Raw genomic sequence first — 72,089 nt, forward strand, 5'->3', positions numbered from 1 at the left:
AACGGCGCTTGGTAAAAAACACCGCAAAAAACAAATTACTTTAAATAAAACAACGCCGTTTTAAGTTGCATCTTTAATGGCTTTAGCGGCGCTATGTGAAAAACGCCGCAACAGATCGACCATTAGTGGCGCTACTGAAAAAATGCCGCAAAAAACATTTTACTTTAACTAAATGACGCCGTTTTAGGTAGCGTCCTTATTTATTTCGAAGTTATGGAGAACCAATCGGTAAAGTTGAAATTGCACACTTAGATGATAGATCTTGGGTACAAGCACATCGATATGTTCTTTTTCACCACGATTCAATTGAACCATTACGCAAGTAAGTTTTAGAATTTGATAAATATTCATCTTTTTAATTTGTTTATCTTCTAACCAAGTAATCCACTTTTTAACATAGCGAGTACAAACAAGTCTTGCGATCTCTTTCACGCTCCCAGAGATTACAACATCGAGAGATTCATAAGTTATTCACATAATCTTTTCATGAATGGTTAGGGCAAACGGTATGCAACTGAAGCTTTCATCGACAAAAAATAATGCTTTCTCATAACATTTATAATTAATCAATTTACTTTCGATTCAAAAGGTTTGAGTGGAAAGGATGTCAATGACGACGTTAAATGGCTTTCCCAAGGTCCGAATAGAGTAGTAAAAAGATATAGTGCCTTCCTCATCAATGGATTCAGGTTTCATACAAAATCTCACGAAAGATTGAAGAGGACTCAAAATTGTGGAATAGTTGTTAATTCTTCAATTAAAAGTTATGCTAGTGCTAGGGACAGTAATCTTATTGAGGGAAATGTGGAGTATCACGGACTTCTTACTGACATTATTGAGTTGGATTATTATGGCAAACGAAAGGTTGTCTTATTTCGATGTGATTGGGCTGATATTAATACTGCTCGTGGAATGAAAAAAGATCAATTTGGTTTTACAATGGTGAACTTCTCTCAATTAATTCACACTGGACAACAATTGATAGACGAGTCGTATGTATTTTCTTCTCAAGTGAAATAAGTTTTTTACTTGAAAGATCCAACTGATGAGGGTTGGTACGTTGTATTTTGTAACACCCCTAGAAACTTGTTTGACATAGGCAATGGAAGTAAAGATGACATCGACGAAAGATCAGAAACTTTGCCTTTTCCAGAACAAAACTTAAATGAAAATATCCCTAGTACTAGTACACAATTTCAATGGGTTTGCCAGGATGTGGATGAAGATATTTACGAATTATGATGTAGTAAGATTTACCGATTTTTTAATTATATGTAATATTATAATTTAAATCTTGATCTTGTTAAATATTTCAACTATTTTATGTGTATTGTAGATAAAATGCCCAGAAGAAGATTGCGAGATCTAAGTATTGTTCAAAATCCTCCAAATTTGGAAGAAATAAATAGTGAACAACAAACTGGTATTGGATCTTCAAATGTTCCGAATACAGCTGACGAACCTGCAAAAGTTCAAAGTAATGTTAAACTTTAATTTACAGGCGTGTTAACTTTTATTATTGATTTCTGTTTCAAATTCTTATATTATAATATACCATTTTGCAGTTGAAAGCAGTGGGACGCGCAGAACTCGAGGATGTACGCTACTAAAAGATTTATATGAGTTAAATTTTGTCGAGCGTGTCAAAGTAGCTAGAAACAGTCTTGGTCAGCCTGTTGGATCAGAAGCTCAACTTTTAGTAGGATACTTGGGCATTATAGCATGAAATGCCAATCTGTTGCCTGTCAACTACTAGTCATGGCATCATATGCCTGATAGTAACAAAAATTAAGCTCTCGACAATATTAAGGTAATAACATAAATGTAATTTATAATATTTTGGTTTAAGTTTCATTTATTTGTACTTTTTAAACTTGTGTTTTTTGCAGGAGAGATTTGTTTTAGAGGTCTCGAATAATTATGTCAAGAAGGCATTAGGAAAAAAATAGAGAGACCATAAAAGTGCTCTAAAGAAGGAATATTTTAAGAAAAATATAAGTCTCGAAGAGAAATTGCGAAATGTCCCGCCGGGAATGCTGAGATACCAATGGGAAGATGTAGTTAGATTTTGGAATTCAAAGGAATGAGAGGTATTATGTATTTCCAAACTCGTATAATTATTTCGGTTTATATTATTTACTATATACATAATAATAATTTCATAATGTAGGATCGTGAGCGCGTTGGAACTACAAGTAGGCAAAAACAAAAATTCACGCACACAGCTGGGTCGAAAAGTTTTGCTTGTGGGTTGAGGACGAGGTATTTTGAATTTATCAATTGTGTTAAATATTAATTAATTTCTATTAAATAATATTTTTACTATTATATTGTAGGAACAATTGTCTGGTCAAAAAGTTAGACGCCTTCAGCTTTTTGACATTTCACATAGAAAGAAAGATGGATCTCTTATGACTACTAAAACTGCAGAAATTATGGTATATTTACTTAATAAATTTTGAATTATTTTAAATATTTATCATGCTTAATTATAATGATTTAATTCTTCGTTTGTAATGCAAATAATGTTAAGTTATGTTGCATTTGTTTTGATTATATATTTTGTTTCTAACTCTTTGATTGTTTTATTAGGAGAAACTAAAGGATAAAAGGGTAAAGTATGAAGAGATCGCTTCGAGTGATAGTTCTGTTAATCTTGACGACATTGATAACCAAATTATTACTAAAGTTTTGGGTACAGAAAGGTAAGGTTGGGTTCGATTTCAAGGATCTTTTGTAAACCCAACCCAATATTTTGGATTCAGCTCGCAGCAATACATGCTTTCGAGTAGTCAAACTCAAGTTGAAGTTCAGAGGTTAAGAGACTAGCTAGCTCAGATGCAAGCGAGCACAGTTGAGCAAATTGCTCAACTTAAAGTGGAGGCAGCAACGAGGGAAGCAGAGCAAAGCAGAAAATACAACGAACTCTAGCAATAGCTTCAGAATAAGATGAAGATATTTCAGCAGTCGCAGAATCCTCTGCCATCTTAGACGTCTGTTTTTTTATTGTAAGAATATTTTAACATTATAATTTTTAACATTATTGTAAGAATATTTTGTTATTTCATTTATTAATTTAGATTATATATCTTTCATTGGATTTGAAGTATTATTTTGATTTGTTGTTTTTCGTTGGTTTTGTATTTGCTGCTTTTGGTTGGATTTGTATTTGTTATTGTTTTTGGTTGTTACAAGAAGGGTTGTATATGAATAAAAATGGGATGTTAGAAATCTGCTAAAATTAGTGGCATTTTTTCCCAAACGCCGCTAAAGAACATGAGATTTAGCTGCGTTTTCAGCAAAAGTGTGGTTAAAGCTCACGTTCTATAGCGGTGTTTGTAGTAAAGACGACGCTAAAGGTAATGTTCAATAGCAGCGTTGTTTATAGCGGCGTTTTTTGTAGCACTAATAAAAATGCCGCAAACAGTTTTGGTGGCGCTTATAAGTGCTGCTATAGGCAAAAAAAAAACCTCCGCTAAAAACTAATTTTGATGTAGTGAAAGAATGAAAGCATTTTCACCAAGAATCTTACAAAAGAAAACTTAACAAGCGTACAATTTAAGAAAAGAAAGGTTTTTTTGTTAAGAGAATTTTTTTTAAAAGAAAAGCTCTATATTTTTTAACGAAATGAACTATATTGCTATAGGTCTCCAAATAAGTTTGGCTAGATTCTATGATAGGATGATGTGGTTCGTAACAATAGGAAGGATGGAAATGTGGAATGGGCAGAATTTGAGATGGGTTTGAACAAGCATGATTATGATATTATGGCGAGATGATCAATCATGTAGTGCGTAAAGCTAGTGAACCCTTCAAGTTTGGTGAATTCTTTATGATTGGCGAACTCACCAATATTGAAGAACTCCCCCAGAATGGCATACGCACCAATACGAGTGAATTCTCTAATATTGGAGAGCTACCACAAAGTGGTGAGCTCCTTTTAGGCAAGCTGTGGTCTCTGGACAAGTGTGAACTAAAGTCATGAGAAGAATGCGAACTGGGGTTGTGATAAAACATGCAAGTTGTCTAAAGATCATCTATGGAGTATGAAGCAAATGGATTTTTTTTAAAACCTTGCGTGCAAATTTTGTTTACTTAATATATGTTTTCTTTCTAGAAAATTTGGTATTTATTTGTATAATATATTTAATATTTATTAGGATAAAATCTTAGTTATTTATTCCTATATTTAGCATATATATATTATATGTATATATATATGATTAGTTGTATTTATTGTATATAAATCAAGTATACTAATTTGGAAACTTTAGGAAGGAAATTTAATAGTTTACAAATTACTTGAATAAAAATTTCAAAGTAAATAAAAAAATTAAATGTTTGACATTTAAATGCAAATTGAATGTAATACCCCATAACTGGCCTAGACAACAAGGCCAAGCCTGAGAGTTACAATGAATAACAATCAAAACTTACTTTATAGTTTATATTAAAACTCCTTTAAAGTCATATAAAGTTTTAATAAAGCCTACCCAGTAATTCATGATTATCATTCAACTAACTGAAACCACGAAACAATTAACATTATTAATAATACTAAACGGTGTAAAATACATAACCGAGCTCCCCATCTGCTGACCTGTTCAAGTTTGTGATTTACTTGAAATTCATTAAAAAATAATTGAATTAATATATCAGAAAGAAACCAACTATTTACATATTCAATAGGGTATTAGTAAAACCAAGATATCCAATTGCAGATGTTGATTTAGAATCAGGAAATAGTTCATTCAGTTACATATCAGAATCATACAGATAGATAATAATTCAAACTATAGCCAGATGTAGAATAGATGCAATTACTTAATACCAGCTGTTACACACCATCTCCAACCAACCCAACACACCAAATAGGGTATTTATTACCTTTCCAACCCCACACACCACACAATGTCAGTCTGACACGTTTCAGAGAGTACAGTCTAGTTGCCAGATCAGAAAATAGATACCAGTGATTTAACCACTGTTCTAAAACAGAATACTTCTTCCTAATTCAATTCCCACCCCATGCACATGTAGACTTCACATGACAATTAATATAGAGCTTTATGCGAATACTCAAATACAACTCATACTCGAATACACTAGATCAATTCCATTAACATTAGTTAAACACAATACACACGCTGATAATTAGTACTCAAGTTCCAAGTCATAGAATATCAGTTTATATAGTTTAATTCGGTTCAAATGGCCTCACAAAAGGCTTGTATTTGGTTCGAGCGATGCTCGGGGATACGAAAAATTTTCATAAATAGGCCTACATGCCAGTGTGGTCTCACACGGCCTAGGTAAATGGCCCGTGTGGCCCCACACGGCTTGCACACGCCCGTTTGCTTGCCTGTGTAATCTTTATTTTGTAAACAGTGAGTTACACTGTAACACCCTCACCCGTATCCAACACAGGGATAGGGCTCGAGGCATTACTGGAACTTTACACTTTCAGTATACTAACTCGGGTCACAAAATTTCACTTGAAATTAAAACTTTTCGATCATGAATATCTCGTCCTTTGTATAGGCCTTCGAGACCTATAACATACCTAAAGGAAATACGGGACAAATTCAGGCATGTTCGATGAATCTTAGTCTCCTCAGAAAATTTTCCGTAACATAAAGGGGCACAAGCCCGTATAGATGGGCCGTGCGGACTCACACGCCCGTGAGGCTTGTGGCAAGCCCATGCCCTTCAACCATAGGCAACACTGACTTATTAACAAGGCCAAGACACACACCCGTGTTGCTTGCCCGTGGACGACACTGTCATTTGAACACAGCCATGGCATACGCCCGTGTGGCTACTCGTGTAGAACTTTGAGATAAAATTTTAAGTGTATGGGACACTCGACCATAGCACACACCCATGGGAGAGAACTGTGTGCCGCATACGGCCTAGACACACGCCCGTGTGTCCAACCATGTGGACTCTAATAGGCTATTTTCCAAGCCTTTAGTCACCCCTTTCTACTACTTTGGCTTAGTGGTTACCAAGTTTGAGAGAAAACATGATTTTACACTTATAAATAATCTTAATAAAGCTAGTTGTATGGAAACCTCATATCATTGGTTTCTTACATGAAAGGTTATTTTCCATTTAGTGTTATGGGTTTCCACATCACTTTAATTCATCCAAAATTGGCTCGTTCGTGCGACTCATTGCCAATTGGTAATAACCCATAACTTGTAATTAAAACCATGCATAATATTGTAGGTCATAGTCTACTTCAATTAAGCTAATTTTCATGGCCATATACAAAGAGATAAACATTTTTTTTACATGCCTTCATTTGGAAAATCAAATGACACATATAACAAAATACTCAAAAATACTATACATGCCATTGAACAAAATAAACTAAGTCTTTATACCAAAGCTTGTCTAGTTGATAATGTGTTGACTCTCCAATCGTCTTCCAGTCCTTATGAGTTCTCGAGCTGTGCGAGACGGGGAAAAATAAAGGGGTAAGCATTTTCATGCTTAGTAAGCTCGAATAACCGGAAAGTAAACTTACCGAGTAATTAGCATACATCCATACTTAAATCATGAAATCATCAATTATGAAATGATTTCCTATCACATGCACTCAATCAATAAGTTAGTCACATAACAAAGCATCATGTAATTTATGTAAATGAGCTTATCATTCATCATCTTATTGACATGCATCATATTAATCCCGTTAAGTTTCTAGGAAATCTCGATGGAATACCCATTATCCGTCAATTCTTACGAATGATCATTTCACATATATGCACTCCTGCGAACCTCACATCTCATGGCAGGATTACCAGTCCAGGCTAAGTCCCCCATATCATAAACTCATAAGGTGATGTCAGGATTACCAGTCCAGGCTAAATCCCTTATAGCGACAAACACCCTTAATGAGCTCGGATCTGAATTACCAGTCCAGGCTAAATTCAGACCCTAATAGGATTACCCGTCCAGGCTAAATCCTCAATGCACATATATTCTTCGGGAGGCTCGATCATTCAAGGAACACCTGTCTGGGCTAGATTCTTTCCATACTCGAGATCACGGATTACCCGTCCGGGCTAAATCCTTACTCCAACACATGCAGGAGCTCTTTACACATATCAATAAGGGTTTATCCATCGAATTCCCTTTGTCAACCTCATCCGAGACATTTTTTACATGTTACCATCAAATATGCATTTCCATGATATTTCATGCTAATAATAAATGCAATCATCATGCATTCATAAGTCATTCAATTATGCATATTAAGGGTTTATTTTAAGTTATCCGAACTTACCTGGTATTCTTTTCGGAGCTGCATTTCGGTTATTTTGAAACATTGCGTTTAACACAATCGACCTCCGGAATTTGTTCCTCGGGGTCTATAACAACAAAATTAATTCATTAATTCACTACATTATGCATTTCAAGTTTAATATCTACCCCCGGTCCAAATGACCATTTTGCCTCTAACCTTTCACATTTTTACGATTTAGTCCCTAGGCTCGTATAATGAAACACATGCACTTTCTATTTTACCCAAGCCTAGCCAAACACTTTTCCTTCTTATGGTAGCCCACATTATCCATTATTTTCTCATTTCTACCACACATTTACATCTTTTACAAAATAGTCCCTATAAGGGTTTTTCATGAAAATCAACTAGGAAAAGATGTTTAATAGACATTCATCTTTCATATTTCTCCATAATCCGTCAAAATACAAGCAACTCATGCATGGGTAAATTTTTAAACATGAACCCTAGCATGAATTATGGGTAGAAATGGAGAGAGCAAGCTACCGAGATTTCAAAAATACAAAAAGCATGAAAAACGGGGCTTAAGAGTATTTACATTGGGCTTGGAAAGCTTGAAACCCTAGCTATGGAGAACCCTAAATTTTCGGCTGGATGAAGGAGAAAATGGCTGATTTTGGCTTGATTTTTCCCATTTTAATTCATTAAAATGACAAATGACCAAAATACCCTTATGCCATTTCTTTAAAATTTCATCCATGCAAGCCCATTTTTGTCCAAAAATTTAGAATTTAGGTAACTTCCTCTCCAAGACCTTCTAATTCATAACCCAAAGCAATTTCATACAAATTGCTTCTAGAAATCAAGTTTTGTAATTTATTCAATTTAGTCTCTAATTTCCAATTGGGCATTTTATACTTAGAATTTCTTTATGAAAATTTAACACATGCATATATTCATATTCTAGGCATCATAATAATCATAAAATAAATATTTTGGTGTCAGATTTGTGGTCCTGAAACCACTATTCTGACTAGGCCCTATTTTGAGATGTTACATTTCTCTCCCCTTTAGGGACTTTCGTCCTCGAAAGTCTTACCAGAAAATAGATTCGGATATTGACTTCTCATGGTTTCTTCCGGCTCCCATGTGGCCTCTTCTACACCATGTCGATGCCATAAAACTTTTATAAGAGTCACATCTTTATTTCTTAACTGTTTAACTTCACGAGCCAAAATCTTAACCGATTCCTCTCTATAAGTCATGTCTGGTCAAATTTCAATTTCAGTCGGCGAAATCATATGAGAGGGGTCTGACTGGTATCTCCTTAACATGGATATATGGAACACGTCATGAATCTTTTCCAGTTCGGGTGGCAACGCCAAACGATAGGCTAACGGTCCAACTCTTTGGTAATCTCGTACGTTCCGATAAATCGTGGACTCAGTTTACCCTTCCGACCAAATCTCAATACTTTTTTCCATGGAGATACTTTCAAGAATACTCTATCTCCAACTTCAAACTCAATTTCCTTTCTTTTCAGATCAACATAAGACTTTTGCCTATCTGATGCCGCTTTTAAACAATCTCGTACTGCTTTAACTTTTTCTTCAGTTTCTTTGATCAGATCAACTCCATGAATTTAATTTTCATTGAGTTATGTCCAGTACAATGGAGTTCGGCACTTCCTACTATATAGGGCTTCATAAGGCGCCATCTTCAAACTTGTTTGGAAGCTATTGTTGTAGGCAAATTCTACCAATGGCAGGTATTTTTCCCAACTACCCTGAAATTCGAGGATGCAACAACGTAACATGTCCTCGAGAATCTGAATCATCCGCTCAGGCTGACCTTCGGTCTGAGGGTGAAAAGTTGTGCTAAATTTCAACTTTGTACCCAAGGCTTCTTGTAACTTCTTCCAGAATCTCGAAGTGAACCTCGGGTCTCTGTCTGAAATAATCGACAGTGGTACACTGTGCAATCTTCCTTTCTTGGCAATGTACAAATCAGTCAATCTATCAAGAGAATAATTTGTCCTTACCGGGATAAAATGAGTCAACTTTGTCAATTTTTCCACTACAACCCATATGGCATCTTTCTTTTTCGAAGTTAAAGGTAATCCCGTCACGAAGTCCATGGTAACTCTGTCCCACTTCCATTCGGGGACCATTACAGGCTGTAACAAACCTGAAGGCACTTGATGTTCAGCTTTAACTTGCTGACATACCAAGCATTTCGATACAAATTCAGAAACATCTCTTTTCATGTCGTTCCACCAGTACATCTTCTTTAAATCGTTTTACATCTTGGTATTTCCCGGGTGAACAGACAAACGACTGTTATGTGCTTCTTGCAAAATCGTCCGAATAAGTTCATTGTCTTTGGGTACACAAACCCTGTCTCTAAACATTAAACATCCATCAGGACTAATTCAAAAATCTGACTCAACACTAGACTCACATTGAGCCCTTTTTGCTTGCAAGTCATCATTATTAAGCTGAGCATCATGAATTTCCTGCAGAAATGTCGGTCTAACCTCCAGCTCGGCCAAAACTGAACCGTCATCAAGCAATTTCAAACGAGTATTCATGGCTTTCAAAGCATACAGGGATTTTCTACTCAATACATCGACGACACCATTTGCCTTTCCCGGGTGATAGTCGATAATCAAATCATAATCCTTAATTAATTCTAACCATCTCCTTTGTCTCAAATTTAATTCTTTCTAAGTCATCAAGTATTTCAAACTCTTGTGGTCCGTGAATATATGACTACTTTCGCCATACAAATAATGCCTTCAAATTTTTAAGGCAAAAACACTAGCGACAAGTTTTAGGTCGTCGGTTGGATAATTCTTCTCGTGAGGCTTCAATTGCAGTGAAGCACAGGCTATCACCTTGTCATCTTGCATAAGCACATAACCCAATCCATTTAAGGATGCATCACTATAGACCATAAATTCTTTTCTCGATTCAGGTAGCACTAAAACAGGAGCTTCAGTCAGCAATGTCTAACTTTTCAAAGCTTTGCTGACACTTCTCCGTCCATTCCAACTCAAAGTCTTTCTATAGCAGCTTCGTCATTAGAGTCGCTATCATGGAAAATCCTTTAACAAACCTTCGATAGTAACCGGCTAAGCCCAAAAAGCTTCTAACCTCGGTTACATTCTTAGGTAATTTTCATTCAATAATTGTAGAAATCTTACTTGGATCAACTCGGATGCCTTCACCCAAAACTATATGACCCAAAAATCCAACTTCCTGGAGCCAAAACTCACTCTTGTTAAACTTAGCATACAATTACTTTTCCCGCAAGGTCTGTAACACAGTCTTCAGGTGCTTCGCATGCTCTGTCTCATTTTTAGAGTAGATTAAAATATCGTCAATAAACACAACGACAAACTTATCCAAGTATGGCAGAAAGATCCTATTCATTAGATCCATAAACACAGCCGGTGCATTCGTCAGCCCAAATAGCATGACAAGAAATTCATAAGGACCATACCTTGTTCTGAAAGCTGCCTTGGGTACATCCGAGTCTTTAACTCGCAGCTGATAATAGCTAGACCTCAAGTCTATCTTGGAGAATACAGTGGCTCCTCTAAACTAGTCAAACAAATTATCGATCATTGGCAAAGGATACTTATTCTTGATAGTCACCTTGTTCAGTTGCCGATAATCGATACATAACCTCATCGAACCATCTTTCTTCTTTACAAACAACACGGGGGCACCCCAAGGTAAAAAACTTGGCCTAGCAAATCCTTTATCCGTCAGCTCTTGCAACTGTGCTTTTAACTCCTTCAGCTCGGTAGGTGCCATTCTATATGGGGTAATAGAAATGGGAGTCATCCCTGGTACCAATTCAATACCAAACTCTATCTCCTTTTCAGGAGGCAATCCAGGTAATTCCTCAGGAAACACATCTGAATACTCACATACTATTGGCACAGATTCAATCTTCAATTCAGTTTCCTTAAAATTCAACACAAATGCAAGGTAAGCTTCGTATCATTTCCTCATATATCTCTGGGCAACTATTGTCGTGATTACAACCGGTGACGAACCTAATTCTCTTGATTTGACCCGTAGAATCTTACCATCCGGGCATTTTAACTTAATATACTCACTACCACAATTCACTGTTACATCATAAAGGGCTAACCAATCCATACCCAATATTACATCAAATTCATCAAATGGTAATAACATAAGGTTAGCCAAGAAACAACGACCTTGAATCGTCAAAGGACGATTCTTACAGATTTTACCAACTAGGACTAATCTGCCTAATGGTTTGACACTCTAATAATATCTTCCGTATGTTCAATAGGTATGTTCATACTAGACGTCAATCTCATACAGATATATGAATGCTTTGTCCCCGGGCCAATTAAAGCAACAACACTTATATTAAAAAGAGATAAAGTACCCATAATAACATCAGGAGCAACGGCTTCCTCTCGAGCACGTATCACATACGTTCTTGTCGGGGCTCAAACCTCTGATTTTGCAGCGTCTTTAGTCACGACTCGACTGCCACTAGTACTCCCAGGGTATCTCAAAGGTCTACCTCGTAGAATGGGAACACCCAACTTCAGATCTATTTCATCGTCTTTTTTTGCTCGTTTCGGGCAGTCTCTAAGAAAGTTATCAAGGGAACCACATCTGAAACACGCGCCGCTCTTCATTCGGTACTCTCCGAAGTGAAATTTTTTGCAACTCTTACATTTTGACTTTTGATCATCTACACTCCCCACACTAGTCACCATCGGGGAGGAAGACTTTTGACCTCGTCGTTTAGAGCTTCTCGATCTACTCGAATATCCCACTGACGAAGTGGAGAGTTCATGCAGGCTCTTAGCCTTCTTCGTGGAGAACGAGAGTGTTTTATTGCTAGACCTCTTACTCGCAACTCGATCCTCTCTCTTAGCTTGTTTTCTTTCATTATTAAGTTCTTCAGCCTTCTTGGCTCGATCGGCCAATGAGGCAAACTCCCTTATTTCTAAGATCCTAACCTCATTCAGACCTTTCTCAAAGTGTTTGCACATTTCCGATTCAGTTTGGACCCATTCAGTTGCGTACTGACTTAGTCGTACGAACTCTCTATCGTGTTCCGCTACAGTCTTGTTCCATTGTTTGAGTTCCAGGAACTCCTTTCGCTTCGAGTCCAAAAACCGTTGGCTAATATATTTCTTCCTAAACTCTGCTTGGAAGAAATCCCAAGTAATATTTTCTTTCGGCACTACCGAGGATACGGTCTTCCACCAATTGTATGTAGTGTCCTTTAAAAGGGACACAGCACACTTCAAACATTCCTCAGGTGTGCATGACAAATCATCTAGCACCCGCGTAGTATTCTCGAGCCAGAACTCAGCTCTTTCAGCATTAACATCAACTTTAGCTCTGAATTCCTCAGCCCCATACTTTCTAAGCTTATCTACAAGGGCTTTATCAATTCTCACTGGTGCCATACCTTGTGGCACATCCTCATCAGGTTGGTTAGGGGCGGGGGAAGTCTTGTTATATTGGGGCGATTTCTCAAATAATCCCCAAACTATTCATCCACCATATCAAAGAAGGCAGCTCGGGCCTCTTCTCGACCTTCTGACATCAGCCTTCTACTACTACTAGACACAGCTCGCTGTACGAAAGCTGGAGCATGGCTCTTGGTTGCCTCGGACTCATATTGTGCTTGATTGGAAGATATTCACTATATTCAAAACAGTTTAAATAATTAGGAGACGTCACACTATCAACATTCGAATAATGGCATGTATAGCGAACTTTAATATCCTCTACGGTAGTCCTAGAACTGACTAAACTGTAGCTCTGATACCAATAAATGTAACACCCCTTACCCGTATCCAACACCCAGACAGGGCTCGAGGCATTACCGGAACTTTACACTTTCAGTATACTAACTCGGGTCACAAAATTTCACTTGAAATTAAAACTTTTCGATCATGTATATCTCGTCCTTTGTATAGGCCTTCGAGACCTATAACATACCTAAAGGAAATACGGGACAAATTCGGGCACGTTCGATAAATCTTAGTCTCCTTAGAAAATTTTTCGTAACATAAAGAGGCATACGCCCATGTAGATGGGCCGTGGGGACTCACACCCCCGTGGCTTGGGGCACGCCCATGCCCTTTAACCATGGGCAACACTGACTTATTAACACAGCCAGGACACACACCCGTGCTGCTTATCCGTGGACGACACTGTCATTTGAACACGGCCATGGCCCGCCCGTGTGGCCTACCCGTATACAACTTTGAGCTAAAATTTTAAGTCCAGGGGACACATGACCATAGCACACACCCATGGGAGAGAACCGTGTGTCACACACGGCCTAGACACACGCCCGTGTGTCCAACCATGTGGACCCTAATAGGCTATTTTCCAAGCCTTTAGTCACCCCTTTCTACTACTTTGGCTTAGTGGTTACCAAGTTTGAGAGAAAACATGATTTTACACTTGTAAATAATCTTAATAAAGCTAGTTGTATGGAAACCTCATATCATTGGTTTCTCACATAAAAGGTTATTTTCCATTTAGTGTTATGGGTTTCTACGTCACTTTAATTCATCCAAAATTGGCTCGTTCGTGTGACTCATTGCCAATTGGTAACAACCTATCACTTGTAATTAAAACCATGCATAATTTTGTAGGTCATAGCCTACTTCAATTAAGTCAATTTTCATGGCCATATACAAAGAGATAAATATTTTTTTTACATGCCTTCATTTGGAAAATCAAATGACACATATAACAAAATACTCAAAAATACTATACATGCCATTGAACAAAATAAACTAAGTCTTTATACCAAAGCTTGTCTAGTTGATAGTGTGTTGCCTCTCCAATCGTCTTCCAGTCCTTATGAGTCCTCGAGCTCTACGAGATGGGGAAAAAAAAGGGGTAAGCATTTTCATGCTTAGTAAGCTCGAATAACCAGAAAGTAAACTTACCGAGTAATTAGCATACATCCATACTTAAATCATGAAATCATCAATTATGAAATGATTTCCTATCACATGCACTCAATCAATAAGTTAGTCACATAACAAAGCATCATGTAATTTATGTAGATAAGCTCATCATTCATCATCTTATTTTGACATACATCATATTAATCTCGTTGAGTTTCTAGGAAATCTCGATGGAATACCTATTATCCGTCAATTCTTACGAATGATCATTTCACATATCATGGCAGGATTACCAATCCAGGCTAAATCCCCCATATCATAAACTCATAAGGTGATGTCGGGATTACCAATCCAGGCTAAATTCAGACCCTAATAGGATTACCCGTCTGGGCTAAATCCTCAATGCACATATATTCTTCAGGAGACTCGATCATTCAAGGAACACCCATCCGGGTTAGATCCTTTCTATACTCGAGATCCGGATTACCCGTCCAGGCTAAATCCTTACTGCAACACATGTAGGATCTCTTTACACATATCAATGAGGGTTTATCCATCGAATTCCCTCTGCCAACCTCATCCGAGACATTTTTCACATGTTACCATCAAATATGCATTTTCATGATATTTCAGGCTAATAATAATTGCAATCATCATGCATTCATAAGTCATTCAATTATGCATATTAGGGGTTTATTTTAAGTTATCCGAACTTACCTGGTATTCTTTTCAAAGCTGCGTTTCGGTCATTCCAAAACCTTACGTTTACCACGATCGACCTCCAGAATTTGTTCCTCGGGGTCTATAACAACAAAATTAATTCATTAATTCACTACATTATGCATTTCAAGTTTAATATCTACCCTCGGTCCAAATGACCATTTTGCCCCTACCTTTCACATTTTTACGATTTTGTCCTTAGGCTCGTATAATGAAACACATGCACTTTCTATCTTACCCAAGCCTAGCCAAACACTTTTCCTTCTTATGGTAGCCTACATTATCCATTATTTTCTCATTTCTACCACACATTTACATCTTTTACAAAATAGTTCCTATAAGGGTTTTTCATGAAAATCAACTAGGAAAAGATGTTTAATATACATTCATCTTTCATATTCCTCCATAATCCATCAAAATACAAGCAAATCATGCATGGGTAAATTTTTAAACATGAACCTTAACATGAATTATGGGTAGAAATGGAGAGAGCAAGCTATCGGGATTTCAAAAATACAAAGAGCATGAAAAACGGAGCTTGGGAGCACTTACAATTGAGCTTGGAAAGCTTGAAACCCTAGCTATGGAGAACCTCAAATTTTCAGCTGGATGAAGGAGAAAATGGCTGATTTTGGCTTGATTTTTCCCATTTTAATTCATTAAAATGACAAATGACCAAAATGCCTTCATACCATTAATTTAAAATTTCATCCATGCAAGCCCATTTTTGTCCAAAAATTTAGAATTTGGGAAAATTGCTCTGCAATACCTTCTAATTCATAACCCAAAGCAATTTCATACAAATTGCTTCTAGAAATCAAGTTTTGCAATTTATTCAATTTAGTCCCTAATTTCCAATTGGACATCTTATACTTAGAATTTCTTCATGAAACTTTAACACATGCATATATTCATATTCTAGGCCTCATAATAATCATAAAATAAATATTTTGATGTCGGATTTGTGGTCCTGAAACCACTATTCTGACTAGGCCCTATTTCGGGATGTTACATACACGGCCTGGACACACACCTATGTCTTTGGCCAGTGTGAACCCTGCACTATCATGGCCACACACGGTCTGGACACACACCCGTGTCCCTTGCCCGTGTGGCTCTTCCCTAGTGAACAGTGAATTACACAGCCTACCACACGCCCTGGCACACGGCCATGTAGCGTCGACAACCATGTTTTTCGACATCTGAAATTCGTAAAAACTCAAGTTTTTAGTACGCACCTGAAGTAGTTTCGAAGCCGGAAAAATGCAGAAGATTCCCAAGACCTAAAACGAACAATCCATAACCAGTTAAGTGATAATTTGAAATAACACTAAGATTATCACACAACCAACATTTTCGAAACGTTTCGACACGAGAAAATCCTAAATCACGTATTACCTCCACACCACTACAATCACGAATTTAGAGCGTTAGATGGATCATTATCTTCGAGACCTTCCCCTAAGGACAACAACTAAACATATAATCAAAAGGTTCGAACAGTTTACGCAAAAAACTACATTTGGCAAGAAAGACAACAACTAATGTTTTTTTTTCCAAAAGGGAACAAATGAGCACAAGAAATTAACAGAACACAAACTTACCCGACAACAACAACAAACAAGATGTATGAATCTAAGCAGCGAATAAACAGAAAAGAAAAAGAACTCAAAGGGAAAGAGACAAAGAAAGAAAGAAAAAAAAAAGAAAGGAAAAAAAAAGAGAGAAATGGAAAAGCAGGGAGAAAAAGGAACGTTTAATTTAATTTAACCACTTATCACAACTCCAACATTAAGCAAAAATATTATCTAACGTGCACACCAAGACTCAAACATAAGACTAGAGGGTATACAAATACTTAACCATTGAACCAATAAGCTCATTCTTAACATTAATTCAGACAGAATAAAATCTAAGTCAATGACTTAGAAATAGAGGTTAGTTAAAATAAAATAGCAAAACCTCTAAAACCGCATCTCAAATCCCTGACCTCAAACACATAAACAAACCACATAACCACAGATACATGGACTCAATTACAATAAAATCCAACAATCAAACACTCAAATTTTTGGAGAGTTACATTTAACCAAATATATTAAATACTTTGAATGTACACATGTCAATTAAAGAGTGCAACACCCCTAACCCATATCCGTCGTCGGACTAGGGTTACGAGGCATTACTGAACAAAAACATAATTCCGAACGTTCACATATTCAAACAAATTATATTTATAATGCTATACTTTATCTTAATAAAATACCTTGGCCAAATGTTCACAATCAATTAAATAATACCATATAAATATTTCCTATATAACTAATTACTCAAGATCAATTATATCATCACATAGACACTTATATATAAAGCCGAATATACAAGGTTCATCATAACATCACATGTGACCTATAGTTCAAAATTCAATAGTACGTCACATATGGCCGAAAATGCACATTCAAGTTAACTTCACATTTAACTGAATATACAAGTTCAATATAAGCTCACATGTACTTACCTTTTTGGCTGAACATATACAATGCAAAATTTAGCTCAATTTCATTTGCTCAATATCCACAATAACTTGAATTCTTATAATTATAGACTTGAAAACAAATCACCGGTATAAAACCTGCTAGGCATAAGCCTAAATCACCCACCGGCACAAGGCCTGCTAGACCTAAGGTCTGATATTTATTCACCGGCACTAAGCCTACTAGGCACTAAGCCCGATTAAAGTCACCAGCACAAGGCTTGCTAGGCTTAAAGCCCGAATATCACAAATATAGAATCATTCCACAACATTTCATATATTGAATTATACAATATTCTATGTAACACATACCACTTTTAGAGGTTTTAAATCAGTCAAATGAAACTCAATCACAATAATTCAATGATACATCACATTCGGCTATTATACTAATAGATTATAAAATTCAAATCATCACAGTAAAACATTCTATGTTCAAAATAAACCATGTTTAATTACTTAAAGACTTACCTCGGATATCGACAGACGTTACAAATCGGCTATTCGATTATTTTTGTCTTTCCCCGATCCAAATCTGATTTCCTTTGTTCTTGATCTATATAATTTCAAATTAACCTCATTTAAACACAATTTCATTCAATTTAATCCAAAAATACATAAATGGGAATATTACCATTTTACCCCTGATATTTCATACTTTTTACAAATTAGTCCTAATTGTATAAAACACAAAATACTCACAATCTCATCACATCATAGCTAGGCCAAATCTTCCTTATGTCCATACTAATCCATACATTCCAATTATTTTTCATTTTAGTCCTTTAATTTATTATTTTTTCAATTTAGTCCTATTAACTAAAAATCATCAAAAACTCCAATACAAAACATGTTAATCTAAAACATATTTTTGATATTTCATCATCAAACATCACAAAACACAAATATTCATCAATGGCATAACTCAAAATATTCACCGAAATAAAAAATTCAAGCATGGGTCGGGTAGTACTCGAAGCAACGATCTCAAAAACGTAAAAATTATCAAAAACCGAAACCAAACTAACCTTGAATCAAGCTTGAAATTGGTCGAAAATCACAAAGCTCTTGATTCTTTTTCTTTTATCAAGTTTCGGTGATGGAAATATAATGAATATAATTTTTATTTTATGTTTTAATATATTATATGTTAACATTTAACATATTTTACTTATTTAACCTTATAAAAATAATAACATAAACATATACATTAAGGGTACATTCGGCCATCACTAATATAAAGGATTATTTGCAACATAAATACTCCATATTAAAAAGCCACTATCAATTCGACCTTTATGAATTAAACTATCAAGTTTTCAACTTACGCTATTAAGTCCTTTTATCAAATTAAATACACAAACAATCAAATTTTCTTACGAAATTTTCACACATGTAAATTCACATATAATAAACACGAAAAATAATATTTAAATATTTTTCTAACTCAGATTCATGGTCCTGAAACTACCGTTCCGATTAGGGTGTAAATCGGACTGTTACAAAGAGAGTGACCACTTGTCAATATTTTACGCAGCCAGCTAAGATAATTTCCATAAATGCTTCAATATCCTACTATAGTGTATATATATGATTAGTTGTATTTACTATATAAGAATAAGTATACTTATTTGGCAACTTTAAGAAGGAAATTTAGTAATTTACAAATTCGTACAGATTACTTGAATTAAAATTTTAAAGTAAATAAATAAATAAAATTAAATGCTTGACATCTAAATACAAATTTGATCAAATATATTAAATACTTTGAATGTACACATGTCAATTAAAGGGGTGGCCACTTGTGAGTATTTACACTATCATCTCAGATAATTTTCATAAATGCTTCATATCCTATTATTAAATAAAATGAGTAAATTAGTCTCTGTGTATTAAATAAAAAAATAAATTGATTCTTTTTATTAAAATTTTTATTCATTTGTACGGTTAAAAATTGACACTAACAATAGAATAACTAGACTATAATACGTGACATGCTAATGTAAAGGGGTTAGTTTTTAACAGTAAAATGATTAGTTTGCTTTTTGACCTAACGTATAAGTAAGGGTGTTCACAGTTCGGTTAAAACCAAATTAATCGGTCGAACCGATCTAATTCAATTAATCGGTTGGTGGCTGAATTTAGTTCGGTCGGAAGTCGGTTAATGATTTTTTTAGAATTTTGGTTATCAGTTAATTCGGTCCAAAATCGCGTAATTAACCGAAATAAATAATGTATATTATATATAATATATTTTTAATATTAGAAATGTTTTTTTTGAACTATAATTTTTTATATTAACCGAATAAATAAAAAATAATATATGCTTTTTAACTATTAAAAAAATAAACATTAGCAATTTATTTTTTATATGTTTTATACTTATTTTAATCAACAAATAAAAATATATAAATTTTGGTTAATTTAATTAACCAATCGAATTAACTAAAATATTTTAGATCCAACTGACTGTGCACGTTTGGTTCACTGTATTGGATTAGAGGTGTATTGGATTAGAGGTGTAATGGAATAGATGTGTAATGGAATAGAGGTGTAATAGCAAATCAACTGTTTGGTTGAATGTAATGGAATAGAGGCGTAATAGTAATCCTGTGTTTGGTTGAATGTAATAGAGGTGTAATAGCATAATGGAAAAAATTAAAATGACTAGAATACCCTTAGCAGAAATTTGTTTAGGTAAATGATTATTGTTATTGTTATTAAATTTTAATAAGATTATTAATATCAATAATAAATAATTTAATCATATTTTAACATAATTATTATTAAATATATTTTAATTAAAATATATAATTTAATAAAATTCTTAATAATCAATATTCTTATATTAATTTTTCATTTAATTTAGAGAAATTTAAATATTGTTTGCAATATTAGTACGATAATAATATTGATTTTGTGCCTTTGAAACCATTTTCTAACATTAGTCCATTGTTTTTAATATTAAACAATACTTTATGTTATAAACAATATTTTTAAATATAAAGTAAATTACGGTCAAGATTATTAAATTATTAGTAAATTTACTTTTTAATTACTCTATTTAAAAAAATTATAAAATGATGATCTTAAAATAGGGCAGTAATTGAATGAGCAATCCAATGAACCAAACATGATCCTCAATTCCTTCAAGTATGTTTTCAAATCAAAATTAAGAGTATATCTATTTTGTTGACAAATCTAAACTAAGCTTTTTCTAATGATTGGATCGAAAGGGTGAAGAACCCCAATAAACAAGAACAAGTATAACTATTGTTTTCTATGTCAGTGTGATCTTCTAATGCAATCCTATAACTAGGAAGAACCGCATATAATTGGTCGGATTGCGGCTTTGAGATCATCGTAAAATCTTTGCTCCGAAAATCTGCTAGCTCTTCTCCTTGCTGCTGTAGTTATCTTGAGTCTTTCAGACTCGGGCATCTTCACGATTTTCAGGACTGCATCTGCATCTGCATCTGCATCAATTTCAACCCCATAGTGTGGCATTGAAAGGGTTCTGAGCATGTTAACAGACTGATTTGATTATTGATGCAAGAACAAAAATGATAAGAATCGGGTTGAAAAATAGGTAGTATAATCCATGAACAAGCAACAGAATGTGAATCCCATGCTGCGAAATGTAATAAGACCATGTTTTTGCATGGGATAAGCAAACCAGATAGCATATACCCAAACCTTAAGACACTAACATTGCAACAAAGGATAATTATCTAGGCCTATTGAACAGAGGTTTGATTCTACAAGAATGAACATGGTGCAACTTTACGACAAAAACTTGATTGCGATTTCAAGCTGCATATAAAGCAAGCAAAGAAGCAGAATTGGGTTCTAACTGACCATAGTGCAGTGTCATAGTGAACATGTAAAAAGCTTCATAGCTTCCAACTTCATCCGAGTTCGAAAATTAACAGCCTATTGAAAAAAACATGCCTAATATGCCACAAAAGTGAGAACCCTATAGGCCTAGACTAAGGTCATGCAACTGAAAGCTGCAATAGAAGAAGCTGAAACCTATACTAGATGATAAGATAAAACCGATATACGATTTGTACGAGCAACGGTGTAAACAAGTCATCAAGTGAAAGCATTACAAATTGTTCTCTACCAGCAGACATGAAAACTTGCTCTAATGAAAACATTGTTGCAAACGGTTTAAACACGAAAATAGAATCTTCGTCGCAACCCCATGGTACAAATATGTTTCAAACAAAACCAAATAGTAAACGGGGAACAGATTTTGTCTTACAATGAACATGTAAGGCATATATTGAATCGACGTAAACGACATAATGTTGAATTATGATACAATATAACAAAGGATAAGAAAAACAAAGGATAACCAAAGTAACATGAATACAAACAAGAAAAATAGAAGCAATTCATTCAAACTTGTGCTTTAAAATTGTAGTGCACACTCAGCTTAATAAAGGAAAAAAAAGAAAAGGGAAAATCTTGAAAATAATACCTTTTCCTTTCTGATAAGCTTGCAACCTTCAATAGGATCAAAACCAGGAGGCAGATTTCCTCTTGGGATTGGCTCTATCTGCAAAATATAAAAGAGGAAGATGATGTAAATATTGACAATAAATTTTAGCTGCATTTGAAAAAGAGGAGACATCCAAGGAGATCTAAACAGGTTTTATAGTCAATTACATTTTGTTTTTCTTCTTTTGCTGCCCTATATTAGTTTATCTGTCTATATAGGGACACCTTTTCATGAACTAAACAATCTAATGTTTCAAGGGTTGCATGGGACGAAGCATGCTCGGTAGATATAGGCCATTAACCATGTTCTCACTCAAATGTGAGCTTAAAAAAGAGATGAATATCCATAGCATTTATGTCCTATGGTTCAGAAGTTCTCCAGTTTTCTCAAGATTATGAATCAGCCTTCATTTTTAAAGCATGAATATTCATCTTCATTTCTAAATATGAATATCCATAGCATTTACTTGTGTACCAATACAAGCTTGCAGCTTGTTCATATCCATACTTAATAATAACAATAATAGTTAAAAAACATATGCTTTTTGGTTATTTAGCATGAAAATCCTAAAAAACAGAGACAAAACTATATGAATTGCAGAATATTTGACCTGTTCCTTCTTATGCCTTCTTTAACAACCATTGTCCAACTCGACAAGCTCACCATCCTTGAGCTTTTTTCCAATGAATTTGAAGGCCCCATCCTGAAAGACATAGGCCAGCTTTCCAAGTTGGAACAACTGCCGCTTCACATCAACAACTTCACTGGTTATCTGCCACCATCTCTCATGAGCTGCACCAATCTTGTCACTTTGAACTTGCGGGTTAACCATCTAGAAGGAGACCTTTCAGCCTTCAATTTCTCCACCCTACAACACCTTAACACTCTTGATCTTGGCAACAATAACTTTACAAGTACCTTGCCTTTAAGTCTTTATTCTTGCAAGTCATTAACTGCTGTAAGATTGGCTAGTAACCAGCTAGAGGGACAGATATCACCGGCCATACTTACTCTGCGATCTTTATCATTCCTTTCAATTTCTACTAATAAACTAACCAATGTTACCGGGGCAATAAGGATTTTGAAGGAAGTCAAGAACCTTACTACTTTCATCCTCACTAAGAACTTCATGAATGAAGCAATACCCAATGATGAAAATATATATACCTTTGAAAGACTCGGTTTATATATATACTTTTGAAAAACATAAGACCTTTAGCATAATCCTAAATACTCTAACGGGATTTTTCATCATATAAACTATCAAAGTTATGTTACTTGCTAACTTCCAGAGAAACAAAGAAATGGGTAATTTTCTTTTTGACAGAAAGCCCATTTCTGTAATAGAAAAATGGAGTTGAAAAATAAGTTTTAACAACTTCAGTGGTATAGGAAATGATCTTTTTCTTTTGTTAATTTATCAAACATGTGGAATGCAAAATGGAAAGTAAACAAAAAACATTACAAAAAGAAAATGGAACTCCAAAAACACTTAGGAAATTAGATAGCCAAACCACAAACACCAAACAATTAGAACTTAGAAATTTCTTCAAACACCATGCAAACCACACCTAAATCGAGCAAAACATGTTCAAAGGTCCTCCAAGATTTATGTTGACTTTATTTTTCATAAGAAACCCATGTTTTCTCTTCCTCGATGGATTAATCATTGCTTCATTAATTCAAATAAAAAATCAAAAGTCATCTCCAATTTCAATCAAAACATAAACCAAATTTCACACGAAACCAACAAGATAAAAGAGACAATACATAGATATACAAAAAATTTATATCGATCCAAAAAAAAAAACACCAGCAAGATTACCATAACGAAGTTTTTACGAGAAGTATGGAGCAACTTTCTTATTTCTTCCCTTAAACTTGTCAAATTTCAAAGAAGCGAGCAACAGGTTTGTGATGTAAATCACTAATCACCTGCAATAGAAAAACAAAATGAATGAATGAATGAGCGAGTAAGAGAGAGAGCGAACGGATGGAAAAAAAGAATAAGCTAATTAAAGAGATGAAGCTTGATGAGGGCAAAAAAAGATTACCTCCCTTCCCGCTACTGTTTCTCAGTCGCTGCAAGAACTGGAAGAATGGTGAAGCCCTTTGGCTGTCAGCATACCTTTGGCCGGAAGAAGATGAAGGCGAATCGATTTGGCTGGAAGAAGATGTGAAAACGTGAAGGTGAATCGATTTGGCTTGATTTGAAGATATGAAATCGATGGGAATTTTTTTGGGAGAAGAAGGCAGGCTATTTTGGTCTCAAAATTAAAGAAGAAAACGATGAATAGCCATTACAAACTAAAACCCAGGAATCCCTATTACAGCTGCTGAGGGAATAGGTAAGGAATAGCAAAACCTCCGATTCGGTAAACGGTGAACCAAACGACGTATTGGGTGGGGCCACCGAATCGGGGTGTAATGGATTAGCCATTACACCCAACCAAACATGGTGTTAAATATAAATATTAATTTATTAATTTTTAAATAAAAAGGATAAAATACCTTATAACATTTTTATTTAAGAAAAGAGTTGTGGAATAGAGGTAATATTTTGTTTTTGGCAATAGGGATAGCCATAATATTAGAATTGACTTAGCCCAATATCTGTACTACAGTTAGTCAAATGGCATACAATGAAGTGAAAACTCATATTCACCCACCTCACCGCTGACTTCTAAACAACAATAAAAGGCAAAATAAAGTAAGCCTCCTGCCTCCATTTTCAACTTAATCTCAATGCTAAACAAAGCATCTCTTTGGACCATGTTATGTATACTTATAAACCAATCATAATACCATACGAATATATATATATTATATCATTTCTTGATATGGATTGGATCGTGGCATCAAATAAGTAGACAAAAGCAACTAGTCCAAAGTTGAGTGTTTAAGTGGCCCCATCGGACGGCCAGCTGACACATGCTTGACTCCTCTTCTTGACCCTATATCGAAGGCTAGCCTTCCTATCTCCCTTGCTCAATAAAAATAAATAAAGAAACATGTTTTTCAGCTCATAATTGTCAATTATGTTATCTTCAACATACAAGCAGGGTTAATGGTATTGCTACAAACCCATCCTTTTTTCTTTTTAATCGTCGTCAAGTTTAGCCCCGTCAACTCCAAATCTACATTCAAACCAAAATCACGCTAAAATTGTTATTTTACTGTTTCATTTATACTCATAAACCGATTATAAATAAGTCTGCCATAGCCATTTAGATCCTGCAATTGGAGTTCACACGTTAATGATTTTGCTTTCAAAAGTCAGAATTGAGATTCTATTATGATTAAAAATTGTTTTTAATTAATTCCAAGACAGTGTCATAAACACAACTCCAATATCCCTGTTCCATTCTACTTTATTATATAAACAGAGGGGTTGGAACAGAGGTGATACAGAACAAGCTGCAGGCCAAGCAAATGAGACTTTCAAATGCTATCCTTTGTTTGCTTTCCTTTATTGTTTTCTCCTTTTTGCAGAGCCCCGCATTTGCTGTCAAAAGGGTAAGCATTTCGATTCAACCCCCACCTTTTTCTTCCATTAATGGTGCTTACAATGATTATTGAAGAAAAAAGCAAAATTTCCTTCTTGGTTGTTGTTTATGTAGTCATATGTGGTATACTTGGGAGGTCATTCGCATGGAATCCAATCTTCATCGGTTGATCTCGATGCTGTGACGGAATCTCACTACCATTTTCTCGGATCATTCCTCGGCGGGTAAGTTCGTTTCGTGGAGTAAACATATTTGAAGCTATTTTTTTTTTCTTTACATCTTGAATGATTTGTTTCGAAACAGCCATGAGCATGCTCGAGAAGCTATCTTTTACTCTTACACAAGGCACATCAATGGTTTCGCTGCCCATTTAGACGATGAAGTAGCAGCTCAGATCGCAAGTAAATGTCCATTTCTTTTGTTTTTTTCTTCTCTGCTTCAATTTTCCCGAGAAACTGTGTTAAAAAAACTCTTTATCCGCAGGGCATCCGAAAGTAGTTTCACTGTTCTTGAACAAGGGAAGAAAGCTACACACAACGCGATCCTGGGATTTCCTTGGTTTGGATAACAACGGTGTCGTTCCATCCAACTCAATCTGGAACAAAACCAGATACGGTGAAGACACCATCATCGGAAACCTTGACACTGGTGAGTTACATCTTAATCTTTCATATGATTACCGGTCTTGTAAATAATAACTACATGAACTGACTGGACAATGTGTTTTGTTTGTTTTATCAGTTAACTTCGTTCCCATATGACAAAACTCATAAATGAATACAGATTGGATCTAACATATTAATAATTTTTAATTTGGAAAGTTGAACTTAATAAAAAGAAAAGGGTTTTGCTTTTTACAACGTTGGAATTAAGATAATGATGTAAATAGACAATTTGGTTTAAATATACCATACACGTAGCTTAAATTATGATAGATGGTGATTTTCCCAATCCATGAACCTGAGATGCAGTCATTTTCTAGTCCCACTGCGTGTTCGTGCATGATGAAGCGTCTATATTATAAATGTATAATGTAGCTATTCCATTGATAAGGCAGCTTAACAAAAATTAAATACTGAATAGATAGCAAAAACGCGAAGTAGAAAATGGGGTAGGACAAGGATTGAAAGGTAGTGCAATAAAACAAGAAATCAAAGATGAATATTGCCCATGGTTTGCTTGTATTTTAGTGAAAGGCTTTGACTTTCACAGCCATTAACGCATGTTGAATGGGGATTGATTTTTATTTTTATTTTTGGCTTTTATGCTAAGGTGTTTGGCCTGAATCAAAAAGTTTCAGTGATGATGGGTATGGACCGATTCCTTCAAAGTGGAAGGGAATTTGTCAAAATCAGAAAGATGCTGGATTTCACTGCAACAGGTCTGTTTTTTATTTGTTTCTTTCCCCTGCCATCCCCACCTTTCATCCCACGCCCATGGCAGTGGTGTACCTTTTTCAAGGATGATGTTCATTTTGTCTTCTTACCACTTATTGTGTTTAAATTTGATAAAGGAAAGTAGCTAAAAACCCAGTTCTAAGAATGCCCTTATAGAAACCCTTAGTTATTGCATAATGTAGGGTTTAATTGTGGAAATGTCTCCATCGTTGTGAACCCAGAAAGAATGTGGCATGTGTGCAGACTGCAGAGGTGAAATTTAGGTAATGTAGGAATCTTCAGCAGTTCCAATTTGATGGTGGGGATGGACCGGTATCTGTAATAATATAAATATAAATATAAAAAGCATAGCTATTTGGAATTTCATGGTAAAGCTGAGGGTACCACTTTATCTAAGAGTTAGTGAATTTTTTTTAAAAAAAAGGGGGTCTGAATTTTAAACTCAACACAAATAGAAAAGGGTGTATACTGTGGTTTAAGTTCCATGGGAACAAATAATGGTTCACCTTTTCTAGTAGACACAGATACAAGTTTAAAATTCCAATGACTTTATTTTGTATCCGACTCAAGTTCAACACCTACTCAAATATAGGAATGAAATATGACTCTGAAAAAATAAAAATGCTCTAATACGGGGTAGATATCAGACACTCACACATGAATCCGAATAACATAGATTCCATCCGTAGGACCATTGAGGCTTTAGTCTAAAAACCAGTATTCAGTTCCAGCCACCCCTTTTTTATGTCATTAAACTTACTAAAAAAATGAAGTGTCTGTAAGTGGATAAAATCTAGATAAGATTCTTTTATCACCTATTTTCTCCCTCACATTTGTCAATGAAAATAAGTCATGTGTTTAAAATTGTTTACTTGATATAAAAAGAATTTCATGTTATATATTTTTGGTAAGTGAGCAATTTTTAATTCTTGGGTTGCTTTTCACTGTGAAGCAAGACTCTCTGTATTGCAATGGAGTATGATTTAAATATTAGCAATATATATATTTTTAAATAAACTGACTGTATTCTGAAAATTTTTGTTTATAGTTTATCACAACCTGTTTGAAAATCTCAAACAATGAGCTAATTTGTATTACCCTTCCACACTAATGACAGAATAGTTTAATCTGATATTCTTATATAGTTAAACACTTTGTTGCCTAAAAGCAAGACAGCAAAGAATTGTTTATGTTGCCATTTAAAAAACATAAAATATAATGAAATTTGAAAGCCATTGAATTGTTTAAGATCTAGGTTCATGTTCTTGGACAAGTCCAAAAAAACCTTTGAGACACACAATAGTCAGCCGGCATTTTATAGATCCCCTATAATCTGCTTTAATACGGTTCACTTTTCACGGTTAGCAGCAAAGTGTCGTGGGCCGAGACTCAAAGCTCGGGCCAGTATAGGTGATTGGTTCAGCGCACTGACTGTGACACAAAGCTTCTGGCAGCTTGAATGGCACATGCATGCGTGCACTGCTTTGCTTGCAACTTGCAATTGCATAAAATATTCATACTTATTCTGATATTCCCTTGCTGTCATTGTTCAGATCACCTTTCTCCTTTTTTGGGGGGGTTGAAATGTTATTTTTATCATGCTGTTGTCTTGTTATGGTGTCTTTTTTATCCTGGAAAAAGCTACTGTCCCTTTTCCTGAAGGTAGTTTAGGTTTATAAAGTTGGTATTTAAATCGAAATTTAAGTTTGTTTATTGATGATATGTGTTCTTTCTAGCATTTCTAAACCATGTTAGTGCCTAAATTGTTGGATTTATATTAAAGGAAGCTAATTGGAGCGAGGTACTTCAACAAAGGCTATGCATCTGTTGTTGGCAAACTCAACTCGTCATTCGATACTCCACGCGATAAAGAAGGTCATGGAACACATACCTTATCGACTGCTGGTGGTAACATGGTACCCAGGGCAAGTGTTTTCGGTTTTGGCAAAGGAACCGCAAAAGGTGGATCCCCTAGAGCCAGAGTAGCAGCATACAAGGTGTGCTGGCCACCAGTTTCAGGAAATGAATGCTTTGATGCAGATATATTGGCAGCTTTTGATGTGGCCATTCAGGATGGTGTAGACGTGCTGTCAGTTTCTCTGGGAGGAGATCCTACTGCCTTTTTCAATGACAGCGTTGCGATCGGTTCTTTTCATGCTATCAAGCATGGAATTGTTGTGGTCTGCTCGGCTGGAAATTCAGGACCTGCTGATGGGACTGTCTCCAACATTGCACCATGGCAGATAACGGTCGGAGCCAGCACAATGGATAGGGAGTTTCGTAGTGTTGTTGTCCTTGGCAACAATATGCACTACAAGGTTATTTCTTCCCTTCCTTGAAGTCTGGTTACTGAAGATCAAAATGATAAATATCGTCAAACATAAGTCGAAATGCGATCAGGACTAATAGAATAAAAAGTAGCAACATAATCATCCAATTGAATGCAAAATTAAACACAAAAATAGAGAGAAAGCAAACTACTACTTAAGATTTTTGGTTCATAACATGCTTCATATGTTTTCATCCAGCACTTATAAATACTTATGTTTCCTTTTTGAAGGGACAAAGTTTATCATCTAAAGTTTTGCCAGACAAGAAGTTCTTCCCTCTTTTAAGTGCAGCGGATGCTAAGTTGGCGAATGCCTCCATTCAAAATGCGTAAGGATATAACACTTGTAAATAGTGTACCTTGGTTTCAGTTATACCAACTGTTATACGTATCTTCTCTTCTCATTATCTTTTATATATATACATGCTGATTTGTAGACATCATGCAGAACATTATGCCAGGCTGGTGCCCTTGATCCTAAAAAGGTGACTGGAAAGATCTTGGTTTGTCTTCGAGGGAAGAATGCGAGGGTGGACAAGGGTCAGCAAGTAGCTCTGGCTGGCGCTGTTGGCATGATTCTTGCGAATGACTTTCTCACAGGGAATGAAATTATTGCCGATGCTCATCTACTCCCGGCTTCACATATCAATTACACTGATGGTCTTGCTGTTTTCGCTTACATTAATTCAACAAAGTAAGTGCGAGGATCAATAAATATGTTACCCTTACGAGTCATTCTGTGAGCTTATATGACAACAGTAATAGACGTTCACTGACTATGTATGGATATCGGGAACAGGAATCCCATGGCTCGTATTATGCCCGTGACCACCCTAATTGGCACAAAGCCAGCCCCCTTTATGGCTGCATTTTCATCAAAGGGACCTAATACCATCACACCTGAGATCCTCAAGGTACTTGCTACCAGCAGCAACTATATATATATTTGTTTTCTCATCTGCTAAATTGCATCTCATACTCGGTATTTTTGTATCCAATATTCAGCCTGATATCACTGCACCAGGAGTGAGTGTAATAGCTGCCTATACAGAAGCAGAAGGGCCAACAAATGAAGATTTCGACAAGCGCCGAGTTCAGTTTAACTCAGTATCAGGCACTTCGATGTCATGTCCTCATGTTTCAGGCATTGTTGGCCTTCTTAAAACCCGATATCCTAATTGGAGCCCTGCAGCAATCAAATCAGCTATTATGACCAGTGGTAAGAAACCTGTTACCTTGAAGAATAAACCCTGGGTTTCTAGTTCTTGAATTTTCATTAAGATTATGATTGCGGAATAAACCCCTACATTCCCCCCCCCCCATGTTGCAGCAACCACATTGGATAACGCAAACGAGCCGATTCTAAATGCATCATACATCAAAGCCGGACCGTTCAGCTATGGATCGGGACATATACAACCAAACTTTGCTATGGATCCGGGACTTGTTTATGACTTATCCACTAAGGATTACCTAAACTTTCTATGCACATTGGGGTACAACGACACACTAATATCAACATTCTCGCAGGACAACTACAAGTGCCCCGGTTCGCTCAATCTTGCCAACTTCAACTACCCTTCAATCACTATCCCTAACCTTGTTGGATCCATTACAGTGACCAGGACTGTTAAAAATGTAGGAACACCAGGCACTTACAGAGCTCAAGTGCAGAAACCAGTCGGAATTTCGGTTAAGGTTAAGCCGAAAAATTTGAAGTTCAAAAAGGTTGGTGAAGATAAGACATTCATAGTTAGCCTGAAGGTTAAAAAAGGTGAAGCAATTAAGGAATATGTATATGGGCAGTTGATATGGTCAGATCATGTACACTATGTTAGAAGTCCTATAGTAGTGAAGGCAGTCTAAAAGTATAAAAGCTGTCAAAAAAAAAAAAAAAAGAGGCTTGGGCTAGCATTAAGTTTTTAATCCCTGGATTTAACCCATTGGTTGCTACCTCTAATTTGCATTAGGCATGGCCTTCAATGTGTTCTATATTATTCTTCAAGGCCAAATAATAAATGATTGAAATCCAGTTAGATGAATCAGACCTTTTCCATCTTTTCCTTCTTATTTTTCCTTTTACTTTTTTAACTTGCCAATCAAATTAAATTTCAGAGTTTACTTTATATTTGTTTTTCTTAAGATAAAATTACGGATATGTTTGTTTCACTGAAAATAACTTCAAAAAAATGATTTCTGAAAAATGGCTTACTTTCTAGGAAAAGTTAATATTTTATAGTGTTTTGATGAATGTGTGTTAAATATTTTTTCTTGTTTGATAAATTTTTTTAAAAATATTTCATAAAAATTATTTTCAATAAAACAAATATACATTTAATATTTTTTTTTTCTTTTTATTGTTTCATTAGGTTTATTTTATATAAATAAATTTATATTTTACATTATTTTTGCATATATTATATTTTGTTAAGTTCAGGTTCATTACAATGTCATTTTTTAGTTACATGACTGCCAAGTAAGCATTTTTTTATTTAAAAATGTAACATCAACAAAATTACCAAAAAATTTTAATAATGTCAACAATTGAACTTGATTTTCAAATCTGGAAAGTAGAGAGACTAAATTCTTGAAAATAAAAGTACAGAGACTAAATTGTAAATTTGTGAATAATATATAGACTTATGACATATTTTAACCTTTATACTACAAAATATTTATTATTAATTTACTTATAATTGTAATAAATATTTATTATTAAAATATTAATATTGAATATTTTCAATAATATGTGAAGAATATTATTTAAAATTATTATTTTTAAAATTTATTATTAAAAATAAAATTGAAATATTAAATAATTTATTAAAATAATAAATTATATAACCAGATAATCCCGAGGATATAAGGATTGAGTGGATGGAAGTCATAATTTGAAAAATAAAATTTGAAAACTTAAATTTGATTTGTTTGAAAATTAAATATTTTAATAGTTTGAAAATTTTAAATTCTGAAAGCTAGAAAGCTTGGGGAAATAAATTTTTGATCTCTGTATTGAGGGTTTGAGGTCGTGTCCGTTTTTACAAAATTGAGAGCCTTTTATAGAGGGCTCATGCCTCTTTACAATATTTTTCTATGGGAAATTCAATCCCTTACATTATTACAAAGATTGCATAATAGTTATTTTTCAAATTATTATTATAATTTGCAGAGAATATATTTTTTTATTACAAAATTTTTGCAAGGAATCTTACTGTTCATTCTTGGTTGTTTTTTTGCAGGGAATCTCTCTTATTCATTTTGTCTTTGCTCTACAGGGAATTTCACTATTCATTCTTAATTGCTTTTGGCAGGAAATCACTCCTGTTCATTTTTGCCTTTGCTCTACAGGAATCTCCCCTGTTCATCTTTTGTTTTTGCTTTCATTCATCTCGTCTTTGCAAAATTATGATAATTTTTTCTTAGTTCTGGTGATAGTTATTGATGTGGTATCGTCTGCAAGATTCATTGTTTTGATTGAAGATGTTGAGGATTTCTCATCTTCTGATCCAGAATCCATTGAGTTGAGCATTTTAGCCATAAGTATTTTATATTATTTCTTGGTTTTGGCTTGAGCTAACATTGCACTAACAGCCGATTTTATTTAAAAGAATTTTGATATGGTTTGATCTAGGGCTGTGGACTTACATAATCTCATATTCTTGTTGAAAAAAGTATCTAAATATTTTGAATCATAATTTTATTATTAAATTTGTCTCACCATTTAGTTTTGAAATTTCGAAGTAATAATGAAATTCCAACACATGGATCCTATTTGTAAAACCCATATTTTGCCCGGCACAAAATACAAACCACAAACCCAAATTAAACATGCCCAAATTTAAAAAAAAAAACCCTAGCCCACAAAACATTTTAGGAAGGAGGAAACCGTAGATTTGTTGCCTCCCTTCAACCGCCACTACCCACGTTCTCCACCACCACGCACTCCACCTCGCATGTCCGGCCAACTAGCATGTAGCATGACCCACGCCCCACGTCCACCATACCTGTGACTTGAGCAAAGAAATAGGGAGAAACTATTTGTATTTTGGCTATAAAGCCTTCGTTTTTTCATTGTAAAAGGGATGTTTTTTTTATACAAAAGAAACACAAAATCAGTAGAAGAACAACTAGAAGAATATTATTGAAGGTGATCATTTACTGTACTTTACTTCTGTTTTTTTTTTCATTTTTCTCCTTTTTTTTTGAATCCAAAACAAGGACGAAGTATAAAAGAGAGAGGTCTTACCGGAGTTGTGCTCGTGTCTTCGGCGGCCATGGTATGTGGGACCTTTGACGGTGTCTGATAAAAAGGAGAAGAGGAATGCATGAGTTGAGAGAGCATCTCAAAAGTTCTTAAGATTTTTTCAAAAAAACTAAAGGGTGAATGTTAAAAGGAAAAGGGGTTTTAAAAAGGGGATTTGGGTTTTCTAAAAGTTCTTTAATATTTTTTTAAAAAATAAAGGTTTAATTTTAATAGCTTTTGGGGAAGGGAAAGAGATTGCCTGTGTATGGACAGGCTAGTTCTGCGCATGTTCCCCTTAAATGGGTAATTTGCACGTCCAGTCCTTCCCTTTTGCGCTAGTATTCGATTGGGGCCTTTCCATGGTTTCTTTAATTTTTTTAAATTGTCCCAGGAATTTGCGCGAGTGTTCATCTTAGTCCGCGCTGAAGCTGTTCGTTTTGGGGTTTGGTTAATGTGCATTTTTAGTCCCCAAACGTTAGAGCGCATTTTACTTTGGCCCAAAATTCTGTTTAAATGGTTTGCTTTGTTCATAAATTGTCCCTTTAATTTTGTTTTTCTTCCAATTAAGTTTTTATTCATTTTTTTCCCTACAAAATAAGAATATATTATTTTAACATTTAGTTTTGTTAAACAAAATTGATGTATATATTTTTGTATATATTATTTTAACAAAATGAAAATGTACTTTTTTCATGTGCATATTTATTTGTTTTTTTTCCAAAAATACTTTCATATATTATTTTGTATTTATATGCTTTACTTATATTAAGTTTTCTTTATTTCATGTATATACATAACTTATACTTTTTTTTTACTCTAAGTATGCATTATTGATTTCATATTTCCTTTAAATTTCTTTTTTTTATTTTCTCTTTATATGCATATATATATATATATATTATTGATTTTATATTATTTTATGTATGTATATCTTCTTCCAAGGATCCTATTTTAAATGGTATATTATATTTATTTTGAATACTTTCATATGCTAGTATCTTTATTTTTATATATAAAATTTTCATTTCATGTATATTATTTATTTAGATTGACAAATAGTATGTTATATGTTACTCACTTTTCTTTATATATACATTATGTCTTTTGAAATTTCATTCAAATATTATTATTTCATATATGATTTTTATTTAATTATTTTTATCTATTTCGATCTTTCATGTATGCTACTTTAAGATTTGTATATATGTTTGGTTGTTTGCATATTGATAATTCCAAATTGCATTTCTTCTATGTCACTTATTTGTTTGTTAGTTTTAAAACTTGCCACATATTGTCTGTGTTAATTTGCTTGGAACTTCTTTAAATTTGCTTTTAATTCGTTAGCCTTCAAATGTGAATATTGGTTTTTTAATATATGGTATGTCGCTTTTACATGTATCCTAATCCTTTGTATTTTTCTCATTATCTATCCATGTCATATTACTGCTTTTTAACCTAAAGTAACCCAAGCGAATATATTTTGAGCCGATTTTATAATTGCTTATTTGGGAAACTTTTTCAAAACAAGGCAATGTTTCGTGTTTGGGAAATTCGGGAAATTGTGCCCTAAAGTGTTGGGTTTCATTTTTTTCCATTTTGTCAAATAACGGAGTACCCTTTTAAGAGTTCGTTGCGTGTTTTGGGAAATTTTGAGGCGATCTCAATTTTTGGAGGCTTAAAATATCATGTCCTAACGTGCTGGATGTGGTATTTTATTTCTTTGAAATGAGTGAATCTTGAAATCCAATTCGAGTGATTACACATTTTTAAAGGAATCGTATTTTGGCAATTTTTCTTTAAGTTTTCAACGATAGGACATTAAATAATCAATTGGTACCAATTTTGGACGCTACGAGTGTGCTAACCCTTCCTTGTGCGTAACCGACTCCCGAACCCTTTTTCTCAACTTTTGTAGACCTAAAATTATTATTTTAATAAATCAAATGTTTTATTAAAATGATCAACCTCAAGGTGATCCGATCACACCTAAATCAAAAAAGATTGGCGGCGACTCCAAACTTTCGTTTTAAAAGTCAATTCCCGTTTTTTTCAAAACTCTTTAAAAATGGTTTCGACAGCTTGGCGACTCCACTGGGGAACAATAAGAGAGTCAAGCCGTAAAATTGATTATTTTCTGTCCTTTTGTCAAAAATTTAAAATTTAGATTTTAACATACGGTCTTTTTATTGCATTTTATGGGTTTTATGGTTTTTGGTCATTTTTATTCGTGTTTTACATTTTGAGTTTTTATATCCCTTCGCATCATCTTGCATGACCGTTGTGGTTGCACATTTTTAAGTGGGAGTGAGAAACTACGCCTTCGTGAGGTTTTCACCTCCGCATGGGCTAGTGGACTGCTTCCGGGATACATTCGTACCTATGTCTTCGTGAGGTTTTCACCTCCGCATGGCCATAGGGAAATGTATTCCCCTGAACTGAACTCGATCCGCATGAGCCTATAATGGGTGAGGGTTGAGGAATTTGCTAGTTCAGGTACCATTTTCTTAGAACCGAGCCGCATATAGTGAACTCTAGGAGCCCGCCCTAGGTAGAGCTATGTTGAACTCTAGTGATTACCCAGTTAGGTGTTTAATTATTTTCTATTCGCTTAAATTTTTATTTTTCGGTACTAACTTGTTGTGTTTTGTTGTGATTATGTTTTGCATGTCATTTCATATTAAAGAGGTGTCGATTTCTGTTCGGTTGCTAAATTAGAAAGCTTGTTATGGAGAGCGAATTCCTTGATAAAATAGAGGATAATGCGGCTGTCAGTATGTGGTCAGAGAAGATGCAACTTGAGAAAAAGGATAGCCTAACTGAGGGGTATACATCAGGGTTGTCGGGCTTCACTCGCATCAACGTGACCTAAAACGAGTTCCAGGAATTGAGGGATATATAGGCTCATTGGGATGATGAGACCAATCAGCTATTCTATCAAAGTTATGGTGACTTACCCTACCTGCTCGATATCAAGGTGGACAAGTACTTATTTCGGGCTATGGCTCAATTTTGGAACCCGGCGTACAGTTGTTTCACCTTCGGGAAGGTGGACTTGGTGCCTACTGTGGAGGAGTATACGGCTTTGCTTCGTTGTCCAAAGGTTCAAGTCGATAAAGTTTATTCCAAGGCTGCTAGTGCCCCAGCTTTTGTAAAGAAGTTAATGAGTATCATTGGGATGAGTGAACAATGAGTTATAGCTCGAATTCAGCAAAAGGGTGATGGTAGGTGCATTCCTTGGGTAAGTTTGAGGGACCTGATCGTGGCACATCCAGATACAAAGAAGAAAGTTGACGTCTTCGCCTTAAGTATATATGGTTTGGTGATTTTCCCCAAGGCTTTAAGGCATATAGATGAAGCAGTTGCTGATTTCTTTGATCGACTTGATAAATGGGTCACACCGGTGCCGGCAATTCTTGCTGAAACATTCAGATCCTTGAGTGCATGTCAGAGGGCAAGTGAAGGTAGATTTATAGGGTGTGTGTAGTTATTGTTGGCTTGGTTCTGCAGCCATTTCTAGAAGGTAGATAAGGTTTCCTATCGGGTTTTTTCTGAGAGTTACTCCTCGTTAAAGGAGATAGCAGCCATGTCTAGGAGAGATGACATATCAGAAAAAAATTGGGTTGCGCTTCTCCGAAATCTTCAGGAAGAGGATGTTGAGTGGATAGCTCCTTGGTTTGTGCCTGATGAGATTCTCTATAGGTGTGGGAGTTTTGATTGGGTACCCCTACTTGGAATTTGATGAGCTACTGGATATGCCCCTTTACTCGTTTTAAGACAATACAGGTCAATGCAGTTTGTACCAGTGACACATGGATTAGCCCAGAGTGAGTTCGCGTATAAGGAGAAGAATTATAAGAAGAAAGTTTAAAAGATTTCTGATGCTTAGAAACAGACAAGCCGGATGAAGAGATTGGCTATTGGACCAATGAAGACTCTTGAATACAAGGGGTGGTTGAGTAAAAGAGTTAATGATAATATCCCTGAGCTGAGTTTGGAGGATGTTCTTACGATGGAAGAATATTTGCAAGTAATCCCCTCCGAGCTTGAAATCGTAAAACGGGACTTCGAAGAGAGAAATGCGGAGTTAGGGAAAAAGATATAACAGCTGGAGGAAGAAAAGATGCATTTGATATTGGACGCCGACATTCAGAAACTCGAGGCCAAGAAGTTGAAAAAAGGGAAAAGGAAGGTTGAAGAAGACCTGGACAGTTTGAAAACTGATTACAAGAAGCTACGTATGTCGATGAGACCTGCCGAGTTGGGGAAGACGTCAGAGCAGTGGCGACAGGAAATTTAAGCGAAAAAGGTTAGAGCTGATTAGTGGGAGAAGAGGTTTCATGATGCTCGAGCACATGAAAGTGCCTTAAAGAAGAGCTTGGTTGAAGGCCAATGTGAGAAAGAGATGTTGGTGGCTCGGGTAGCGAAGCTAGAAAAGGCCCTGCATCAGTACCCTAGTCGTAACTCTGATATTGAATTAAAAGCCAGCCTAAGTAGGATTGAAGATTTGAAAGGGAAGGTAGAAGAGCTTGAGACTGCACTACAAAACTGTGAGCTTCGAATTGAATTACTTGAGTTGAACAATGAGCAGTGGAAGGAACAGCTCCGTCAATCGCAGGACCAGGTCAGAGATAGAGATCACATCATGGGTGAAGCTGTGGCTCAGATTCGAGAAGTGGCTGATTATTTACAGACCTTAGCATTCAGGCTGATGTCATAAGTGGGAAGTATGAGTTAGAGTCGGACCGGGGGCGTGAGCTAGCTTGCCTTCTTAAGAAAGTTAAAACTTTGAGCATTAGGGCTAAGCTGTATATGTCATCTATTTTATGTAAAAGATTTTGTTTTTTAATAAAGTTTTTTGAAATGGAATTGAATCAAAATCGGCGTCTCTTTAGTTTTGCATTCATTTCATGCATTTGCATCTCATCACATCATGTGCATTAAATTTCACAAAAGAATCCTGATTAAAAATTATATTATAGTTACCTTGGAACATCAATACTACATATGGAAAAAGATCAAAGCTATGGATCAAAGTTGGAAAAGTTGGAGCAAATGCAAAAAGAAATGCAGGAACAGATGCAAGCGCAAATGCTAGAGCAATTAGCTAAGATTTAGCAAGATATGAAAGATCAAATGCTGGAATCTCAGAGGAGTATGATGAGCGAACTGACTCAGCTACTAGTTGGAAAGCCAGAAAAGGGGAAGAGTCCTATGGTCAATGCTGAAGATGATAGCGGGATTCTTACTTACCTTCCGGGTTTTACCCCAACAAACACCCTAGTGCCTCCGCAAAAGGTGTCTGTCAATATCAAACCTCAATATCAGACTGGTACTTCAGTACCGCTAAATTTTCCAACGGGCTCATGTTCTAACCCCAAAGACAATCATACAAATCCTACATTCCCTGACTTCGATGAGGTCGCAGAAGTAGGAAAGCCAGGAGCAGAATTTCCAAAGCGGCTAGAAGACCGATACACGTGGTTGGAGGAAAAATTTAGGGCGTTGGAAAACGCTGATTATCATTGCAGAATGGATGCCAATGAGTTGAGCTTGGTCCCAGATCTGGTACTCCCTCCGAAGTTCAAAATGCCAGAATTCGAAAAATACAACAGAACTAGTTGCCCTGAGGCTCATATCATGATGTTTTGTCCGAGAATAACTGGTCATGTCAATAATGATCAGTTATTGATCCACTGTTCCCAGGATAGTTTGGCTGGGGCTGCGGCTAAGTGGTACAATCAATTAAGTCGTACCCAAGTCAAATCATGGAAAGACTTAGGGCAGGCCTTTATGAAACAATATGGCCATGTGATTGACATAGCACCTGATAGGATCACATTACAAAACATGGAGAAGAAGTCGAATGAAAGTTTCAGGCAATACGCTCAAAGATAGAGAGAGATTGCTACACAAGTCCAACCCCCACTGTTGGAAAAGGAAACTACCATGCTTTTCATTAATACCTTGAAGGCACCTTTTATTAATCACATGTTGGGAAGTGCAACTAAGAGTTTTGCGGATATAGTTATGTCTAGTGAAATGATTGAAAATGCAATAAGGTGCGAAAAGATAGAGGCAGAGGAAAGTAACAGGAGGTCAGGCCTGAAAAAGAAAGAAAATGAAGTCAGCAATGTGAATATGGGTTATGCGAAACCAATCATGGTAAATCAACCGAAAGTGGTAGCTACGGGCCAGCAAGCTTCGCCAAGACAGGAGCCCAATACAAAGCAGAACACGGAGAAGCCCCAGTTTACTCCCATTCCAGTAACGTATCGGGAGCTGTACAAAAGTTTGTTTGATGCACACGTCGTATCTCATTTTTATTTAAAACCACTGTAACCTCCATACCCCAAGTGGTATGATGCGAGTGCTCAATGTGAATATCATGCTGGAATCGCGGGACACTCGATAGAGAACTGCACCTCTTTAAAAGGGTAGTCGAAAGGCTTATCAACATGGGTATTGTGAAATTCGATGATGCATCTGGTGTAGGAAATCCGTTACCCAATCATACTGATAAAGGGGTAAACGCAATAGTCAAGAATATTGGGAGAAGAATTAAGTTGGATGTGGCAGAAGTGAGAACCCCGATGAGGAAGGTTTTGAAGAAAATGATAGAGAGAGGTCTAGTCATGCAAGACTTTGGGAGCAAATCCCGAGAAGTAAGGAACTATTGTGAGTTCCATGGAGAGGAGGACCATGAGATAGAAACATGTAATGAATTTAGGGCCCTGGTACAGGCTCTAGTGGACAATAAAGAACTGGAGTTCTTTGAGTTTACTGAGAAAGAAGATGTATGTTCCTCGGAGGAGGGGTTGATAGAGAAGGTTTCTGAGGTCAATCACCCAGTGGTGATCATTTCACGACCGAAAATTAATGAAGTTGGAGCAAAATTTACACTGAGAGTTGTAATCCAGAGACCCGCGGCTTTTCCGTATAAGGATAACAAAAGGGTGCCTTGGAATTACAACTGTAATGTGACATATCTAGGGGAAGAGAGTCTGGTCAGCACACCAAGTACAAAGGTCGAGCCTGGAAAAGGGAAGTCCATGATGATTGAACAAGGGAAAGAGAGGACAAAACCACTAGTTAATGAACCAGTAACTGAAGATGAAGCTAAGGAATTTCTGAAGTTCCTAAAACACAGTGAGTATAGTGTTGTGAAAAAATTGCACAAGCAGCCTGCACCCACATCGATACTAGCTCCGCTCCAAAACTCGGAGGTTCACCGAAATGCATTGATGAAGGTTTGAACGAGACCTATGTCGCTGAAGATATTTCAGTAAACAAGCTAGGCCGCCTTATCAGTAACATATGCTCCGATAACTTCATCTCCTTCAGTGACGATGAAATACCACCAGGGGGCATGGGATCCACCAAGGCTTTGCACATCACCACTCGTTGCGAAGGGTATACACTGCCGGGGGTATTAATTGATAATGGGTCAGCACTGAATGTTTTGCCCTTGTCCACATTAACTAGGTTACCAATTGACAGCTCTCATATGAAGACATGCCAGAACATAGTGAGGGCATTTGATGGCACTGAGAGGAAAGTGATGAGAAGGATTGAGGTACCTCTGCTGATCGGACCAAACATATATGAGGTAGATTTTTTTGTGATAGATATTACGCCTTCTTATAATTGCTTGTTGGGGAGGCCTTGGATTCACTCGGCAGGGGCAGTACCGTCATCTTTGCACCAAAAGTTAAAGCTGGTGACGGAGGGCTGCTTGATAATGATAAATGATGAGGAGGACATTATTGCATCTGTTACTAGTAGTGCACCATATATAGAAAATGATGATGAAGTAATTGAGTGTTCCTTTCGGTCATTGGAGTTTGTAAATGCAACTTTCATCATTGAAGGGGGCAGGGTCCCAATGCCAAAAATATCTGAGGCTACGAGGATGAGCTTGCAATTAACAGTGGGAAAGGGAGCTTTACCTAGAAGAGGACTTGAAAAGTATCTTCATGGACGAGTTGAGGTACCAATTTTGGCTGATAAACAAGATCGCTTTGGCTTAGGGTATAGGCCAGATGTAAAGCAGAAAAGAAAGGAGATGGAAAGGAGGCAGAAGAGATAAAGAGTGCGACTGAATGGGGCAGAAGTCGAGTAGGAATCAATCACTTTTCTCTATATATCCTATACATTTGTGTCGGATGGAGTTATTTATCCTGAATTGAAGATGACAAGAGAGGGAACAGCTGAAGATGCAATAAAAAATTTGAATATCAATGTCATATCTGAAGAGAAAGTGATGAAACATGACTTAGCAAGCATTCGCTCTTATGAGCCTGGAAGTGTTCTGAACAACTGGACTGCGGAGGAAATTCCTGTAATTTTTAGTGCTAATACAGAGTAATGTTCAAAACACACTTGTTGTTTTAAAAGTTTAGAAGCAATAAGAATCTTTTGCGAAATAGGCTCATGTTCAAAACGTTTATTTCAATATAAATACACTTTCATGTTTTATTCTGAGCAAATATTCTTTTATCTTAAGCAAATTTTCTTTTCTTGCATTTCATTTATAATCATACCATACAAATAACGCTATACTCAGGTTTATTTTTTTGTTGGATATTCTTTCGTTCCTACAATAGGTCTTTAGATATCAATGGCATGAGTGACGCTGTTACAAACCCAGAATTCCTTTTTGAGCGAGACGTGTGTCTGGAGGGATCTCAGGATTTTGAAGATGATGAAGACTGTAACTTACCTTTAGATTTGTTAAGGATGGTAGAATAGGAGGAGAAACAGATTCTACCCCATAAAAAGACAATCGAGAGTGTGACCTTGGAAGAGGGGAAAATGTGAACATTGGAACTTGCATAACTGAGGAAACAAGACGGGACCTCATTGATTTACTACAAGAGTTCAAAGATATCTTCGCGTGGTCGTATCAGGACATGCCTGGGTTAATTGCTGATATTGCGGTGCATCACGTCCCTATAAAAGAAGAGTGCAAGCCTATTCAACAGAAGCTTCGAAGGATAAGACCCGATGTTACAGTAAAAATAAGAGAAGAGGTCCGGAAGCAATTTGATGCTGGGTTCTTGCAAGTTGTTAATTACTCAGAATGGGTAGCCAATGTTGTCCCTGTCCCCAGGGAAGATGGAAAGATGAGGATGTGTGTAGATTATAAGAACTTAAACAAAGCTAGCCCAAAGGACAACTTCCCCTTGCCTTACGTCGACACTTTGGTCGACAACACGGCAGGTTACTCGCTGTTCTCCTTCATGGATGGTTTCTTTGGGTACAATCAGATAAAGATGCATCTTGAAGATATGGAAAAGACCACATTCATAACCTTATGGGGGACTTTTTGCTATAGGGTGATGCCATTCAGGTTAAAGAATACGGGGGCAACGTATCAAAGAGCCATGGTAACCTTGTTTCATGACATGATACATAAGGAAATTGAGGTCTACGTCGATGATATGATTGCAAAATCCAGGACAGAAAAGGAGCACATGCAAGTTTTGAGGAATTTGTTCCTGAGATTAAGGAAGTTTCAGCTAAAGCTCAATCCAACAAAATGTACTTTTGGAGCTAGGTCAGGGAAGCTACTTGGTTTTATAGTCAGCGAAAAGGGAATTGAGGTCAACCCTGACAAAGTCAAGGCTATACAAAAATTACCTCCGTCATCCACCTAGAAGGAAGTTCGAGGTTTCTTAGGAAGATTAAATTATATCGCTCGATTCATTTCACAGCTGACTGAGAAATGTGACCCCATGTTTCGCCTTCTCAAGAAACACAACTCAGGCATGTGGGATGATGAGTGCCAGAAAACTTTTGACAAGGTTAAACAGTATTTGTCTAATCCCTCGGTGCTAATGCCACCTAGCCCTGGTAAGCCATTGATATTGTATTTGCCAGTATTTGACAATTCAATAGAATGTGTGCTCGGTCAAGATGATGAGACGAGAAAGAAATAAAAGACGATATATTACCTCAGTAAGAAATTCACTGAGTGTGAAATGAGATACTCGTCAATTGAGAAATTATGTTGTGCCTTGGTTTGGACCATTCAGAGATTGAGGCAGTACATGTTATACCATACGACTTGGTTAATCTCAAAATTGAACCCTTTAAAGTACATGATGGAGTCAGCTACTTTGAGTGGAAGGATGGCCCGATGGTAAATTCTTCTTTTCGAATTCGACATAGTTTATGTGAGTCAAAAGGCTATAAAGGGGAGTGCAATAGCAGATTTTCTAGCCAACAAAGCTTTGGAAGATTATGAGCCTTTGGACTTTGATTTCCCAAATGAAGATCTAATGTATGCGGCAACTACTGAAGAGGACACCTTAGAAGATCATCCATGGAAATTGAATTTTGACGGAGTATCAAATGCCGTTGGTAATGGAATTGGGGCAGTCTTGATTTCCCTAGGTGGAGATTATTATCCGTTCACTTGCAAATTGGATTTTGATTGCACAAATAATATGACAGAGTACGAAGCATGTATCAAGGGAATCCGTGCAGCCATCGAGCGTAAAATTAGGGTGTTGGAGGTGTATGGGGATTCTACACTGGTGATCTATTAGCTCAAGGGGGAGTGGGAGACAAGAGACCCAAAGTTGATCAACTATCCTGAGCTAGTTTGGGATTTAATTAAGGTGTTTGATGATATCACTTTCTATTATCTCCCGCGAGACGAAAACCAGATGGCAGATGCTCTGGCTACGTTAGCTTCTATGATCAGAGTAAATGGACGAGAGAATATGAAGCCAATCCAAATGAGTATTTATGAGGCTCCAGCTCATTGTTGCAGTATATACGACGAAGAAGAGAGAGATGATTATCCTTGGTATCATGATATTTTACGATATGTGAAAAGCCATGAATATCCTGATCAGGCAACTGAAAATAATAAGAGGACGTTGAGAAGACTAGCCATTGACTATGTCTTAGATGGAGAAATCTTGTACAAAAGAAGAAAAGATCAAGTGCTGTTAAGATTTGTTGATGCTGTTAAAGCTAAGAAAATCCTGGAAGAAGTCTATGAAGGTGTCTGCGGGACGCATGCCAATGGGTTCATAATGGCCAAGCAAATCATGAGATTTGGGTACTACTGGTCCACAATGGAAGGAGATTGCATCAGCTATGTCAAGAAATGCCATAAGTGCCAAATTTATGGTGACAAGATCCACGTGCCTTCTTCACTCCTTCATGTCATGACTTCTCCATGGCATTTCTTAATGTGGGGCATGGACGTCATTGGGCCGATTTCACCAAAGGCTTCTAATGGGCATCGATTCATCTTTGTGGTCATCGATTACTTCACCAAGTAAGTAGAGGCTGCTTCATACGCTAACGTCACAAAGTCGACATTCGGCAAGTTCTTGAAGAAGGAGATCATATGTCGATATGGCATGCCAGAAAGGATCATATCTGACAACGCGTTGAATTTGAATAACAGTGTGATAGTAGAGGTCTGCAGGCAATTCAAGATTAAGCACCACAACTCGTCACCTTATCGTCCAAAAATGAATGGTGCGGTTGAGGCAGCTAATAAGAATATCAAAAAAATCGTGGGGAAAATGACTGAGACCTAAAAGGATTGGCATGAAAAGTTACCATTTGCTCTTTATGCCTATCGAACATCTATCAGAACTTCTACCGAGGCAACACCTTACTCATTGGTTTATGGGATGGAGGCAGTTTTGCCCATTGAAGTCGAAATTCCTTTTCTCCGGGTTTTATCAGAGTTGAAGCGCAGAATGGATTCAGTCCCGGTATGATCAGCTGAACTTGAATGAAGAAAAGAGACTGAAGGCTATTCGTCATGGTCAAATGTACCAGAGGCGAATGATGCGAGCTGATAACAAAAAGGTTTGCCCCAGAGTATTCTGTGAGGGGGACTTGGTATTGAAACAAATTCTTTCTATGCAAAAAGATTTCAGAGGGAAATGGATGCCAAACTGGGAAGGACCTTATGTGGTAAAGAAGGCTTTTTCTGGAAGAGCACTGATATTAACTGAGATGGATGGTAGGAGCCTGCCTAACCCAGTAAATTTAGATTCAGTCAAGAAGTATTTCACTTAAGAGGTGAAAACCAGCAAAAGGCGCAAAAAAAAAGGAGAGGCTGAGGTGAAAACCCGCAAAGGACGCCTTGAGACCAAAGGGGTTTTGAATTGAAAACCCGAAAAAGGGCAATTCAAATTTTGACCAAGGATGGGGCAAGAGGTAGTCTTGATATGCTGGAATTAATGAAGAAGAAGTACGCATGTCTTAGGGCATCGACAAAATACACTAGATCTTCTAGGCACATGATAAGCTCAAAATGGTTCTCGTGGAGTTCATACGGAGAAGCTTGGGCTGTGATATCTGAGGCACTCATTTTTGTTCCTCTTTACCTATTTTTGTACTTTGGCAATATTTTCTTCCTGTAATTAATCCATTTTTCTTGAATCTTGTTCCTAATAAACTTCAGTTTTGACCATCTTTATCTTTATGTTCACGTGCTTGTATTGAAATAACAATTAATGGACTAATAACACTTTTGCAAAAGAGGTTTTGCATATTACTCTGGAAGCTTCTAAATGCTATAAGAACTTGAAACAGGACTATCGTTTAGAACTTACCCAGCTTAGGGGTGGAATATTTATGTTCAAATTGGGATTATCTCTTTAGTCAAAGATATTGATTGAATAAGAAAACAGGATGTTGTGACAACCAAAGCATAAGAGGGGATCATGATGTTCTTCATTAATGAAATATCGGCGTACATATCTGGTCATAGGGCTCGAGGAGTGGTGTAATAGACCGAATTGATGGAAGAGGGGGTTTTGAAGATGGTACAAATCTTAAGTTCTAGAAATACAGTGAAATAGACCCTGAAGTTGCAATGGGGCAAACCAGTTGAGCAAAATGGGTTGTTTCTGTGGGTTTCGCTAGTCGAGCAGGAAGGCAGCATAATATGATGTGATAAATCTCTGATGAATAATGAGTGATGACACTTAAAGCTTTAAAAAAGAGAAGTCATTTTCATTTCTACATTCATATCATTCATAACACATTTGGTTAGTTGCATCTGATTCATTTCGATCATAGCATTCTAATCATTTGGCATAAACATAGACATGAAACCCAGTCTGCAGGGCATGTTCCCCAGAGGACAATGTAGTAACATCAGTGAAAATTACAGATCTTATCTCCATGTATCGGCTATGGAGCGGATCGAAGATGGCGAGTCTTATCTCCATGTATCAGCTATGGAGTAAATTTTAGCCACTAACCTTATCTCTCTGAGTTTGCAGAGAGCAGGTTGAAGATACAGGTCTTATTTTCCTGAAGTTGCAGAAAGCAAACTGAAAGTTACAGATCTTATCTCCATGTATCAGCTATGGAGTAGATCGAAAATGGTGAGTCTTATCTCCATGTATCGGCTATGGAGCAGATTTTAGCCACCAGTCTTATCTCCCTGAAGTTGCAGTGGAGCAGACTGAAGATAGCAAGTCTTATCTTCCTGAAGTTGCTGGAAGCAGACTGAAAATTACAGATCTTATCTCCATGTATCGGCTATGGAGCAGATCGAAGATGGCGAATCTTATCTCCATGTATCGGTAATGGAGCAGATTTAAGCCACTAGCCTTATCTCCCTGAAGTTGCAATGGAGCAGGCTCAAAATTACAAATTTTATCTTCCCGAAGTTGCAATGAAGCAGACTAAGGATATGGAGTGGATTGGAAGCACAATTTCTATACCCTTGAAGATGCAGTGGGTTGGAATGTGGTTAGTTGGGGAAAAGGTGCATAAAGAAGTTGAGATGTAGCAAGACCGGACAAAATTGGCTCTTTTGTAGTCTTTTGCTTCATTCTCGTTACACGACAACGAGCAAAGAGGGGCAACTGTAAAACCCATATTTTGCTCGGCCCAAAATACAAACCACAAACCTAAATTAAACAGGCCCAAATTTAAAAAAAAACCCTAGCCCACAAAACATTTTAGCAATGAGGAAACCCTAGATTTGTTGCCTCCCTTCAACTGCCACTACCCACGTTCTCCACCACCACGCACTCCACCTCGCATGTCCGGCCAACTAGCGTGTAGCACGACCCACGCCCCACGTCCACCATACCTGCGACTTGAGCAAAGAAATAGGGAGAAACTGTTTGTATTTTGGCTATAAAGCCTTTGTATTTTCATTGTAAAACGGATGTTTTTTTTAATACAAAAGAAACACAAAATCAGTAGAAGAACAACTAGAAGAATATTTTTTAAGGTGATCATTTACTGTACTTTACTTCTGTTTTTTTTTTCATTTTTCTCTTTTTTTTGAATCCAAAACAAGGACGAAGTATAAAAGAGAGAGGTCTTACCGGAGTTGTGCTCGTGTCTTCGGCGGCCATGGTATGTGGGACCTTTGACGGTGTCTGATAAAAAGGAGAAGAGGAATGCATGAGTTGAGAGAGCATCTCAAAAGTTCTTAAGATTTTTTTAAAAAAACTAAAGGGTGAATGTTAAAAGGAAAAGGGGTTTTAAAAAGGGGATTTGGGTTTTCTAAAAGTTCTTTAATATTTTTTAAAAAATAAAGGTTTAATTTTAATAGCTTTTGGGAAGGGAAAGAGATTGCCTGTGTATGGACAGGCTAGTTCTGCACATGTTCCCCTTAAATGGGTAATTTACACGGCCAGTCCTTCCCTTTTACGCTAGTATTCGATTGGGCCCTTTCCATGGTTTCTTTAATTTTTTTAAATTGTCCCAGGAATTTGCGCGAGTGTTCATCTTAGTCCGTGCTGAAGCTGTTCGTTTTGGGGTTTGGTTAATGTGCATTTTTAGTCCCCAAACGTTAGAGCGCATTTTACTTTGGCCCAAAATTCTGTTTAAATGGTTTGCTTTGTTCATAAATTGTCCCTTTAATTTTGTTTTTCTTCCAATTAAGTTTTTATTCATTTTTTTCCCTACAAAATAAGAATATATTATTTTAACATAAAGTTTTGTTAAACAAAATTGACGTATATATTTTTGTATGTATTATTTTAACAAAATGAAAATGTACTTTTTTCATGTGCATATTTATTTGTTTTTTTTTTCAAAAATACTTTCATATATTATTTTATATTTATATACTTTACTTATATTAAGTTTTCTTTATTTCATGTATATACATAACTTATACTTTTTTTTTTACTCTAAGTATGCATTATTGATTTCCTATTATTTTATGTAAATATTTCCTTTAAATTTTTTTTTATTTTCTCTTTATATGCATATATATATATATATATTATTGATTTTATATTATTTTATGTATGTATATCTTCTTCCAAGGATCCTATTTTAAATGGTATATTATATTTATTTTGAATACTTTCATATGCTAGTATCTTTGTTTTTATATATAAAATTTTCATTTCATGTATATTATTTATTTAGATTGACAAATACTATGTTATATGTTACTCACTTTTCTTTATATATACATTATATCTTTTGAAATTTCATTCAAATATTATTATTTCATATATGATTTTTATTTAATTATTTTTATCTATTTCGATCTTTCATGTATGCTACTTTAAGATTTGTATATATGTTTGGTTGTTTGCATATTGATAATTCCAAATTGCATTTCTTCTATGTCACTTATTTGTTTGTTAGTTTTAAAACTTGCTACATATTGTCTGTGTTAATTTGCTTGGAACTTCTTTAAATTTGCTTTTAATTCGTTAGCCTTCAAATGTGAATATTGGTTTTTTAATATATGGTATGTCGCTTTTACATGTATCCTAATCCTTTGTATTTTTCTCATTATCTATCCATGTCATATTACTGCTTTTTAACCTAAAGTATTTGGGAAACTTTTTCAAAACAAGGCAATGTTTCGTGTTTGGGAAATTCGGAAAACCGTGCCCTAACGTGTTGGGTTTCGTTTTTTCTGTTTTGTCAAATAACGGAGTACCCTTTTAAGAGTTCGTTGCGTGTTTTGGGAAATTTTGAGGCGATCTCAATTTTTGGAGGCTTAAAATATCATGTCCTAACGTGCTGGATGTGGTATTTTATTTCTTTGAAATGAGTGAATCTTGAAATCCAATTCGAGTGATTACACATTTTTAAAGGAATCGTATTTTGGAAATTTTTCTTTAAGTTTTCAACGATAGGACATTAAATAATCAATTGGTACCAATTTTGGGCACTACGAGGGTGCTAACCCTTCCTTGTGCGTAATCGACTCCCGAACCCTTTTTCTCAACTTTTGTAGACCTAAAATTATTATTTTAATAAATCAAATGTTTTATTAAAATGATCAACCTCAAGGTGATCCGATCACACCTAAATAAAAAAAGATTTTCGGCGACTCTAAACTTTCGTTTTAAAAGTCGATTCCCTTTTTTTTAAAACTCTTTAAAAATAGTTTCGACACTATTCATAGGAGTAATTCTAAGAAACAATCTAAGAAATACACAATTTTGAAAAAAAATAGATTATTCCGTAGACGTGTTTTTGGTCTGGATCGGGTTTAAATTTGTCAAAGAATTTGGTCTATAAGTTTCGAATCTTTTCTGGTAGAATATCGAAAGATGATGATCTATACCAGTTCTCTATTCTTGGAACCAATTTAGGAATTTGAATTGGGTACCACATTTGAAATATATGAGTCAGGAATGTCTTATATGTTGATTGTTCATTATAAAGGCATTGTATCGGGCTATTTGGTAATCCTAATATGTGAAATATGGGTGTTGGTCTATTTTAGTTGTAAATTTGGTTGAAAATTTCTTTAGAGATTTTGGATTTTCACCCCACTGGTCGAAAAATTTTAACTATTTTGGCTGCTTATAATTTATTATATAACTAAATATAAATAATTAAATATGTATGTTTAATTATATTTTTTAATAATATTAAAAAATATAATATTTTATATTAATATTTTAATAATTTTAAAAATAAAAATAAAAATTATTATCAATATAATAATATTAAATTTGATTTAAATTAATTTTTGTATAAAAATAAAATTATATATAGAGGAACTTTTTTCTGGAAAATGAGTTACGTTTTTAGAAGGGTAAGTTATTTTTAAAAGAATAAATCATTTTCCATTAACCAAACTATTTTTTACATGTAAACAAATAGACCCTATATAAAAAAAATTCTATAAAAGTTATAAATAAATAAAATCAGGGGAAATCAAAAAATTAGTTTTAAAAATTATAATTGAATTATAAACTTTTAAAAATATTAAAATATAATATTATTATTATATTAACTCGTAATCTTACAATTTGGAGGATTTATGACTCCCTTACAGTCTCAAACATTGAAGCTTTTAATTAGTTGGACATTTGCTCTTGTAATTTAAATAAATTTATCATTTAAATTATTATTATTTATTACATTCATTTAACCTATTTTATTTGTCCCTTAATCATTCATGAGTGAAATTTCTCTATAAAAATATCAATACTAACTGGATTAAAATTTAATAAAAAATTAATGTTAAAAGTCAGTCAAATGGTGATGAATTGGGAGTCAGTGACAATATGTGATAAGGAAATGCGGCTCGTTTCAAACAAAATTCACAATGTTAATGTTTTTCTTTTAAAATTATAAGTAAATTCTTATGAGTTTAATTTAATTATTTGAAATAAAATAAAAGGTTTAAATGATAAATTTAAATAACCTTAAAAAATGATAAATTTTAAAAAAGTTAAGTGATTTTTATATTTAAAATCCTTCTTCTTTTTTTCAAATTAAAAAAGAAAATGAAATTTTTGAAGGAAAGAAAGAAAAATGGAGAAGAAGCAGATCATCAATTTCTCTTTTATTTCTTTTGATTTTCTTTGATCACTTTCATGCTTCGCGCACGCTTAACACTGTTAATACCATTTTTTCAAAGAAACAACTTATTTTTACTTGTTTGATTTGTTTATTTTGGTAATATAAAATCGAATTATTTTGTTTGAAAGATCTGATCGTTCAGTTTCCAAAACTAGAGTTCAAAATTTAGGATTTTGGGTCTTTGGGTTTGTAAAAATACGACCACAGACGATGTCGTACTCTTACCTTTTCAAGTACATTATCATTGGAGATACTGGTACGATTTTCCCTTCTTTTTTGAAATTGGATATCTGGGTCGTTTCTCATATGTTTTATGATTATCATCTGAATTTTCTGGGATTTTCTTTTTGTTGTCACTGTTAATTTCTTTGCTTGTAAGCTCGTCTTTGCCAATTAAATACCTAAAGGGTGCATTATCAGAATTTGTAATGTGATTAGGCCCTTGATTCCTATGTTTGAACAGAATCTAGCACCTAGTAATGGCTTTATTAAGCTTCACAATGTGTTAGCATTGCTGAGACAATAAAGACTGGAATTGCATAACCAATGAAGCTCTCCTTCTTTAAGCAATTTTGCATGTGATATACTCATTTTGGCCATGTTTGCAATTCTGTGTATTACTACATGCTACTACAGCACAATTATGTTCATTTTTGTTTCTGCAGGAGTTGGGAAATCATGTCTTCTTTTGCAATTCACCGACAAAAGATTCCAGCCTGTTCATGATTTAACCATTGGTGTTGAATTCGGAGCCAGGTTGATCGGCATTGACAACAACCCAATAAAGCTTCAAATCTGGGACACGGTTTGTTCTTTTAGCTTCTTAATGTTTTACTTTAAAGTTACATCCTCTTTAATATGTCTGTAAGTGCTTTTGGACCCTTATTTGTATATTGAAGGTTCGGGATTTCTTATGTAGAGAATTACGGTACTGCTTAAGCCATTAAAATCTGAAACATATTTCTTTTGTGTTGTGGATGATGAATTTTGTTGGTTTTGTTTAGGCGGGCCAAGAGTCATTCAGATCCATTACAAGGTCTTACTACCGAGGCGCTGCCGGTGCACTTCTAGTTTATGATATTACTAGGTATATATTCTTTGGTTTAGGATCTCTTTAGTTAAGTCAATGAAGTTGCTTAAGCTTTAAGTAACCCATGTCTACATGAATATATGATTAATAATCAGGAGGGAGACTTTCAATCACTTGACTAGCTGGTTGGAGGATGCAAGGCAGCATGCAAATGCAAACATGACCGTTATGCTTATCGGCAACAAGTGCGATTTGGCTCATAGAAGGGCTGTGAGCACAGAGGAAGGTGAGCAGTTTGCCAAGGAACATGGCCTGGTATTCATGGAAGCCTCAGCAAAAACGGCTCAAAATGTCGAAGAGGTGATATAAAAAATGATTTCATTGTCCTTGAGATAACCCGTATAATTAAGGTTGTCGATGATGTTCGTTTGCAGGCATTTATAAGCACCGCTGCCAAAATCTACAAGAAGATTCAGGATGGAGTTATTGACATATCTAATGAGGTTGGTTTTGTAATGCTTATAGTTACTTTGCAATTTCATTTCTCTTTTCAAGTTTTAGGATAGTACATAAATTCCGGATTTGGTAAGAAATTGTTGGGTGTCGGAGAAGATTAGCTTTTTACAAGGCTGCAATAATGGAATGGATGAATACTTGTTGAACCATTAATCTTCAGTTCATTTCTGCTTTGGTACAGTCTTATGGTATAAAACTTGGACATCAAACTGGCGCTGGTTTATCAGGTGGTAGAGATGGTTCGGCTTCTCAGGCAGGCAGCTGCTGCGGCTGATTTCTTTTTCTCCTAGTTTTGAGACTCAACTTTTATGTGCTTTGGTTTCGGATTTATACATTTCTTTTAGTTTTGCTGTTGGATTATGAGATTTCTTGTCGATGATACCATCTATAAAATTATTAATAACTCTTTCTTAGCTTAAATAAGAGGTTAAATACACTTCAGTGGGCACAAATTCACGTCTTTCTGTTTGATAATAATACCGATGTCAACCGAATTAAGGATTAATGGATAAATTAAAAAAAATCAAAATGTGATCAAAATTATTTGATTAATTTTTTTAAAAATAAATGTATTTGAGCTAAGTAAATAATCTTAAATTCTTTATTCTTTATACAAGCAAGCATAAGAAAAGTGATCAATTATATATATATATATTATCAACTTACATGATTTAATGCTCCTTCCCCAAAACTGTTTACATAATACTCCGAACTAAACGTGGTCCTGTAGATTGGATGAATTGAATTGGGAAATTTGGTTTTCACATTAGATTCGATGAACTGAGCATTGGACTTTAATCAACAAAATCAAGCAATTTTATTGAATAATTCGTTTTTAAGTTGTTTAAGTCAACCTAAAATACTCAAAAGTCTCAAACCGATCTTCTCAAGGAAACATTTTTCTTTTTACATTACAATTTTAGAGGGATGAATTACACAATATTTTTCTTCACCATCTGTATAAATTTTTAAACACTAAAAAAACACTATATGTTTTACTTATATAATTTTTTTTTGTCAAACTTACATCCTATTTTAATAATTAATTTTTTATATATCTAATATTATTAAATTTACAATATCTTATTAACTCTCTTTATAATAATGACATTTGTCTATCAAAATTTTAGATGTTATAGAATGATGGCTATTATACACCTACAAAATAGAAGTGATGAGCAATGAGTCAAAGTCGACTTCAAAGGTGAAATGTATTGGATCTAGTGTCCTAAGTGTAATATATTCGTTTGTATACTTGTATTTTCTCGAACTTATTGATTTAATAAAATTATTATCTCACTAGTTATTACGTGGTATTAATACTAAGTGGTATTACGTGGTCAAATCGTAATACAAAAAGATAGCTTATATTAGTAGATGAACATAAACATGTCATTAATCTAATTGGAAAATGAGAAAAACAATTGAAAGACTAACATGTCGTCTATCAAGTCTAATTGGGGAGATGTTTTTGTCTTGAGCATCAGAGCGGATGACTTTCAGAAGGTTGAGATATAGATGTGACTGACTAGACCGACAGTACATCGAATAGGACCCAAGTAGATAGATCCTGAATTCGTTTATAGATTTATTCGCTTGTGATGCTTATAGTGTGACATACCTTAATCCTGAGTGGATGATAGACTATATATGCATGACTCACATACTTTGATGTAAGTAAAAGCCTGAGTTCAAATAGATAAGGAATCAAAAGCTAGTGCGTTGGGTATACGACTTTTGCAGTATGTAGCATGATTTCCATAATTCGATGTGGAAAATTAAGGTCTTTCCGACGCTTAACAAGCTTGTTTTCTAGTGTTTTTATATGTTTTTATTTCGATTTTTATTTTTATTTACTTAGGTTTAATTTCGGTAAAATAAGTGTTTTTATGTAGTTTTTAGTGTTTTGATGACATGTAAGGCCAACTCAGGCCTTGGGTATGAGTAATGGGTTATTTGAGTGTGTAGGGCATTAATTTGGGCATAAGTATGCAAGGAACGACGACCGTGTCGCGACATCAACATCCAGCTTTGCGGCATTGAACTTCGAAGCATCAATGGCTGAAAATAGAGTTGATGTTGCAACATGGGGGTCTTGGCGTCGTGACGTCATGATGTAAACATGATTAGATGATGACATCAGCAGTCGCGTGAACAGAATTTTAAAGCTATAATTTGTTTACTAAACCAGGGGTATTTTAGAAATAGATTACCCTAAGGTAGCCTTAATTTGTGCCTAATTTGTTTAAAGCTGTAATTTGTTTATTTTATGTTCACTTAGTCGGGATTTTCCTTGTTCCGATGTGAAGACGATTGTGAGCGGAGATTGCTCCGGAACTGTGCATATATTTATTCAAGAGCTTTCTCCTACTTCTTATTCTTTTATATATATTTTCATTAGCCTAATCAACTGATGTTTATATGAATATTAGAATAAGTTGTGCTTATTTTATATCTAGCATATTTCGGTTATGGATCTGATTTATTAATTAAGTAATTATTTACCTAAATTGAGAATTTATTCAAGAGTACTTAGTATATTAGGGAGTGACGTCCCTAATAGAATATCGAGACAGGTGAGACTGAAAGGGGGTAGCCTGTCGAGTATAACTTGTGCCAAGTAGTGAGATCGAGAGGGTATTCGTAGCTGAGGATGGTAAACATATCTTTTAAGGGTAATTAATGACTTAGTTGATAATTAGGGATTTAATCGATTATAGGTCGAAAGCTTGCATTGTCAACACTAGGAATAAGAAATTCCATTAGTTTAGTTTAGGTTAATTAATTTAATTAGTTTAATAAATACTTTAATTTGAATTCGCACTACTAATTCGGAACTCGATTAGTTAGTACTTATTTTCTGTAATTAATTTAATAAGAAATTTCTCTAATCTATAATTAGAGGTGTGCATGGGCTGGGCGGCCCGGCCCGGCCCGACCAGAAGGCCCGCCCGAAAAATGGGAGGGTTTGGGTAAAAATATAAGCCCGAAAAACGGCTTGGACAAAAAACGAGGCCCATTTAGAAAACGGGCTGGGCCTCGGGTAAGATTTTTTTGCCCGGACCCGGCCCGGCCCGGCCCGATTTTAATATTAAATTATTTTTAAAATTTTTTTATTTTTAATTTTAAATAACTTTAGTACTTTTACTTTACTTTTTTTTGTTGTTTTGATGTTATTTTGATATTGTAAAATTTTGTTATTAATATAATTTAATTCTTTATTTAGTTTTAATTTGTTTCAATTTTTTAATTTTAATATAATTACTTTTTATTATATTTTTAATTTATATATTATTTTAATAATTATTTTAGTCCCATTTTTTATTTATTTTTGTTTTAATATTTGTTTTTATGTTTTAAATGTATTTGATTTATTATATTTTAAAGTTTTTTATTTAATAAAAAAAGCAAAAAAAAATTTAATATGACCGGGCCGGGTCGAGCCGGGCTCGGGCCTATCATTTTTTTCTCAGGCCGGGCTTGGACAAATTTCCAGGCCCATATTTCGGGCCAGGCTGGGCCCGGGCCTTGAAAACGGGCCGAAATTTTTATGGGCCCGGCCCATGCACACCTCTATCTATAATCCCTTGGGTACGATCCTCGGAATATTTTTCAAGTGTTTCGTTGTAAACAAACTATATTACAATTTGATCTGTATGCTTGAGGACATTGCTGCTTAATTTTATTTTATTTTTTATCTTTTTGCTACAATATTTCTAGTCCAAACATTGGCACATCTGGCGGCAATCAAGTTGTTAGTGTCGTTGTTGGGGATTGCAATGGTGAAATTTTTTATTAATTTAATTGCTTTGTAAAATAATACTAGTTGAAAGATAAACGAGTTAGATAGTGTGTTAATTTTTTTTATTTTCATTATTTTTTCTATTTTTATTTATTTAAATATTTTTAGATATGTTGTCGATTATTTAATTTAATCATAAATGCAGTTGATTATGAATTTAATGATAATAGCAGTTAAGATGAGGAACACGAAATGACCACACTATGATGACATATTCGAGGAATGATTTTACGAAGAATGAGAGATTGAGGAGAACCGTAGATTGCTCATTATGAAGCAGCAACACAGAAACGAAGTAATGGCTCCATTGGATGAGGTCGTGCATGGTGTTTCTAACTTGAATCGCGAAGGCCCATGTGTTGCTATCAACCATCTTGAACCAGATTGTACAAAACCATTTGATGAAAATAGTAACAAAGCATCAAATTGGATGAACAGAACCTCGACAAAAAAATGGAGTTATGCTGAAAAATACAATATGCTTGAATATTCAATTCAACAGGAATTGAATTTAATTATGGATGACGATAAATATAGGTAGTTCTGTGAGCAAAATATGAAAGACTTTTGGGTCTTTCCCGTATCGGATCCAATTATAAGTATTTCCTAGACTTGTAACCTAGTACTTAATAATTCAATCCAACCCAATACATATTTTGTATTTCTCAAAATAACATTATAAATTAATTTAAATAAATTAATTTCCCAATTAAATAATTTTCTCAACCCGATTCTAATTTTGTTAAATTCATGAAGACTTTACCATAAAAGAGTCTATGAGAAAATGTATTTAATATTTATACATTCAACGGATTCACAATGACCAATTAATTTAATTTCATTTTCGAAATTCAACTATTTAATTAATCAATTAAATAATAATTTGACAGGCTATAAATTAATTTTGAGGCCATTTCCATTTAGAGAAAACCACGTTCATCTCCAAATGTTTTTCATTTCTCTAAGTTTACCATTTCTATCCATTTCTGTCCATTTGATTCAACATGCAATACATTTTTGGTTTCAACGAGCTAGCAGAGGGACCGATTAGACATATGCGATTAAGGCTTAAATGATTTATAATTAAGTTCCAACTTTTAGCCTATTAATTATAAACTCATTTACTCACGAAGTCATTCCACTATAGTATCGTGACTGAGCTCTCCCTATTGACATACCATTACGAAAGCAACTTGATCAATGCTCATGCAATGACCTTGTTATAAGTGTGTTAGCATAATAAGATATCCTTAATCTCTTTGAGATAAATCCGTTCTCCCAATATGATTTTATTTTACCTCATGATAACCATTACATCTTCTTTCATAAAAAGTCAATTACTATCAAATAGTAATCAAGTTATTCATCACAAAGACAAATGACTTGTGACCACGCTTACTTTTGATCTATCATGTAATGCCAATGAGAAGATATCATTTACCTGTATCTTGGGCTACGAATTCTACTATTGTGAATGATGCTACATACTTCAGAAGTCGTATACTCAATGCACTAGCTTTTGGTTCCTATCTATTTGAACTCAGAATTTTACTTACATTAAAGTATACGAGTCATGCATACAAAATCTATCACCCACTCAGGATTAAGGTATGCTATAATTTGAATGTCACAAGTGAATAAATTCATAAACAGATTCAAGATATATTCTTCTTTGGTTTAGTCTGATGTACTGTCAGTCTAGTCAGTTACATCTATGTCTCTATCTTTTGAGAGTCATCCGCTTCGATGCCGGCCCAAAACAAGGCATCTCCATAATTGGACTTGATAGACGGTAAATTAGTCTTTCAATTGGTTTGCTCATTTTCGATTAGACTAATGACATATTTAGGTTCATTTACTAATATAAGTTGTCTTTCTATATTATGATCCGACCACGTAATACCACTTGGTATTAGTTAAATATTAGACAACCAATGAGCTAATATTTGCTTCTATTTTCCTTTACATGCAAAAACCACATGAGGACAGTATACAAAGGGTATTAATGTAATTCATGAATAATTTTATTAACCAATCTGTTTAAAAAATTACAAATGTATATAGACGAAAATACTAAACTTAGGGCATTAGATCCAACACTATACATGACTCATATAATTTGATTTAAGTAAAAGTCTGAGTTTAAATAAATAAGGAATCAAAAGCTGGTGCATTGGATATATGGCTTTTGTTGTATGTAGCACCATTCACAATAATGAAATTCATAACCTAACTAATGGGTAAATGATATCCTTTCATTAACATTACATGATAAATGAAAAGTAATCGTGGCCACGAGTCATTTATCTTTTTGGTAAGTGACTTGATTACTATTTGATAGTAATTGACTTTTCATGAAGGAAGATGTAATGGTTATCTTGAGATAAAATAAGGTCATATTGTAGAATGAATTTATCATAGAGAGATTAAGGATATCCTATAAGAATAACACACTTATGACAAGGTCATTAGATGAGCATTGATCGAGTTGCTTTCTTAATGGTATGGTGTTGGGGAGAACTCAATCACGATACTATAATGAAATGACTTTGCAACTAAGTTTATAATTAATAAGCAAAAAGCTAAAACTTAAATATAAATTATTTGAGCCTTAATTACATATGTCCAATCGTTCCCTTCACTAGCTCGTTGAAACCAAAAACAAATTGCATGTAGAACCAAATGAATAGAAATAGATGGAAATGTTGAAGTCAAATAAATGGGTCACATTGATAAATGGATGCGTTTTCTCACTAAGTATAGATATGACTTAAGAATTAATTTAGGATTTTTGAATTATTATTTAATTAATTATAATTAAATAAGTGAAGTTCGAAAATTCAATTAAATTAATTAGCCATTGTGAGTTTATTGAATATGGAAATTAAATATATTTCCTCATGGATTTTTTTACAGTAAAATTGTCATGATTTGAACGAAATTCAAATTGAGTTGAGAAAATTATTTGAGAATTTAATTTAGTTAATTTGATTAATTAAATAAATAATATTTATTTTTGAAAATAAAAACAATGTATTGGGTTAGATTAAATTATAAAATGTTGAGTTAAAAGTTTAGGAAGCATATATAATTGTTCCCAATATAGGAGAGGTCCATTCTACTTAAAGTAGAATATTATTTTCTATTAAATAAATATTACTTGTGTTTTACTAATTCAACTAGGATTCTCTTATATTTTCCTATAAATAGATGGCGATGTGACCCTAGCTCGAGAAATTACCACCGAACCCGTTGAGCTACCACAAGGACCTATAACTCGGTCACGAGCTAAAAGGTTTCAAGATGTGTTAGCAAACTATGTTGATCGAGCTTGGGAAGAGCAAGTAGATGAATCCATTGATCATGCTTGGACCAGCACAATAGGCATCGCTTGCAATTTATTGTAAGCTAAACTTTAATTTATTTAAACTCATCTTAGTTAATAATTGAGTTGCTGGACTTTATTAAACTCATCTTAGTTAATTATTGATTTGTTAGACTTTATTTTTATTAAACTCTTTTTAGTTAATTAATTGCTGGAATAAATGTTTAAATTAGTTTATTTAATTGCTGGAATAACTTATTGTTAAATATGTTTATTTACAGTTTATTAAATCAAGTTAAGAGTTAAAAGTGTTTATTTCAGTTTATTACCTAAGCTCATTAAGTATTGTGTGTTTAATGTGTAATGTGTTTGTTAATGCTTGTAGGTGACTTTTCAGTTGAAATAAGTTATGTTCAAGGGAGCTGTTATAAAGTGTTAATGCGACTGTTACATTACTTAAAGAAGAGCATATACATCAATTAAAGAAGCTGTTACATTATTTAAAGGAGAGCATTATATGTCCTTTAAATTCAGCTGCTTATTCTTCTTCTCCAAATGCTTAAAATATCAACAAGTTGCTGGTGTCTATTCGGCTGCTCAAGAATGAAACCTAAGCATTCAAATTCATTAAATCAGCTGAATTGGAGTAATAACTCATATTGATGGTTGGAGTTGCTTAGGCTTAGACGAATTCAAGAGTTGTGTCTATTGAGTTGCCTAGAGTTGTGCTTATTGATTAAGCTTTATTTCAGCCATTAACAGCTCATTTAAGCTGATACTTGTGACTATTTGGCTAGCCTTTATCTAGTCCTATAAATATTTGTAATCAGCTCATTGTGATGGACCTTTTTTTTTTGGCAAAATATATGAAAATTGATATTTGTGAGATTTCCAAATCTCTTTGTTCTCTTGGGACTGACTTGACTTATCGAGCATAGCTTGTGGCGTCATTTCCTTTCCATTGTTAATTGAACTTATCACTTTCGAGTGTGGCATTCATATACCTTTGGTTCCTATCATTTTTGATAGTGGGTCAAGGTCCTTTGCTGTTTTCTTAAACCGTATATTATCTAAGAACCATTTTCAGACTCGGGTCAACAATCCAATATTGTTGGTTCATTCTCAGTCTTAGTCAAATCATCTTTTATTTATTTTACCTATTTTACCTACTACCATTGTTTGAAGCCATTTATTCTATTTTGTTTCAATTAATCCGAAACGAACTTATCCTTACTCAAATTCACGATCGGGCAACAAATACGACTCAAAACATCACTGAAATGAGTTCGTATCAATGGCACTGGTAGAGCTATTTACAAAAATTTCATATAAGTTTGATTTATTGTTATTTTGTTAGAAAGTGGTGAGAATGTATTTTCTAATAATAAATTCTATTTGTTGGGAATTATAATTCTAGTAGTTTCTATTGAGAGAGAATTTCTTTTCTATTGAAAGTAATAAATCATTTTTGGGTTTGTATTTAGTTCGTGATTGTTTGAGCCCACACTTAAAGCAATTCTTAGTACGAAAATGGTGGAAAAGGTTGTTCGGTTGAAAGCCAGGAACGTCTAGTATCCGTCTCATACAAAGTACAAGTATTTCCAAAAAAAAAGTTTATTACTATAAATATTATAACCGACTCGATTTTTAAATTTTTAAAATTTTCGTTTTGGTTGAAAACTATTTTCTAAACTGAATTTTTCCAAGAAGAGATTGTGGTTTCTAACCTCAATTGTTACAACTTCCATTGGTTTTCCCATTGTAGGAAGGTAAAAATGTTTTATATATCATTACATGCATACTTGAATATTTTAAAATATTTTTATGACTATGGTTTTAACATACACTAACTATATAGAGAGAGGCGTGAAATCCATAATACGAGTATCAAGCCAGAAACTCTTAAATTTGTCCTAATGCTCCAAATTTTTACAAAATGCAGTACTGCTTAATGGTTGATATCGTCGCCTCTTTCATTGGAAATTGATCCCAATAGACAGTCCGCATGAATATGAAGAAGCATGAGTCATATACCTTGGGAGTTTGATAAAAAAATAAAATTCGAAAATTTAAGTGCATCCATTGTATCAATTTCAGTGTTGTGCATATATGATGGAGATTGATATGCTGGAAGATCGTTCACTCTAACTCCGATGAAAATTGTGTTGTTTTCTTCTTCCTTAATTTCAACAAGTTCCTCGGTTTCCTCATCTTCACTATAAACTGGCGACTTTGAGTTAGGAGATTGAATTTGAGTAGAAATTGATAGTGGAACATAACTAAAACTGAATATGAATGTAAGATGTCTTGTAGTAGACTCTAATTGTATCATTGCCTTAATATAGCCATCAAATATTAATTAAATCATAAGTCGAGTTGAAGTTTCATATTGCGCACTCACCATAGACGATATTTCTATCAAGATTCTAGATGAGCTTGGAATATTGGTTACTTTGTATTCGAGTTGAATATCATCAACTCGATGTATAGATCGAAAGTAGTATTATCATTTGACTCATGTATTGTAATCATAATTTTTTACATTATCATCATCTTCAAGAGGAATTGTTAAATATCTAACCAGATTCAGGTACATGATATATCTATACTTCAAAATTGCAATCGCAACTCTGATTTTTCTACTTACTTTTAACTTGGTTTCCTCTAAAGGGATGTTCTTCTTGAACATCATGTTCATGGGATATTGAGATTCAAAGACAACACCAATATCAGTATTATAAATTTGTCCATTAAAATTGACAATTGCAAAAATACAAAAAAAAAAAATTCTTGAATCGTGGTATTCACAGTAATTATCTAGCTAATAATAAAGTGATTAGGAGGATCCATTTTATAGTGTACCAACTCCCAAGTCTAATCACTCTTCAACTCGGGGTGTAGGCTAAAAGGGATAGATAGACGTCTTGACCTCCTTTGATTAAATAGAGTAATAGTAATTTTAATCCTTGGTAATTATAAAATATTCAATTTAAACCTTTTAAACAGTTTTTTTTAACCCCATTTATTTCAACCCCAAATACATATTGGTATCCCCAATGTTTGACCCTGGGTGTCTAGCTTAATTGGTTTAAGAAAATGATATAATTCTAGGTTTTTTATGCAACAAATATAAAAACTCAACAATTAAATTATCTCCTCCATCTAACTTTTAATTAATTACTATTTCAAATACTTCATAAAACCATTTGATAAAATGTATCATTAACATTAATAACACTATAAAATATATTATTAACAACAAGTTTTGAAAACTTAATAACAATATATAATTAATACTAAAAAATAATAAATTATTTAGAAATAGAAAAAGCTGCACCAAGAATCTCAACTAATTTACGCTTCTAATTGATAAATTTAAAATTATAGTAATATATATTAATTAAATAATGTGATGACAGCCACCCAATTATTCTTCACTGACTCGCGGATTTTTTCCTTAAAAAATACAAAACTAAAAAGATTATGAAATCTCAGAAAAGCCCGTGAATAGCCACAGAAACATTCTAAAATGAGCTAGTAAATTTACTAAGACATTAAGGGCAATTCCATTGCTGAATTCCTCATCAATTTCAGATCTTTTTTTAAAGCTGCTATTCCATCCTCATATCATTCCTGTAAACTTTCCCAACATGGCTTCTACAGCTGCTTTGAGATTGATTACTACTACTAAGTCGTCTTCCTCATCCAATGCTGCTTCTGTTTCTCCCTCTAGCGGTATATTCTTGGCTCCTCGAACCTTGTCATTCTCCGCTTCTGCTCTATCAGGTGATAAGCTTGTTTCCAAAACGGTTACTTCTTCCCGGCAAATGAAACGAACTCCTTTCATCGTTTCACCGAAAGCAGTTTCCGATTCTCAAAACTCTCAAACATGTTTGGACCCCGACGCTAGTAGAGTAAGCTTTATGTTTATCACTGTTTTTGACATGCTCAAAGATCTAAGCTTTTTTCTTTTTTAAATATGCATTTTGATGAAAATGTGGGAAATTCTTTTTGTTTTTGGAAATTTTGTGATTATTATTTTGGCAGAGTGTTTTGGGGATTATTTTGGGAGGTGGAGCAGGGACAAGGCTTTACCCACTAACAAAGAAGAGAGCTAAGCCGGCTGTTCCATTAGGAGCTAATTATAGGCTAATTGATATTCCGGTTAGCAATTGCTTGAACAGTAATGTATCAAAAATCTACGTTCTCACTCAGTTCAATTCTGCTTCTCTCAATCGTCACCTTTCCCGTGCATATGCTAGTAACATGGGTGGTTACAAGAACGAAGGGTTCGTCGAAGTTCTTGCTGCTCAGCAGAGTCCTGAGAACCCCAATTGGTTCCAGGTCTGTTGTTGATTATATCACTCAAATGGCTTTTAAATTTGGTACTTCTTTGGGGTTTTGATTTGCTAAAATTTGAGTTTGAATGTACAGGGGACAGCAGATGCGGTGAGGCAGTATTTATGGTTGTTTGAGGAGCATAATGTTTTGGAATTCTTGGTTCTTGCTGGGGACCATTTGTATAGAATGGATTATGAAAAGTTTATCCAGGCGCATAGAGAGACTGATGCTGATATCACTGTAGCTGCATTGCCCATGGATGAAAAACGGGCTACTGCTTTCGGTCTGATGAAGATTGATGAAGAAGGGCGTATAATTGAATTTGCTGAGAAACCGAAAGGGGACCAACTTAAAGCTATGAAGGTAGAATCTTTATTTGGATACGAATTTCATGCTGTTATTGTTTTTCTGGTTCTGAGTTTGATGGTGTTGTTTTAGGTTGATACAACAATATTAGGTCTTGATGATGTGAGGGCAAAAGAGATGCCTTACATTGCTAGTATGGGCATATATGTTGTTAGTAAGAATGTGATGTTGGATCTTCTTAGAGAAAAGTTTCCGGGTGCCAATGATTTTGGAAGTGAAGTCATTCCCGGTGCTACTTCCATTGGGATGAGGGTAAGTATGCTTTTCATATATCCCTTCATCTGTATGGCTGTTACCTTTATCAAGCTCATTGTTAGAATTTTATGCATGATGGGATTCAACTATGTTGCCACATTGATCTTTTCTTCACTTCATGGAGAAATAGTTATTGTTTCGAGTTCTAATTGCTTTTAAATCCATGTAGGTGCAAGCTTACTTGTATGATGGCTACTGGGAGGACATTGGTACCATTGAGGCATTTTATAATGCAAATCTGGGAATTACCAAGAAGCCAGTGCCAGATTTCAGGTTGTTTTAGTTCACCAATGCATTATTATTATGACTAGTTGATGATAAATTTAATTACCTTTATGGTTTTGACCTTTCTTCATAGCTTCTATGACCGTTCGTCTCCAATCTACACCCAGCCTCGATATTTGCCTCCATCCAAAATGCTTGATGCTGATGTTACAGATAGTGTTATTGGTGAGGGTTGTGTTATTAAGGTCAGTTCCTTGGGGCTAGGTCAATACTCTGCCTATGGAAGTTAGACAATTGATGAGAGTTAATCATCATGGTATTTTGGTTGATTGCAGAACTGTAAAATTCACCATTCTGTTGTTGGTCTTCGATCTTGCATTTCTGAGGGTGCAATCATAGAAGATACCTTACTGATGGGAGCAGATTATTATGAGGTATAATGGCCTGAAAATAATTAGCTTTCTTTTATATTTGACACATACTATTGCCTCTGTGACAATCTCCTCTTTTCCTTCATCCAGACAGATGCTGACAGAAGATTTCTTGCTGCAAAGGGAAGCGTTCCAATTGGTATTGGAAAGAATTCGCACATCAAGAGAGCCATTATTGACAAGAATGCTCGAATTGGTGACAACGTGAAGGTTGGTTTTTTTTTTTTTTACCTTACATAAATTTAGTCATTTACTATGATTTTTTTGTGGTCTCAGCACAGTAGTTAAACCCTCGGGGAGAGATATGAGTTTCAGTCCCTAAATTCTCACCGGCACCTTGGTGCTGCTTTCTTCTGCATGGAACTTAGTCTAGCATAAAAATTCTTCTCCTCAGCTCTTTTCCTGGATTAGCATAAAAATTCTTCTCAAGGCAATAGTACAAAGTTCTTAATTGAATGCCAACAAAAAAACAAATGGATTTATTGCAAAAACTTCAAAAACATTTTATCCCATCTAAAAAATCCATGTTTATTAGATTTCCAAGGTTAAAACGTTGACAATGAATGTTGCATTTTTTTTTCAGATCATTAATAGTGACAATGTGCAAGAAGCTGCGAGGGAAACAGACGGATATTTCATAAAGAGTGGGATTGTTACAGTACTCAAGGATGCCTTAATTCCTAGTGGAACTGTAATCTGAGGAAGCTTACATTACCACTGCTTAAGTAAAGGTACTGCTCCATTAGCCTCGAGAAAGTAATGCAATTGCATATTACTTCCACATTTTATTATATCCGATGTAATTTCCCATTGTGATGTATATTTAGGTAGTATAATAATATATTAAATAGAGAGAGGACCTTCGGAATTATGCTGTAAAGTTCATGTTTCAGCTTAAATAAAATAACAACTTTATTCCATAATTTGTCTGCAAATTTTATGTTTTACCAGTGTTATAGTGCCTTTCGGAGTAGTTGCTTAGATAAGAGCTATCTTAAATGCAGGATTGGCATGGCCATGGCGAAACATTCCAAAGATCATGCACTGCCGTTTAGCCCTTAATGCAAAAAAAAAAAAAAACAATTAGTGATATATGTATGCATGTATCTGATGGACTACAATTAATGTAAAACCCATCTTACAGAGATAAAGGTTTAGAATTTTGTACCTATGAAGAAGTATCTTTTATTATTATATATTGAAGATAGAAGGTGGAAGGGTCTTTACAATTATACAACAGCTTTAATCTTCGTTTTAAAAGGATTTAACTTCAAAAGATAAAAACCATATTTAGTAGAGAACAACAGATGGAGATTAATTAGTAGGGAATGGAATACGGATTTTGTTCTCGTTTTTCTCAGCTCTTAGGGGTTTGGCCATGGCTGCCATTAGGGTCTGGGGAATTCATACCTATAGGAGGAAATGGCCTCAATCTCCGACGGTATATATCACTCTTCAAACTGCCTGTTATGTGCAGAAAGCCAAAAATTACAAGGACATACACCTGACAATTCATTATTCTTTTTGTGATTGTATATTTTCATGTGTCAACGATAGTGTTTGAGAAGGGGGTACCTTGGATAACTGAGAAGTGGGGAATTCTTGCTTCAACTAACACACACCCTGAATTCCCGGTTGATAAAAGTAGAGATGCCAGAAGCAGCGCAAAGATAAGTGGTGAGTTGTTATCTATGGAGCACCTTTTCATTGTTTTCTTACAATAGCAGCAGTAGTGTCCATGGTGTTTGATTGAAGCCTGGCTCAGTATTTATACATAACAGAAACCTCCCCCTTCACCTTGTTCAATGCCCATGAATTTTAAGTCTCGTTATTGAATTTAATGTCCATTAAATTAGCGCGTCTTGACTCATTGAAAACAAGGAAAAAGAAAAGAAAAAATGGCTAAGTATTGACTCTTCCAATCTTGTTGGAAGTTTATGAAAATGTTGGTATATTGGTATGGGAAACTTTAAAAAATTGATATGTGTCTCATTTAAAAAAAAAAATTTTTTTTAGTATTTTACTATAATCCTATAAAATACTTATCAACCTTTAATTTTACCTGTGAAATCAAAAACTTCTACTAAGTAATTTATACCTATTATGTGACATATACAACACTCAAAATATTTTAGGTATTTTTTTATATATTTAAAATATCTTTGAACTTTGTATGATGGCTTGATGGTTAAAGAGTTCACTTGTCTTAAATGTGGCTTGGGTTTGAATTCTGCTAATGTGTTATTGTTAGGGTTTTGCGCTTATTTTGTAATTCACCAAAAAAAAGTCTTTCATCCATTTTGTTATATATGAAAATTAATTTTTTTTAGTGCTAGTTTACTTTTTTCCACCTTTATTTATCTGCAATTAAATATTGACATAATGATTTTTTTTACTTTCTAACTTTACAAAAAAAAAATTTTAGTCTTTCATTTAATTTTTTTTATCTTTTTAACTCTTAAATTTACGTTTTTTGTCAACACCTCAAAATGAACGGAAAAATTAATGTTTTTTAATTTTGTTGACATTGCATGCACGTGGATTGCCATGTGGACATCAACATTTAATTAATTTTTTAAAATTTAAAAAATGAGAACAACATAAAAGTTATTTTAAAAATTAGATATCATTAAAATTATTAGAAAAAGTTTAAAAATTATAAAAAATATTTTTTAATATTTTTAAATTTTAAAAAATTAATTGAATGCTAACATGTTATATACTTTATAATTCATGTGTATGCCATGGTAGCAAATTAAACAAACTAATAATTTTCCATCCATTTTGAGGTGATTTTGACAGAAAATGCAAGTATGAGTGTTAAATAAGGTAAAAAATAAATTAAGGGCTAAAAAAACTTTTATTGTAAGGTTAGAGGGCAAAAAAATCACCTTAAATATTTTCATTGGTGGTGGTAGGTGATTTTAGCCTAGTTTAGTTTAGTTTTTCATTTTCTATTAATTTTTTTAGGTCTCCATCTGGTTCTAGGAAATAGAGCCTATTTTGGTTTTTATTTCCTTGAAAAATAAAAAAAAATTGAAGAAATTTTATTTGATTGAAAACTTTAAAAACTATTTTTGAAAATGAAAATAAAAATACATGAAAATAAAAAAAATAAAAAATTGATTTCACTATTTTCACTAAAAAAATGTTTTTCATCATTTTCAGTTAGGGCACGTTTGGTTCGCTGTATTGGATTAAAGGTGTATTGGATTAGAGGTGTAATGGATTAGAGGTGTATTGGAATAGAGGTGTAATAGCAAATCAACTGTTTGGTTGAATGTAATGGAATAGAGGCGTAATAGTAATCTTGTGTTTGGTTGAATGGAATAGAGATGTAATAGCATAATGGAAAAAACTAAAATGACTAGAATACCCTTAGTATAAATTTGTTTTGGTAAATGATTATTGTTATTGTTATTTAAATTTTAATAAGATTATTATTATCAATAATAAATAATTTAATCATATTTAAACATAATTATTATTAAATATATTTTAATTAAAATATATAATTTAATAAAATTCTTAATAATTAGCAGAAATTTGTTTTGATAAATTATTATTGTTATTGTTATTTAATTTTTAATAAGATTATTAATATCAATAATAAATAATTTAATCATATTTAAATATAATTATTATCAAATATATTATAATTAAATATATATAATTTAATAAAATTCTTAATAACTAATATTCTTATATGAATTTACTCAAGGCATAATATAGATAATTTAACATAATTATTATTAAATATATTAAATATAATTTAACATAATTATTAATAATCTTATGATTTAACATCCTTCAATGGACTTCGAAGGTCCTTATAGTTTCAACCCACACAGTACACATTATTCAAGTTAATCTCCATATTATATTTATACATATCAAAGCTATAAGCAACATAGAAGCTAATGAGGCCCCATTTCCCACAAGTCCACATGTAGATCCTCGGCAAAGAGAAACTAAAGTTACAAATAACCTTACCAGCTATTCATGCAACATTCACACACTTTTTGGACAGGCACCAGGAGTCAACCTGTAAAGAAACGTAACTTCTTCAGCTCCTTCAACTCCATTTCCTACTTGGCACGCCTTAACAAGAGCAGCACTCATGAGCAGCACTCAAAACAAATTTAACACGACCATTGCAAATTCAATTTAACCCCGTTATGCCAAATTTGATAGAAAAAAGCTTCGGCAGAGCAGCATGGTTCATTGAGATCAATACACTTTCTACTTTGCAAATTAACAGCATGCTTCATGAGATAATCAAGTGATCTACAATTAAAAACAAATTAAACAGTACTACTGCTGAATATATTTAATGAAACACTTGAAAAGGGACCTCAAAAAAAGATTATTGATCATAATTAGAAAACTCATTTCACCAAATTTGACAGAAAAATGCTTCAGCAGAATCAACAACGGTTCATTAAGATTCATACACTTTCATCACATATTGGCAGCATGGCTCAACAGATAATCTATTACTGATTAAACTTAATCCAATAACACAAACCCATCAAAGTAAACCAATCAAACTTAAAATTTGACACGGTAAAGAAGGAAAATAACCACTCAAAATAAAATGTGAAGCAGAAAAAATCGTAAAACTACATTCTAGTTTTGGTAATTAAAACATCTAGGTTATCAACAAGTGCACAACCATGTCATTTACTTCCTTTGCATGTGGCAGCATCTGTTTAAGTTCCTCCACCTTGACGAGAATATCCATGCCCCCCTTGCAGCTTCCTCTTTTGCTTGTTCGACAGCTGCCTCTTGAAGTTCAACTTCTTTCATCAAGTTCATAATCGATTGCATGGTCTGAAACAAAATTTTCTGAACCAAAATCTCATAAGTTAGCAGTTCATCCTCCCAAAATAGCAACAACAAAAAAAACATTAGAAGTTCAAAATTTCAAAGATCAGTTCATTCATCATGTTGCGATCAATGATATAATGGACTAAGTTCTAGTATTATTAGCATTGCATAGGATCATTCTCAAACCCAAACAGCCTCCAAAGTTGACAAAAGAAAGTAACAAGTTTAGAGCAAAGAGTACCTTGTTATCTTTAGCATCTTCAATGATCTCTTCGAGTAGATCAATTCTACATGTTTGACTTGATCTACTAACAACAGTGTTGAAGGTCTCATCCTCAACATCACTCATTTCACCAATGCAACCCTGCTGAGATTTAAGCCCTACAAAAATTTCTGGCAATTGTTCTTGAGAGTATGACGGAACCAGCATGCTCACAGTATTTTCTTCACCGACCATGGTTCCATTGAATGAACTGCTTCTGCATAAATCTTTATTAAAATCCATGGGTCCATCAAAATTTAACTTATCATCACTGCTGCCATTCTCCAAAAGCGGGGCCGTATCATCAGCCGAGGTGAATGGGGCAACCTGTGGCGTCCTCGGAAACCCATCTTCAATGTCTGTGGTTTGGTCTTAACTTGATGAACATGAGAAATCAAGAACCAAAAGTCAAGGAAAAAACATTAGAAGATACAGTAAGATCCATTAAGGTTCATGATAACTAATTTTAGAATCAACTTAGAGAAATTTCCATTGAAATAGAAGAAATAACATACAGTTCACCCCTTTTTTAAACTCAGAAACAATAAACTATATTATAATCCTTACTGAAGTTTGATAGTTAAGCAAGTGAAAGCATTTGATAATTCCAAAGCCCAGAACCCAAAAGATCACATAAAAGAATTGCATATAGCTCATTTGACTGCATTTATCTTTCTTCCTCAATAAAAATGGAAAAGCAAAGAAATTCTGATCAGTCCTCTCATAAAAATTTTTAACTCCTAACATAGTACTAGATTCATCAAGATGATGATCGTGACAGTTTTCCCAGAGACTTCCACTTTAACACCAGAAATCAAGTAACAAAAAATTGAATTCCAACAAAATAACAGAAATAAGGGCATGGGTATTGACAATTAAAGGGTAAAGAGAAAACCAAAATCAAAATTTGACCCAACAAAATAGAAGAAATGAAGCTTTTGGGAATCACCTGAAAGAAGTATAGTTATAGAATTCAACATCCAAACACATGAAAAGAAGTGAAGCAGAGGAGAAAATGGTTTGTCCCAAACGAAGAGCCAAGCTAGCGCTAGTTCCCAATGCCCCTGGCACTTGCTCCATCATCTTTCGAGTCAGCTTACCTCTCCGTTTCTTCATCTTTAAATTCCCAAACAAGAAAGAAGAAAACAGAGTTTCAAAGAAAGTGAAAGAAGTGGTCTTCGAAATTCTGAAAAATTATGCTTGCAAAAATGGTTCCACCTTTGGGTTTTGTTTCTATGATGAAGACCTTGGAAGAGAGAAATAAGAAAAGGAAGAAAGTGTTTTTTCTTTTTAAAATTCTGAAAATAGGAGTTATATTGTTTTGACATAGTTTCATTCATGTCTGTTTCAATGTCTGTGAAACCCATCTTCAATGTCTGTTTCAATATTTGCATATAGACAGAGGGAGCAAATCGGCAGAAAGGGTAAAACAGGAAGGGGAAACCGAAGGGGCAACTAATCTGCAGAAAAGAGGGGGATTAGAAATCGG

General features: G+C 34.5%; 4 protein-coding genes and 4 long non-coding RNA genes across 10 annotated transcripts; 3 read left to right on the forward strand and 5 right to left on the reverse strand.

Annotated features, from left to right (window-relative positions):
* Positions 1-14,906: 14,906 nt before the first annotated feature.
* Positions 14,907-17,992, reverse strand: LOC121231822 (uncharacterized). Its single transcript, XR_005929897.1, has 3 exons — positions 17,914-17,992; positions 16,148-16,192; positions 14,907-14,991 (listed from the first exon to the last, which is right to left on the reverse strand). It is a non-coding gene; the product is annotated as an uncharacterized lncRNA (long non-coding RNA).
* Positions 17,993-20,565: 2,573 nt separating this feature from the next.
* On the reverse strand, positions 20,566-24,405 carry LOC107949508 (uncharacterized). 2 transcript variants are annotated; one of them, XR_005929899.1, is made up of 5 exons: positions 24,004-24,405; positions 23,775-23,884; positions 22,560-22,817; positions 21,929-22,006; positions 20,566-20,918 (listed from the first exon to the last, which is right to left on the reverse strand). It is a non-coding gene; the product is annotated as an uncharacterized lncRNA (long non-coding RNA). The 2 variants fall into 2 exon arrangements; XR_005929898.1 differs by having other exon boundaries at positions 22,560-23,884.
* Positions 24,406-24,931: 526 nt separating this feature from the next.
* Positions 24,932-31,223, forward strand: LOC107955332 (subtilisin-like protease SBT5.3). The gene is made up of 11 exons (XM_041116617.1): positions 24,932-25,465; positions 25,570-25,679; positions 25,759-25,856; positions 25,939-26,103; positions 26,728-26,836; positions 28,636-29,170; positions 29,413-29,510; positions 29,630-29,875; positions 29,981-30,095; positions 30,187-30,400; positions 30,512-31,223. Exons 1-11 carry the CDS (start codon positions 25,382-25,384, stop codon positions 31,045-31,047), a joined length of 2,310 nt encoding a protein of 769 aa, XP_040972551.1. The 5' UTR covers positions 24,932-25,381; the 3' UTR covers positions 31,048-31,223.
* A 1,638-nt stretch (positions 31,224-32,861) lies between these two features.
* Positions 32,862-33,685, reverse strand: LOC121231823 (uncharacterized). The gene is made up of 2 exons (XR_005929900.1): positions 33,428-33,685; positions 32,862-33,239 (listed from the first exon to the last, which is right to left on the reverse strand). It is a non-coding gene; the product is annotated as an uncharacterized lncRNA (long non-coding RNA).
* Positions 33,686-51,129: 17,444 nt separating this feature from the next.
* On the forward strand, positions 51,130-53,197 carry LOC107956863 (ras-related protein RABB1c). Its single transcript, XM_016892354.2, has 6 exons — positions 51,130-51,473; positions 51,883-52,022; positions 52,222-52,304; positions 52,403-52,607; positions 52,682-52,750; positions 52,945-53,197. The coding sequence occupies exons 1-6, from the start codon at positions 51,428-51,430 to the stop codon at positions 53,035-53,037; spliced, it is 636 nt and encodes a 211-aa protein (XP_016747843.1). The 5' UTR covers positions 51,130-51,427; the 3' UTR covers positions 53,038-53,197.
* Positions 53,198-63,311: 10,114 nt separating this feature from the next.
* Positions 63,312-67,834, forward strand: LOC107955363 (glucose-1-phosphate adenylyltransferase small subunit 2, chloroplastic). Of its 2 annotated transcripts, none has more exons than XM_016891132.2 (10): positions 63,312-63,804; positions 63,938-64,234; positions 64,325-64,594; positions 64,670-64,849; positions 65,022-65,125; positions 65,211-65,322; positions 65,413-65,511; positions 65,599-65,718; positions 66,092-66,239; positions 66,513-66,740. In XM_016891132.2, exons 1-9 carry the CDS (start codon positions 63,541-63,543, stop codon positions 66,206-66,208), a joined length of 1,563 nt encoding a protein of 520 aa, XP_016746621.1. In that variant the 5' UTR covers positions 63,312-63,540; the 3' UTR covers positions 66,209-66,239; positions 66,513-66,740. The 2 variants fall into 2 exon arrangements, with proteins under 2 accessions (XP_016746621.1, XP_016746622.1); XM_016891133.2 differs by lacking the exon at positions 66,513-66,740 and adding an exon at positions 67,066-67,834 and having other exon boundaries at positions 63,399-63,804.
* On the reverse strand, positions 65,725-67,225 carry LOC107955364 (uncharacterized). The gene is made up of 4 exons (XR_001699943.2): positions 67,084-67,225; positions 66,919-66,972; positions 66,457-66,565; positions 65,725-65,910 (listed from the first exon to the last, which is right to left on the reverse strand). It is a non-coding gene; the product is annotated as an uncharacterized lncRNA (long non-coding RNA).
* Positions 67,835-69,925: 2,091 nt separating the features above from the next.
* LOC107939550 (uncharacterized) lies at positions 69,926-71,994 on the reverse strand. Its single transcript, XM_041116619.1, has 3 exons — positions 71,550-71,994; positions 70,580-70,971; positions 69,926-70,356 (listed from the first exon to the last, which is right to left on the reverse strand). Exons 1-3 carry the CDS (start codon positions 71,578-71,580, stop codon positions 70,192-70,194), a joined length of 588 nt encoding a protein of 195 aa, XP_040972553.1. The 5' UTR covers positions 71,581-71,994; the 3' UTR covers positions 69,926-70,191.
* Between the last annotated feature and the right edge of the window lie 95 nt (positions 71,995-72,089).

The sequence above is a fragment of the Gossypium hirsutum genome, chromosome A07 (genome assembly GCF_007990345.1).
Source record: "Gossypium hirsutum isolate 1008001.06 chromosome A07, Gossypium_hirsutum_v2.1, whole genome shotgun sequence".
Classification (NCBI taxonomy): Eukaryota; Viridiplantae; Streptophyta; class Magnoliopsida; order Malvales; family Malvaceae; genus Gossypium; species Gossypium hirsutum.

Excerpts from the sequence above, each read along its gene's own strand:
- LOC107955332 (XM_041116617.1), top strand. The coding sequence starts at position 25,382 with ATGAGACTTTCAAATGCTATCCTTTGTTTGCTTTCCTTTATTGTTTTC. Across the intron at positions 25,466-25,569 it reads CCGCATTTGCTGTCAAAAGG|TCATATGTGGTATACTTGGG; the intron begins GTAAGCATTTCG and ends TTGTTTATGTAG. Across the intron at positions 29,511-29,629 it reads AATGCCTCCATTCAAAATGC|AACATTATGCCAGGCTGGTG; the intron begins GTAAGGATATAA and ends GACATCATGCAG.
- LOC107956863 (XM_016892354.2), top strand. The coding sequence starts at position 51,428 with ATGTCGTACTCTTACCTTTTCAAGTACATTATCATTGGAGATACTG. Across the intron at positions 51,474-51,882 it reads CATTATCATTGGAGATACTG|GAGTTGGGAAATCATGTCTT; the intron begins GTACGATTTTCC and ends TTGTTTCTGCAG. Across the intron at positions 52,751-52,944 it reads TTATTGACATATCTAATGAG|TCTTATGGTATAAAACTTGG; the intron begins GTTGGTTTTGTA and ends GCTTTGGTACAG.
- LOC107955363 (XM_016891132.2), top strand. The coding sequence starts at position 63,541 with ATGGCTTCTACAGCTGCTTTGAGATTGATTACTACTACTAAGTCGTCT. Across the intron at positions 64,235-64,324 it reads AGAACCCCAATTGGTTCCAG|GGGACAGCAGATGCGGTGAG; the intron begins GTCTGTTGTTGA and ends TTGAATGTACAG. Across the intron at positions 64,595-64,669 it reads ACCAACTTAAAGCTATGAAG|GTTGATACAACAATATTAGG; the intron begins GTAGAATCTTTA and ends GTGTTGTTTTAG.
- LOC107939550 (XM_041116619.1), bottom strand. The coding sequence starts at position 71,580 with ATGTTGAATTCTATAACTATACTTCTTTCAG. Across the intron at positions 70,972-71,549 it reads TATAACTATACTTCTTTCAG|ACCAAACCACAGACATTGAA; the intron begins GTGATTCCCAAA and ends CATCAAGTTAAG. Across the intron at positions 70,357-70,579 it reads AAGATGCTAAAGATAACAAG|AAAATTTTGTTTCAGACCAT; the intron begins GTACTCTTTGCT and ends ATTTTGGTTCAG.